This window comes from Numenius arquata, chromosome W (genome assembly GCF_964106895.1).
Source record: "Numenius arquata chromosome W, bNumArq3.hap1.1, whole genome shotgun sequence".
Taxonomy (NCBI): Eukaryota; Metazoa; Chordata; class Aves; order Charadriiformes; family Scolopacidae; genus Numenius; species Numenius arquata.
Window position 1 is genome coordinate 29,401,175 of NC_133615.1, and position 72,089 is coordinate 29,473,263.

The window sequence follows — 72,089 nt, forward strand, 5'->3', positions numbered from 1 at the left end:
CTAGGACTCCCTGAACAATATTGCTTGCAAAAGCAACACAGAGGATGGAGTGGAGTGAAGATTCCATGGCCAAGCTCTGTGATTACACAGCAGATATGGGAACGAGATGGTCCTATGGAACTGATAAGCAGCATGCTTGCTACCCTGAGCCAACAGTCTGTCAAATTTTGATGAAATGCTGTCCTTTGTGCAAACTTTGCTCATTATAATGTCATTATAATACCAAAACACACCTCCAGCCTGAAGGCTACCCACCTCCAAGGTGAGACCGCTCTTCCTTGAGTCTGCGCCCTGAATTTTTCGTAAACTATACCTTTAAATGCAAGGCGAGAGAATTTTACACCAATCATAATAAAGGTATTTATGACTAGAGTCACTCAAACTCCACCTTGAAGGTAAAAAATAGTATAAAAATAGCCCGAGAAAGGGGGGATGCTAGGGAAGACACTGTCGCGGACGGAGTGATTAACTTCAATAGTTAGAGTGAAGTAGTGAAATGTTTATTAAGGTGAAACAGTGATTTAACAAAATCAGTAGTAAGTGCGATAAAACCAGTAGTAAATGCAATAGTGTTTTACAAGATTCGATGTCAAGGTACATTCTATTATTTACTGCATAGAGGACAGGGTCAGATAAGCTGTCAGGGAGACCCTCCCGTTGAGTCACGAGGTTCAGAAAGGACCCCCTTGCTCTCTAAACTCCTTCTCAGAGAGGAGTCTGGGTGCGGCTGGATCCAATCCTAGTCCCAGACTTGGTCAACAGTTTATGTCTAAAAGATTATATATGCGCAATCAATCTTTTACATTACTTAGCTAAGATTTCAAAGTTTAGCATGCTATTAGTCACTTACCGAGAATCTGTTGTGGCAAGGAATCTCTCAACCTTGAGGAGTAGAACCTTAAGCGAGCGTCCTCACAAAAGGGGAGATCCTGGCGTGCAGCCCGCTGCCATACAGGAGAGCTCAAAGGGCTCTTGGGCTGTCCGCTATTTATACAGTAAGATAATTGACCTATAGTCGTATTCTCATGGGAACAAAATATCTAGGTCCTCACTCCAGACAGTATTTTGACTATGTTGCCAGCCATCCCCCAAAGTCCAGGTGCAAGTTATCGCAACTGATGTTGTGATGGCCATGATGGCCAAGGCCTGAGCAGGAGCTGGGGGGGGGGGGGGGGAAGCAAAACAGGGAGAGCACACTGCCACACTCCACCCCGTGACTGTAGTCAATTCATCTTACCTTCACAGAGTGGTGGTGCGGTCACCTCTTCCCTCTGTGCCATAAATAGTATATTGATAGTTGTTTGCGCTCAGAGACTCACGGTAAGTAGACAGTAAAGCACTGCTATTTGTTATTTGCTAATTTGTATGTTTTGGGTGGTTGAAGTTGAGTTATTTGTTTGGTCAAGTACCAGATCTTTATATACAGCAGAACTATGTGTCAAACATATTAAAGTTAGAATCAACAAGGTAACAACTGGGTGAAGCATACGATTAAACAGTCTCGTTGCTGTTGATGACCATCCAATAAGAATTTCCCACCAATGGTGTTCTCCATCCTTCCTCATTCTTTCGAAGACATGGTGTATCTCTTCTGTATCATGCTGAACAGTGATTAGAGTTTTGTGTCCATCGTTTCGGATTCGTTCTCGCAGCTGACACAGGTCATCGTGTTGTAGAAGTTTCTTCACCAATGTAAGATTCATTCCAATGGGGGTAGGCAACAAATCTCAAATCAATGTATAATTAGATTGTAGCCATTGTTAAGACATAGCAGGAGCTGAATAATTAAAGTCACATCCTATAATTTTAGTAAAGTTACAAACACAAACATTTGAGTGATTACTTGTATCTATGGTAATGTTATCTACAAATATAGTACTACAAAGGGTTCTCATACAAACACATCCTTTTCCAATATATATAAGTACAGTTTCAAGGTTTTCATTGAGATGTATTTCAAAATGACAAACATTCTGTTCAGTATCAAGACAAATGTCTTGGGCTTTGATGGTGTTACTCTCACAAATAAATCCTTGTTGTTCCCATACAACACATGCATTAACATCAACAGTCTGCCATTTGTTCCCATTCCATTGGGCCCATACTCTATGTTCTAATGGACAGAGTATAGTTCCATTGTGACTTAATCCTAGTGCAATGATTGGGTATATGGTGTATACCGAAGCATTGCGTATTGTTAGAATAAAAGCTGTAGCTTTACTGTTGATGGAGTCATAAGTAAAATTGATTAAATGCCACCAGGATTGGAATTTCCTTTCAAATTCAGTTGCATTATCCCAGATTACCTTTCGAGTTTCAATGGGTAAGGTACCTTCTGCACTCTCTTGTATAATTGCTGCTACTGTGGATTCCATCCACAGCTGAGCTTGGATACAACTAAGAGCTAGAGAAACATTGGTTTGGGCTTCATCAAGTGCATCCACAATCAATTGGTGATCCCTCTTATTAATTCTTTCCCACTGAGGCAATACATCAGATAAGAGCCATTGGTTAGTTCCTAGTGCTAATAGAGAAGATCGCAATGAGTGTTCCAATTTGTTTAAATCATTTGTTGTTGTGCTCAGTTTATTTGCAAGTACTTCAGCATCTATACTATTTAAGACTCCTAGTCCTGTCCCTATGACACCGGTTGCATCTCTCTTTGTTCGTCCTGGAGACGTGAGTGTTCGTCCATGTAACCATGCTAACCATCCTGCATAGGATGTACTCAAGAATGATGAACAGGCTGGTTTGATGGTAGAGATGTTAATTTGCATTAGTAACTCTACTTGTTTAAGGGACCATGATGGATTGAATAACACTTGTTGTTGGCCTGTATTTTTGATCACATATGGTCCAATTTTGGAAATTTGTGGGGAGAGTTTCCTCATTCTTTACAATTGGTGTGGGTGTTGTCGTATGAAGCTTGGTGATGTCAATTTTGAATTTAAATGATAGTCCCACACTCTAGTGAGCCCAGAGACAGACTACAAAACCAGGTTGCACTAAGGTAAAATTGTACCAACAGTCCAGTTTTTCAGAGGCACAATGTTTCGTACCTTTGATGGTTGTGTTTGATATTGTGTTGTACACTGAAATCTGAGATGCTTTCTCATGGGTAGACCCACTGATCATCCGGCACCCTATTTGAATTCTTTTCCCTGCTCTTCCCTGAAGTCGGAGAACTCTATCAGCTCCATCTGTATCCCAGTTCCATTCATTTTCTGAGTATACTTTGTCTCCATGCATGACTATAGTGGAAAGATTTAAATCTCCCTTACTAGAGTGTATTCCCACACTCCCGGTATAGAATCATAGAATCATAGAATCATAGAATGGTTAGAGTTGGAAGGGACCTTAAAGATCATCTAATTTCAACCCCCCTGCCATGGGCAGGGACACCTCCACTAGACCAGGTTGCTCAAAGCCCCATCCAGCCTGGCCTTGAACACTTCCAGGGATGGGGCATCCACAACTTCCCTGGGCAACCTGTTCCAGTGCTTCACTACCCTCACAGTAAAGAATTTCCTCCTAATATCTAGTCTAAATCTCCCCTCTTGCAGTTTAAAACCATTACCCCTTGTCCTGTCACTACATTTCCTGACAAAGAGTCCCTCTCTGGCTCTCCTGTAGGCTCCCTTCAGATATTGGAAGGCTGCTATGAGGTCTCCCTGGAGCCTTCTCTTCTCCAGGCTGAACAACCCCAACTCTCTCAGTCTGTCTTCATAGGGGAGGTGCTCCATCCCTCTGATCATCTTCGTGGCCCTCCGCTGGACCTGTTCCAACAGGTCCATGTCCTTCCTTACTTAACATGAGCTTGAGACCATGGGCATTCTGGTGTTCGTTGACCACAGGTTAGGAGCAGCATTGTTGAGGTTTGGAGTATTAACACAAACACAGCATTTCCATTTGACATCCTGTAGTGCTGTAAGAGGAAAAAAAAACAACAAAGGCTTTTTTCGGTGGGGAGAGTCCGAACAGGTTACGTCATTAAAAAGAAGGAAAAATCCATCGCGCACTAATTCTGTGTTTTGTACCACTGCTATTGGTAGCTTCCCAGGCACATGGGCCACGAGGTTTAATTAAAGTCATAGGCACAATACCTATGGCTGGTAAATTGACCATCACAAGCTGTCCTGGCTGTAGTGTTGTCAGGTATTCTCTTTCGCCAGTGGATGGGGCACTGAGCTCAGTTTTTACAAAGAATGCTCGGCTTATAGGGCTTCCAGTGGGCCCATATCGATTATTTAGTTGATGGACTACTTCAGAAAGTCTCATATCCCATTGAACCTCATAAGGTTTGAGATTCTTTTTCAATAAGCCATTAGCTCTTTCTACCATCCCATTTGATTGAGGGTAGTATGGGGTGTGGAATACCCATTTAATTCCCTGTTGTTTTGCCCAATCTTGTACTTCCTTGCATGAAAAATGGGAGCCATTATCACTTTGGATAACATCAGGAGTAGGTAGATGTCGGGACGGAGGGAAGACAGGGCCACTCAATATGAGTGATCAGCAAGCTTCGTTTATTGATTCACACAGTTGCCTTTTATGTCCTAACATAATTAGCTCATACATATTACAAAAGTTAAGCTCATGATTGGTTAGTTCTTAGAAAGATCAACTCCGCCCTTGGTTCCTTCTTTACAGTTACTTTCGTCCTCTTTTCCCATGCCTGAGCAGCTGCAACCTCCCTGTTATCATACAACAATTATAGTCAAGGACAAGGTGTCTTTACCAGCCCAGTAGTTACGGGGGCTGAATCCGATGTTTCTCAAGCTTTTGCTCGGCCAGCTGGATCATGTCTACGTGACCCTTCTCAGCTAGCCATTCTCCCACAGGTAGATTTGAGAACCACCATGATAGTCCTTGCACTGTATTTTTTCCATCGGCTCTCTGACACTTATTGACCACAAGCAAGCCAGAGACTACCTCTACTCCTGTGAGGATATATCAGTATCGTGCAGAGGATTTGAATGGTCCAATATAATCAATTTGCCATGTAGACCATAAAGTTTTCCCTTCATTGATATGTAGAGGTGGTGCTTTAGCAGGTCTGCGATCTCAGCCTACACTGAGGACACGCTGTAAGAATAGTTTCACAAGTTTTCCTGTTTATAGGCCAGCCTTTACTCTGTGCAGCAAAGTGCTTTCTTACCTGTGTGGCTTAAATTTTGATGTAGCCATTCTCCCAATCGATACCATTCCGTATCTGAGGTGACTTTCCTAATTCTGGTTAGCTCATCTACCTTCTGATTCCACTTTGTGACTGGTTGATTATCCTCAGCGTGAACTTTAACCCATCCAATCTTAAAAGGTGTTTTCCTGGCTATATCTAGCAATAATTGCCAGTCTTTGCTTCTCCAAACTGGGGATCCATTTACTTCCCAGTTTAAGGTTTCCCACTGACAGAGCCACTGTGTGGCACCGGCCCATACAGCATAAGTGTCTACATCATATATAATTTTTGCTCCATTCTGTGGTGCCAAAACGACTGCTCTTATTTCTCCTACTTGTGCACTGCCTTCACCTTCCTCTATTGCTTGTTTGCCAGAGGTAATATCTAATGCAACAGCTTTATATTGCCATTTACCTTTTACTCTTTTTGCAGAAGCATCTGTAAACCAAATGTTTTCTGTTGGGGTATTCTCAGTAAGGGGTGGTGCATCCAGAATGGGTGAAGGTTTAAAAGGTTGCTGTAATGCTAAAGGGTCTGTGTTTACGGGCATCTGGAATTTGGAAACCTTAGTGTGTCCTTCAGTTAACTGCATATTTTCTGCAACTCCTGTTAGATAGGCATACCATTTTCTGATAATAGGTTTCTGTGCGACTCCTTCTAGGGGAGCGGTTCCCTTTAGGATTGCTTCTAGTAAATTAAAGGGTCCTCTAGGTTGCACAGGTTGTCCCTGATGTATTTTCTCAACTTGTCTAACTGCTTGGACTAAAGACAAAAGTCCTTTTTCCCATTCAGAGTACCGTTGTTCTGTCTCTTTAAATGCAGTTGAGCTAAACAGTAGGGGTCTTTTTGGCCCGTTGGGGCCAGCTTGGAACAGATTACAGTAAGTAGCGTGTTCCACAAAACCCCATTCAGCTATGATAGGGTCGCGGGGGTGTACTGCTCCCAGTGACTGGTATCTTTTTAATTCTTCAGTCAATCAGAGTTTTTACTGCCTCGCTATGTTCTGATCTCCACTCCCAGGATTTGCCTTTCCGTAAAAGTGAGTGTAATGGATGAGAAGTTATAGAAAATCCAGGCACATGCTTCCTCCAGTATCCTAAAGTTCCCATTAATTGTTGTAATTCCTTCTTTGATTGGGGCATTTGCAGTTCTTCAATTTTCCTTAAAGTATCTGGAGGAATCACGGCACTTCCTGCTATCCAGCAAGTACCTAAAAATGTCACTTCTTTCCTTGGTCCCTGGCATTTTCCAGGTGGAACCTCAATTTCTGCTTTATTTAGTGTTTGCCACACTGCTGCTGCCGCTTTCCCCACCGTCTCAGGAGAAGTTCCTCCAATCAGAATATCGTCTAAATATTGGTACAGTTTCACATCTTGGGGGAGCGAGACTGACTGTAAAAGTTAAGCAAGTGCAGCATGAGCAATTGTGGGTGAATGTTTATACTCCTGTGGGAGTCTGTTAAAGGTATATTGTATTCCCTCCCAAGTGAAAGCAAACTTCTCTTTATCCTCTTCCTTCAAGGGAACCATAAAGAACATATCTTTTACGTCTAGTGCCGCCATCCACAGATGTGCAGCTGCTTGCAGGGTAGCTGTTAAAGTTGCAATGTTTGGTACAGCAGCCGTTAGCGGGGCTGTATTAGCATTCAGACGGCGGTAATCAACTGTTAAACGCCACCTCCCATATGGTTTCCGAACCGGCCAGACAGGTGAGTTATATGGGGAGTGGGTTCTGGAGATAATTTGTCTTTTCTCTAAATCAGCTATGACTTCAGAAATGCCCTCTCGTGCCGCAGCAGAGATGGGTTACTGCGGTAGTTAGTGATCTTTGACTCGGGGAGTGCAGGGGCTGCACGGAGCACCCGCACTGCCGCTTCACGGTTTCTGCATGGGTTAAGGTCTGTGTTTGAGCCAAAGGACCACACGCTGCCGTCCGGCAGGCGCCAGGTTCTGCCGTTTAAAATATTAAAACCTAAAATATTTTCATAATGAACTTTAATTGCAAAGTGAGTAGACGACATGCGTTTCTCACCCGGGAGCCATAAACTAACCTTAGCAGTTTGACATAGATCAGTTCCCCCGTTCACACCTGTGATTCTAACTCTTTGCCGTCCAGATCGCACACCCAGCTTCTCGGCATCTTGTTGTGTTAATATTGAAATTTGTGCTCCCGTATCTATGAAAAACTTTACTAATTGTCTTCGAGGACCAACTGGAATTAATATGTATGGACCATCATCATTTATCCACTGATAAGCTTCTACTTTCTGGACAGACATGCCCAATCGCCTTCTGGACATCACTCGTTTTTTGACTTTGTGTCCCGCAAGTCCTCCTTAAGAGGAAGAAAGGGATTATTCCCCTTCAAAGAAGTTGAAATACAGCCTCTGTTTTCACCATTATCTTGTTTCTGGAATGCTTCAATCAGCCTCAATATATTGCCAGTAGGCTGACCTTGAATCACGGCTCTGGGAATGCTTAGTGCTAGTGCTTTCCTCCATGCTTCGTTCCTTGTCTGTGTTTGCAAGTTTATATTTCCCTTTGATTTAATTTCTGTTCCCTGTTTTGTGGGCCTTACTTTCTGATCTCCTCCCCGGAATTTCTGTCTGTTTATCAAGTGCTGCAGCATCCCAGACTGTTTCACAGCTGTAGTTAACGATGTCATGCGTTAATTCTGCCCAGGTGGGAAGTCATCTGGGGGGTTGATTGCCCTGTGCATTAAATTTGGTATCTCTTCTAATCTCATCCCGTTTTTCAACTAGTCGGGATTTAAGAACTGCTGGGGCTCCTCTGATCAGTGGTTTTAACATTTCAAAATCTACTGTAGCAGAGAGTGGAATATCGTGTTGTCCTTTTTCATGCATGGCTTGTATGCAAGCGGCTTTTGTGATAGCTGTGGGTAACTCACTTAGAGATTCAATGGGGATTAGGGAGTGCTCACCCCGTTCCAGAATGTCAACTCCTCCAGCCCAATAAGTTACTCGGCTGGTGATAGAATGGGGTGTATCTGCCGGGTCGGGTCCTAGATGTAAGAGAACTCCCGGACCCCAGTAGCCGCTGGCTTCATCCTGGCTTAATATTATTCGGTCACCGCCAGTTAAGCATACTCGCCACAAATATTGAGTTTCAGTTTCACCAGCATTTCTGCTATATTTCTCTTGCAAATTTGACAGTTGCAACGGATCCCAGGGGCTGGTTCGCATAGTATTCCGTGGATTACCACCCCGAGGTCCCGTAGTTATTTCTGTTTTGATAACAGGTCTGGCTTCATATTCAGGAGGAGCTGTGGGGAATGAAGGAACGTCTTCTTCTGGCTCGCTATCATCGGGACCACCCCAAATGTCTCCATCCCAATCTTCAGGGGATACTATTAGTTTCCTAATCTGTACAATGTCAGGGGGGTGGGGAGCCTGTATAAGCATCATTTCAACCTTTTGTTCCAATTTTTGCATTTTCTCCTTTTGTTCCTGCAGTTGTTCTTGCAGCTGTTTATTTTCAAAAGACAGGAGTGACTCGTTTGCCCTCCTGCTCTCTGTTTCTCTCTTTAGGTCCTCCCTGTCTCTATACGCGGCTTCCAAACAAGTGCCTAACACTTTGCAGATAACTCCCTTATCTTTCCCATCCTTTGTGTGCCCCCTAACTTCTTTTAAGTGTTCTTCAACAGCTTTCCAATTGTACCAATTATCACGAGCCCATTCCTCTGAGAATTTGGGACTCGGTTTCACTCCATGCCTCCGTAAATAATCAGTGATAATGCTTGACATCCTGCCAACTACGCCAAGTGTCACGGACGGAGTGATTAACTTCAACAGTTAGAGTGAAGTAGTGAAATGTTTATTAAGGTGAAACAGTGATTTAACAAAATCAGTAGTAAGTGCGATAAAACCAGTAGTAAATGCAATAGTGTTTTACAAGATTCGATGTCAAGGTACATTCTATTATTTACTGCATAGAGGACAGGGTCAGATAAGCTGTCAGGGAGACCCTCCCGTTGAGTCACGAGGTTCAGAAAGGACCCCCTTGCTCTCTAAACTCCTTCTCAGAGAGGAGTCTGGGTGCGGCTGGATCCAATCCTAGTCCCAGACTTGGTCAACAGTTTATGTCTAAAGGATTATATATGCGCAATCAACCCTTTACATTACTTAGCTAAGATTTCAAAGTTTAGCATGCTATTAGTCACTTACCGAGAATCTGTTGTGGCAAGGAATCTCTCAACCTTGAGGAGTAGAACCTTAAGCGAGCGTCCTCACAAAAGAGGAGATCCTGGCGTGCAGCCCGCTGCCATACAGGAGAGCTCAAAGGGCTCTTGGGCTTTCCACTATTTATACAGTAAGATAATTGACCTATAGTCATATTCTCATGGGAACAAAATATCTAGGTCCTCACTCCAGACAGTATTTTGACTATGTTGCCAGCCATCCCCCAAAGTCCAAGTGCAAGTTATCGCAACTGATGTTGTGATGGCCATGATGGCCAAGGCCTGAGCAGGAGCTGGGGGGGGGGGGGGGAAGCAAAACAGGGAAAGCACACCGCCACAGACACCATCGTAAACAAGTCAGGGAGGACCCCATCATGGACTGCCTTTGACTCCCGGGACCAGTCGACAGGCTGAGCCTTTCTTCCCCCCCATAGGGACGCCTGTGGGTAAGACTTAGACTATACTGAGTGCTTCCTCGGGAAACTTAGAAATCTCTCTAGAGGGATATCTTTTTTACATTTATAGCCAGGATGTATTGTTTGTAACTTTGTTGTGCGCTTTGTACCATTAACAATATTTTTACTTGCACGTGCTTTGCAGACAGTGTATTTATCACCGGCAAACCATAAGAACCTTTATATCTGTTGCTTAAATAAACTGCACTGCTTAAGTAGCTAGCCGTTTCGGTTTCTCATTGAACACGACCAAACACTAGAGTGCGGCCGTGCTAGTTCATGAGCACGACTAGACTGAAGGTGCAGTCCACTATTAGTGTATCCAGAATCGTGATAGTTTAAAATATATTAAACGCGACTGGACTGATAGTGGTGAATTGGGCATCACTCAGAATTTAAACCCAGCCGCCCTTAGCCTCCCACCTCGGTGAGGAGTGTTAGAACGCAAGGGGGTTTATTTTCTGCCAAAACTATTTTGCCTCTTGACGCAACAGAAAAATTTGGCACAGCGAGCAGGGTTTGCTATGGATAAACTTCTGCAAAAATATGATTGTGCCCCTTCCCAGGCTGGGAAGGAGTGGGCCCAGAAATATTGGAAGGATGAAGAGAAAGTAGTGGAACATATTGAACAGTGTTGGGTTTCACAGAAGCTCAGAGTGGGAAAAGGAAAAGGTGTAATTTGTGCAGTGTTAGGCGCCTGTTTATCTTGTGCACAACAAGAAGCTAAAGAAGCCCCTGCTCCTAATCTGGTTTCTGCTGTAGAATATGCAACTCTGAAATCAGAAAATGAAGTCCTGAAGTCATCATTGGCTTTTCAGAAGGAGACAGGAGAAAAACTAAAATCTCAAGTGGATAAACTTGTCAGTGAAAATGAGAAATTAGGAGATCGGACTGCTAGACTTGTAAGTGAAAATCTCCAACTTAAAATGTTACTGGAAAAAGTGACTGGGCTTTTAGATAAAATGCAACCCTCTGCCCAGGTCCAACAAATTCATAAGTTAATGTGTAGTCCAAATTCTGGAACCCAGACTGGAGATTTTTGCTCTAACAGTGATGATGATGAAGAGGATGAAAGCGAAGAGACTGTCGCTTTTAAATCCCAAGTTTTTCCTTTACGACCACTGGTTAAAACTGAAACAGCGGTCAATGATGATGATGAAATCCATACCACTGTGCGTACTGTCCCATGGACACCCACAGAGTTGGCAAAATTAAAGGAGAAATACTCAAGGCGGCCAGGAGAGTCGGCTGTGGAGTATGTGTGGCGAGTTTCCTCTGAGGGGGGGGACAGAATAATGTTAAGTGAAGAAGAATCCGGAGACTCTTGGGGACCAGGAGTGTTTTTAACCACTATGCCTGGACATCATAACTATTCCCTAACTGCTCGAGCAGCATATTGGGCAGGTGGCATGGATCCACGAGAAAGGGGGGAGCCATTAGAAATTAGAGCTTCAGGCTACTCTGATCTGTCTGCAGCAATACGGAAAGCAGCTTGTCTGCAAGACGTGTATGACAGAGAAGAGTTTCGGAAATCCCCAATGTCAGCTCCTATCAACCCCGATCAATTAGCCCCTCTCCTCCATGGTCTTCCTGATTGCCTTAAGCCATTTGTAGTCAGCACTCAAGACTGCATAGGAGGTGTTCGTGATGGTCGTAGGCGGAGCCGGCATCACTACATACCCACCTGGAATGAATATGTACAAGAAATTGACAGTTATGAGCACCGAATGGGCTGGGACAGTCTAACTGGTGAGAAACTCTCCGACCACACCCGAAGGGTTTTCCAAGTCCGAACCCATGCCCAACCCCCTAAATCTGATGGAAGGCTTAAGCCTGACAAGGAACGAAATGAATTGTGGCGTAAAGCCCTAGACTTGGGGGTGCCTCGACAATTTTTGCATGGAGTCCCTACAGAGGATCTCCATACACTAGTCCAATCTTTAACTAGAAAAAATAATGCGGCTGGGGAAAAAGGTCTAACCAGAAAGTCCCCATGTCGTGAAGAAATTGTGCCTTCTGCACCAGAACCTAATTTGATTGATCTGTCAGAGTCCCAGCCAAAAACCTCCGATCCCCGGGGAGGGCAGTGAGCCACCCTGCCTGGCAGGTATTAGCAATTCAATGGCTCTCTAATAAAAACTCCGAACCTGTTATTACCATTCCTGTTGGACCCCGAAAAATGTCAGTAAATTTTATCATTGATACCGAAGCCCAAATGTCTACAATCACTAAAAAAACAGCACAACTTCTAGGCATAAGTCCTACCCAACGCAGGGTCAACTTTACAGAAATTGATGGTGTGGTAAAATCATGCCCCACCACGAAAATTAACCTCTGGTTGCCAGGGGAACAAAGACTAACCAGGACAGAAGTGTTAGTCCGTGCTGCGTGTACTAATCTTTTAGGATTTGATGTACTGTGTGGGCGAATGTGGAAATTCCCAGATGGAACTGTGTGGAGTTTTGCAGGGCATGAAAAGGAATTAGGCACAGTGAAATTGAGTCTGTTAGAGACTTCCATACTTTTACCTCCCTCTAAAATCACTAATGTTCGACAATATCCATTGCCTGCCGCAGCACTTGCAGGAATTGACGGGGTGGTATTAGATTTGGAGAAGAGAGGCATCATTAAAAGGACTCACTCACCTTACAATTCACCGGTGTGGCCAGTAAAGAAACCAACCGGACAATGGCGTTTCACATTAGATTATCGAAAATTAAATGCCAATACTGCACCCCTAACTGCTGCGGTTCCGAACATTGCAGAAGTGGTAACCATGATACAAGGAGCTGCCCGTTCTTGGATGTCTGCCTTAGATGTAAAAGATATGTTTTTCATGATTCCTCTCCTTGAGCAGGACAAAGAGCGGTTCGCATTCGCGTGGAAAGGAGTCCAATATACTTTTAACCGACTTCCACAGGGGTATAAAGATTCCCCCACCATTGCTCATAATGCTCTGGCTAAAGTCCTAGCAGAAATTCCTGTCTCAAAAGGATGTACAGTATACCAATATATTGATGACATCCTGATAGGAGGAGAGGACCAAGAAAGTGTAAAAGACATGATGGAAAACATCCGAGAAACATTACTTGATTTAGGATTAGGAGTTCCAGACTCAAAGTGTCAAGGACCTGCACAAGAAGTTAAATTTCTAGGAGTCTGGTGGATTAAAGGAGCTGCTTCTGTCCCCCAGGATACCCTGGAAAAAATAGAACATGGACAAAATCCATCTAGTGTGAAAGAGTTGCAACAAGTCTGGGAACTTTAGGCTATTGGCATAAACACATCCCTGGCTTTTCCATCATTGCTCGCCCCCTCTATAGTTTGCTCAGAAAAGGAAAATCATGGGAATGGACTAGCCAACATACTAAGGCCCTGGAGTTGTTAATAAAAGAGCTAAGGTTATTCCAGCAACTCGGTCCTGTACACCCAACTGATCCTATCCATGTAGAATGGGGGTTCAGTGAACATGGTTCACATTGCAACTTATGGCAGAAGGGACCGGCAGGGCCGGAAAGACCGTTAGAATTTAGCTCTCACTCCTTTAATGATACTGAGAGCAGATACTCAGACCTTGAAAAAGGTTTGCTGTCCCTAGTGCAAGCATTGCAACGAGCAGAGCAAAAAAGGAGAGAACAAAGCGTGATCATCCGAGGACCTTTCCGCCTCCTGGATGTGGTCCATAAAGGAACAGCACCACCGGCATTGCCCAAAAACCCACAGTTTGAAAGTGGTATGCTTACTTAGAAGGCATTAATGAAATTATGCCAATCTCTGAAGGCAGTGCTAAAGTATCCAAGCTGCAAAAAGATATAGACAGTACTCTGTTGTTCCAATTCTGTCCCGGTTTGAAGTAAAACCAAAACAATTTTCTGTTCTGTAACTTTACATCCTAGCTAGGCCTCCTCTAACTCTCTGAAATTAACGGCATATTGTGGAGAAAACTGCTCGTTCTCAGAATGATAAGACCAATGTTTGTGCTCCATGCCAAGGAATGGTATGCAGGGAGGCCCTTGCTTATACTTACTGCCATAACAACCAAGGTCAGCCAATTTCGTTATTTGCCCCCTTAGAGGGTCGGAAACGGAAAAACGTAGAGGGGTCACATCGGTGGGGAGGAGTGGACAGGACAGGTGACCCAAACCTGACCAACTGGGGTATTCCATCCCATCTGCCCCATGCTCAGTATAATAGCTGAGGGATCAAAGGGTCAGCCCCTTCCTGCGATGGCCGACGTCCAGAGAGGACTCTGTCTGTTCATCTGCCTTTGATCCCGATCCGTGTGTTCCTGACTTCAGAGCTGGAATCCAGTTCCCATCCGTCGCTGAGTCCAGTCTGGGACTTCCCCAGTGCCTGCTGGTGATGTGATTGTCATCCTGGGAGCTTGATACGGTTTTGTATATATTGTATCTATTTCATTATTTTCTTCTTTATTTTTATTTTAATATTAATTCTTCATTAAAGTAGTTTAGTTCATTCTAAACTTCTGAATCTCCTTATCTCTTTCTCCTCCTCTCTCCTCTTTTGTGGGGGGAGAGGGGGAGGGAAGGACCATCTGTCGGTCTGGTTTTGGTAAATTCGGCCGAAACCACGACAGATTTATTGGTGCCCAATGTGGGGCTCGATGACTGTGGTCTGATAAGATTGCCTGAATAGTCTGAATTCCAGCTTGCTTAGGGAGAACCGACAGCTTACATCATGTCGTACCGACAGAATATTGTATATGATATTTTTAGAGAGCTTTGTATGAAGTTCATTGACGCAGTGGTGTTAAACTGGCCGAATATATTGAAAGGTTTATTTGTTTTTTGTGTTTGGATGCGGTGGGTCAAGCGTGCTGTATTCGTGTGGATGTGCCTCCAGATGTATGATGTGGTCAGTTGGATTGCTATGATACCTGCATATCTTGGGCATCATGTGATGGATTCTGTTGCTAATCACACTTTCGATTTTCACTGGGGAAAGTTTACCTTGCCTCTTAGTGATTATCCCAAAGTGATACCAACGGAATTAGGGGATGAGAAACCTGTGGGCTCTTTGGAGAATGATTGTGATTATTGTTACGGTCACTTAACTGTGATAGTGCTGTTGGCTTTACTGAATGTAATGCAGGCAGTATTTGCTATGAAATGTCAGTGCAGAAGTGAGTGTTAGGTGGCATGCACTATTGCTACTCAGACACAAACAGAACCAGCCCCAGCTCCGGCTCTGACTCCAGCCCAAGCCCCGGCCCTGGTCCACGCCAAGCCAGCGGCATCGGTCGCTCCCCCACTCGTAGCGGCACCGGCCAAGGCCATGCCGACACCGGTGCCAACGGCATCGGCTGCTCCCCCACAGCCACCGGTACAAGCCAAGGCTCCGGCCCCGGCGAAAGCCATGCCCCTGGCCACGCCGACACTGGCCCCAGCAGCAGCGGTTGCCCCTCCACGGCTCCGGCACCGGCCCGACCTGCACCTCCACCAACACCGGCTCCGGCTCCGGCCCCGGCTTTGGCCCAAGCCGCACCCCAGCCCGGTCCCGGTCACTCAGCAGCCGGCGGTAAAAGTGACTCTGCCGCCCGCACCCCCCACATCTCCATCGCCAGCACCTCCCACGCCGGCAGCTGCACCGGCTGCTCCGGCCCCGACAGCCAGCGCTGTCACTGCTCCAGCTCCCAATCCGAGCACTGCCGCTACACCAGCGCCAGCAGAACCGGCACAAGTTGCTCCAGCGACCAGGAAGCAGAAAAAGAGGTCGGCTCGGTCCCCTGCCCCTTACGACAAGGACATGCCCAAGCTAGAGAGCTCGGGGGAGGGTTCCTCTGATGAAGATGCAGGACAGGGTCCTTCTGGTGTAGATAAAGGAAAGCACCCTCTTACAACACAGTCAACAGCCCCTTCTCAGGTAGATAGGGGAGAGGGTCCTTCTCAGCCAGCCTCGATACAGGATGATGCCTCAGATGTAGATGTAATTATTAACTCTTTGTCCTTAAAGGATTTGTGAAATCTGAGGAAGGATTTTACTCATCATGATGGGGAGCCACTTCTCTCTTGGTTGCTCCGATGCTGGGACTGTGGAGCTAGTTCCATAGACTTAGATGGTAGAGAAGCCAGCCAGCTGGGAAATCTGGCCAAAGAGGGAGGTATTGATAAAGCGATTGGGAATAAGGCAGAGGTTCTCAGTCTCTGGAGGCGACTGTTATCAGCTGTAAAGAGCAGATATCCCTTTAAGGATGATATCCAAAGCCGTCCAAGGCAATGGACCAGCATGGAGAAAGGTATTACATACCTGAGAGAACTGGCTATTCGAGAAGTGATTTATGGTGATTGGCAAGTGACTATAAATCCTGATGAAATGCCATGTCAACGACCTTTGTTGAAAAAGTTTGTGCAGAGTGCACCATCAGTGTATTCCCACACTTTGTCAACAATGGTCTGGGGAGCATCTGATACTGATACACCAACTGTAAATGAGGTCGCTGATAGGGTGCGACAGTATGAAGATAGTCTCTCTCGTCCCATCGGTGTTGCAGCAATAGAAAACCTGACTAAGAAAGTGGCTGAACAAACTGAGAAGATGGATGAACAAAATAAAACACAGACTGAGGCAATAGAGAATATAAGCAAGACACAAACTAAGACAATGACTGAAACAATAGAGAACATAGCTAAGACACAGAATAAGACAATGGAGAAAATGACCAAGGCAATAGTTGAGCAAAACGAGACAATTTTTCACAAACTGCTTGAAAAACTTGCTGAGATTGGGAGAGAATCTTACTCTTCTCCAGCTCAGATCCAAGTTGCAGCTCAGGCTGAGGTGCCTGCTCAGACCCAAGCTGCAGTTAAGACCAGAGTTGCAGCCATTAAGAAAAAACGCCCTCCAATGGGACCAACCAAAGGGAAACAGGACTCGCTTCGAGGTTTCCTGTGGCTTTGCCTCTGCAATTATGGAGAGGACATGAGGAGATGGGATAAAAACCCTACTTCAGCCCTACAGTCATGAGTGCTTGAGTTGCAAGGTAAAGCAAACAGAAGAAAGGATTGTTACATGAATATGGCTGCTCCAGTTCAGAATATGCACTGCCCCTGTCCAGACAGGAACTCACCTTGCAATTGGAGATGCTGTCTTCAGCATTAGGGTTGCCCTGCCTCCAGCCAGGAGGAGGAGAGGGATAACCGAGTTTATTGGACTGTGTGGATTCGATGGCCTGGCACATTAGAGCCACGAAAGTATAGAGCCCTGGTGGACACTGGTGCACAGTGTACCCTAATGCCATCGAATCATAGAGGGACAGAATCAGTGACTATTGCAGGAGTGACAGGAGGATCTCAAGAACTGACTGTACTGGAGGCCGAAGTGAGCTTGAACAAGAATAAATGGGAAAAGCATCCTATTGTGACTGGCCCAGATGCTCCGTGGATCCTTGGCGTAGACTACCTCAAGAGAGGGTATTTCAAATACCCGAAAGGGTATCGGTGGGCTTTTGGTATAGCAGCTGTAGAGACTGAGGGTATTACATAGCTGTCTACCTTACCTAGCCTTTCAGATGACCCTTCTGTGGTAGGATTGCTGAAGGTTAAAGAACAGCAGGTACCACTTGCTACTTCCACGGTGCATCGACGACAGTATTGCACTAACCGAGACTCCCTGACTCCCATTCAGAACCTAATTCATCGTCTGGAGACCCAAGGAGTGATCAGCAAGACTCACTCACCCTTTAACAGCCCGATATGGCTAGTGCGCAAGTCTGATGGTGACTGGCGTCTAACAGTAGACTATCGTGGCCTGAATGAAGTCACATCCCCACTGAGTGCTGCTGTGCCAGATATGCTAGAACTGCAATATGAACTAGAGTCGAAGGCAGCCAAGTGGTATGCTACAATTGACATTGCTAATGCCTTTTTCTCTATTCCTTTAGCAGCAGAGTGCAGGCCACAGTTTGCTTTCACCTGGAGGGGTGTCCAGTACACCTGGAATCGACTGCCCCAGGGGTGGAAACACAGCCCTACTATTTGCCATGGACTGATCCAGACTGCACTGGAGAAGGGTGGAGCTCCAGAACACCTGCAATACATTGATGACATCATTGTGTGGGGTAATACAGCAAAGGAAGTTTTCAAGAAAGGTAAGAAAGTAATTGAGATTCTTCTGAAAGCAGGTTTTGCTGTGAAAAGAGGTAAGGTCAAGGGACCTGCACGAAACATCCAGTTCTTGGAAATTAAATGGCAAGATGGGCGTCGCCAGATCCCAATGGAGGTGATTAACAAAATAACAGCTATGTCCCCACCTACTAACAAAAAGGAAACACAAGCCTTCTTAGGCGTTGTGGGTTTCTGGAGAATGCATATTCCAGGTCATAGTCAGATTGTGAAACCTCTCTATGAAGTGACTCGAAAGAAAAATGAGTTTGTGTGGGGTCCTGAGCAACGACAAGCCTTTGAACAAATTAAACAAGAGATTGTGTGTGCAGTAGCACTCAGACCAGTCCGAAGAGGACAGGACATTAAAAATGTGCTGTACACTGCAGCTGGAGATAATGGCCCTACCTGGAGCCTATGGCAGAAAGGACCAGGGGAAACTCGAGGTCGACCCCTAGGATTCTGGAGTCGAGGCTATAAAGGCTCCGAGGCCAACTATACTCCAACTGAGAAAGAAATCTTGGCAGCGTATGAAGGAGTTAGAGCTGCTTCGGAAGTAATTGGTACTGAAGTACAGCTCCTCCTGGCGCCCCGATTGCCAGTGTTAGGTTGGATGTTCAAAGGTAAAGTTCCTTCTACACAGCATGCCACCGATGCTACCTGGAGTAAGTGGGTTGCCTTAATCACACAGCGAGCTCAAATAGGAAATACAAATCGTCCAGGAATTGTAGAAGTGATCACAAACTGGCCCAAAGGCGGAGATTTCACAATGCCACCAGAGGAGGTGGTAACATGTGCTGAGGAAGCCCCACCATATAATGAACTCTCAGATAATGAGAAACAGTATGTTTTGTTCACGGATGGATCTTGTCGTATTGTAGGAAAGCATCGAAGATGTAAAGCTGCTGTATGGAGTCCTACTCGACAAGTTGCAGAAGCTACTGAAGGAGAAGGTGAATCAAGTCAATTTGCAGAGGTAAAAGCTATCCAGCTGGCCCTAGACATTGCTGAGCGAGAAAAGTGGCCAATACTCTATCTTTATACTGACTCATGGATGGTGACAAATGCTCTGTGGGGATGGTTAAAACAATGGAAGCAGAGCAACTGGCAGCGCAAGGGTAAACCCATTTGGGCTGCTGAATTATGGCAAGATATTGCTGACCGGCTAGAGAAACTAGTCGTGGAAGTACGCCATGTAGATGCCCACGTACCTATGAGTCGAGCCACTGAGGAACATCGAAACAATCAGCAAGTGGACCGAGCAGCTAAGATTTTCCAGACAGATTTAGGCTGGGAACATAATGGTTCTTAGCTCGATGGGCCCATGACACTTCAGGTCATCAAGGAAGAGATGCAACATACAAATGGGCTCATGACCGAGGGGTGGATGCTATTGCGCAGGTTATCCACGATTGTGAAACATGCGCCGAAATCAAGCAAGCTAAAAGGTTAAAACCTTTGTGGCATGGAGGTCGGTGGCTGAAACACAAGTATGGGGAGGCTTGGTAAATCGACTATATCACACTCCCTCAAACCCGCCAGGGTAAGCGTTACGTGCTTACAATGGTGGAAGGAAGCACCGGATGGTTGGAAACCTATGCCGTGCCCCATGCCACTGCCCGGAATACCATCCTGGGCCTTGAAAAGCAAGTCTTGTGGCGACATGGTACTCCAGAAAGAATTGAGTCTGACAATGGAACTCATTTCAAAAACAATCTTATAAGTAGCTGGGCAAAAGAACATGGTATTGAGTGGATATATCATATTCCCTATCGTGCACCAGCTTCTGGAAAAATTGAACGATACAATGGATTGTTAAAAACTACCCTAAAAGCGATGGGTGGTGGATCCTTTAAAAATTGGGACAAGCATTTAGCGCAAGCTACCAGGTTAGTTAATACGAGGGGATCCATCAATCGAGCCGGTCCTGCTCAATCAGACTTTTTACATATTGTAGAAGGGGATAAAGTCCCTGTGGTGCATGAAAGGAATATGGTGGGGAAAACTGTATGGGTTTTTCCTGCCTCGGGCAAAGGCAAACCCATTCGTGGGACTGGTTTTTCTCAAGGACCTGGATGTACTTGGTGGGTGATGCTGAAGAATGGAGAAGTTCAATGTGTACCTCAAGGAAATTTGACCGTCGGTGAGAGTACTCAATCCTGTATCTGCTATAATAGATGAAATTCTGTAATTATGAACTGAATGGACTTAACGAACTTTTGTGTACAAAGATTAATTATAAATGACTGATCTGTGTATATATATTTATCTCTGTATATGTATATATTTGATGGTTAAGAAGTATTAGTGAGCACGATGCAAATGGTATGGAATAAGGGGTGCTATATCCTGGTTTGGGGTGGAGCAGAGCCAACTTCCTGTTCAGTGAGAGAAGCTCTTGCTTATACTTGTTGCTGCGGCAACCAGGGTCAGCTGACTTGGTTGTTTACCCTGTGGAGGGGTCGCACCTGTGGGGACGAGAGGACAAGTCTCGTGACCCAAAACTGATGAATAGGGTGTTCCATCCCATCTGCCATGCTCAGCATAAAAGCTGAGGGATGAAATATGTTGGCTTGGCTCTTCTTCAATCCCTTTTTTTTTTGTTTGTTTGTCTGCTTTTTGTTCCTGATCACTGTTCCAGAATCCAGTTCTTATCTGTTGCTAGGTACAGTGTGGTACTTCCCCAGTGCCTGCTGGTGACATCTCCCTGGAAGCTTGATATGGTTTTGTATATATTTATATATATTTTATCTATTTCATTTTCCCCTTTTTACTTTGTTTATTAATATTTCATTGAAGTAGTTTTTTGTTGTTTTTTTTTTAAACTCATAAATCTTTTTATTTTTCTCTTTTCTCTCCTTGGAGTGACAGGTGGGGAGAGCATCTGTCGTTTTGTCATTAGCCAATCTGGCTCAAACTGTGACACTTAGGTAATTTGTTCCCATAGTTTATGACCTTTCCTGATACAAAATTGTGCCATTCTCCAAATTTGATTGCTTGCCATTTTTAATGTGTCCAATCGTTTGTGCTTATTCTGTCATATTGCATTAAACTACATATTCTACCTATATTGTAATGAAGTCTTCTTTTGGCTTTCATTTCAGAAAAATAGGTCAATTGACTTCTTTTAATCCTTCATTAAGAATGTTTTTTGAATCTTTATGGTAATTTTTCAGACTTCTTTATCTATTGCTTTATGGCAGCACCTTTGTTTATCAGAACTGTCATGACTCATCTCAGCAGTACCATTTACAGAAAATATCATTTCCCAATCCCTACTCTCCATTCCATAGTTTAGACACTGAAGGAAAGTTTACGTAGGCATAATAAATTGAAAGGAAGCTGCTGAATCTTAGACATCGTGATAAAGTGTGCTTTGAGTTTGCCTTGATGACCCTACTTTTAACAGATGTATTGTTTAGGAAGAGATGTTGCCCAAGGCTTTGTGATCCTACTTAGCAGGTGCATTGTTTAAAGAACTTGTCTTATGGCTATGCAATTAGTTCTGAGAATAGGTGTGATTATGCTAATGATTTTGGGGTAAACGCATGAATATGTAACAATATTGTAAATAAAAGTCATTTGAAATCAGAACATGCTGGGGAGCGCTCATGGAGGAGAATCCCCAGTACAACCCCAGTGCTACTAATAAAGAATACTGACTTAACAGTCCCGTTGGCTATTGAGTTCATTTCTTCATTCCAGATTTGGCACCCCAGATGGGCCGCCTCTGCCCGGCTGCAGGATCCGTTGAGAACAGGATTCTTTAGGGTGCCCCCGGAGAGTTTTCAGGAAGGACTCCTCGCCTCAATTGGATCACTGTGGGGACAGACAAGGACCATCTGGTAAGAGGTATTCTTCTGGGAAATCTTTGGTTTGGAGACTGGTCCAAGCGGGAGCAACCTGTAAGTTGGAAAGCTGAAATGACAGGGTTGGCGTATACTGGGCTGCTAGTGCCTCACAGGTATACTTTGAGAACCCGAATTGGGGTTAGAGTCATGACTTTGTAAAGGGGTCAGAGTCACTGCAGCTTTGACCCCTTTAGAGAGTTGCCACTTGGTAAAGGGGTCAGAGTCGCCGCCACTGACCCATTTACTGAGTTGGTGCCACTTTATAAAAGCGTGAGACTCTCTGCCGCTTGGACCCCCTTACAGAGTCGCCGCCGCTTTGACCCCATTACAGGGTCACCGCCACTTTGTAAAGGGGTCAGAGCCGCTGCCACTTTGACCCCCTTACAGAGCCGCTGCCACTTTAACCCCGTTACAGTGGCCACTTAGTAAAGGGGTCAGAGTTGCCCCTTTGACCCCTTTACAGAGTCACCACCACTTTGTAAAGGGGTCAGAGTCACTGCCCCGTTGACCCTGTTATAGAGCCGCCGCCACCACTTTGACCCCGTTTCAGAGTAGCGACTTGGTAAAGTTGTCAGAGCCGCCATCACTTTGACCCCTGATAAGGGAAATAACACTCAAGGGTTAATAGCAGGGCCATTGCTTGGCTTAAGCTGTGTATCTATAGCCTAAAGCCATTGCCAAGGTGTTTAGGCAAAGAAAGGATGTGTTGAAACCATAAAGTGGTCACAGCGGCCTCGATGGGAGATAAGGGAACAATTGGTATTCAGTTGTCCTGACAGAGGGATCATCTGGTTTCCCAACCCCGTGGCCTGGAGCAACACATTAACATTAAAAGCGAGAGGTACACAGCGAGGAAGACATGGCCTTCATCCCTGAGACCCTGGCCCACGACCACCAGGAGAGACTGCGCATGTGCAGCCGGGGGGAGTTAAAGGCGGAGACTATGGAAATGATTTCTCGGAACTCATTGTAATAAAGACCGCCTTTTCGGGGAAAGGTTATGGATATGTATAGGCGCCCCTTGAATATGTAAGATCTGATTGTATAAATCCTAAGCTAACTGCCGTGGTGGGTGCGCACGATTTTGGTGGGGCGACCCCCCGTGCTGCCCGGCGCCGAATAAACATACCTACTTTACAACCTCACAGGTCGTGGAGTCTGCTTTCCGCACGTCACACTTCAGCTGGGAGCCCAATGGGGCTGACTTACTAGCTGGAATGGCTCCATTTCCTTTGTGTCGCTCTTCAGGTGGCCTTCCTTTGTGGTGCTTTATCTGTGTTTCCTGGATTCCTTTTGCCTCAGGAGCCTCGAGGACAGGCCTTGATGTTATCACCCCCCTCCCCCTTCACATCTAGTTTAAAGACCTGTCAATCAACCCCACAATCTCTTGGGCCAGAATATTCTTCCCCCTTTGGGAGAGGCATCTTCCATTTCCTGTCAACGAGCCCGGTGCCATATAGGCCAACCCACTATCAAAGTACCCAAAGTTATGGTGGCGACACCAGCCATGGAGCCATGTATTGATTGATTGGATCCATCTGCTCCTCCCAGCATCATTGCCTGCCACTGGAGGGAGTGATGAAAAAATCACCTGCACCCTGGATTCCTTTACTAAGCCTCCCAGCTCCCTGAAGTCTCTCTTTATAGCTCTTGAGCTTCGAGTCACTGTCTCCTCTGCACCTACATGGAATATCAGTAGTGGATAATAATCTGAGGACCATACTAAACCAGGAAGTTTCCTGGTGACATCCTTCACCCGGGCACCAGGAAGAGAGCAGACTTCCCTCTGAGGAGGGTCCACCCGGCATATTGGGCCCTCTGTCCCCCTCAGGAAGGAGTCCCCAACAACTATAACCCTTTGTTTTTTCTTAGAGGGAGTGGTGGTGATGCGGGGTATATGCTTTTTTGGCTTAGGAGTCATCTGTGTTATAGGGTGCTCCTTACCTACTTCCTCACTCGACTGGCCATTCTCAAGCAGAACCTCGTATCTGTTCCTCAGAGGTACTTCACAGGACGAGGTAGGTAAGGTGGGAGGTTACCTGGTGCCACGACCACGAACCTGCTTCCACTCGCTCTTTTCATTTACTCTTTCGCCTTCAGCCTGACCAAGGGTGCATACAGGGGCTCCTGGACCCTTGCTGCCTTTCTCCCTGTTACCCCTCAACCTTTCAACTTCTTCTTTCAGTTCTGCCACCATGCTAAGCAGATCATTGATCTGTTCACATCTTATACAGCAGGTCTCACAGCTATCATCTGGTACCAGTAAAAGGTCCTGGCACTCCCTGCAGCCTGTGACCTGGATGGCCACATGTTTCTGTGGGAGGTCCGTCTGGGTTCCCACATCCATTCTGTTTAGGGTCGAGCACATGACCTTCCTCCGGGTGGAGACCATGGCTAAACTCCTACCGAGGGGGGCGATGATCACCAGGAGGACTCACCTGTCTAGCCGACAGAGCTCCGGGTTCCTCCGTGTGTGCCCTTTGCCACGCCCTGAGCCTTGCATGCTCTCCCAGTGCGCAGCGACAGGTTGCTGTGCTCCTGAGAGGCCCCTTTTAGCCAGGGGCGGGGGAGTGGTTCTGCCCACAAGCTGCCGGGTTCCGGCAGGGACCAGTCGCTTTTGCCGGCTTCAAAAGCCCTCAAAAAGAGCTCCTTCCCGGTCCTTTTAGGGTTTTTTTTGCCGCGATCCCTTCCCGCAGTGCCGCTTACCTCCACTGCAGCTGATCTCCTTAGCAGATCATCAATCCTCAATCATCTCCTCTGCAGATGATTGCCTTTCACTAACCTGAGTCAATGTTAACTATCAGTCATCGTTGACCGGCATCCTGTCCATTCCTGAGGATTGGGAGCCTGAATATTTACCCAGGGCCTTTGGTGGGTGTATATGAGTTTTTGGTGGGTTTTTCTAGCTTGTGTCAACATGTCATTGCTATTATCTTTACCTGTATCAATTAGGCTAAAGGCAATATGTTCTGAAATCATGTCTCCATTTTGTTGGGTAGACATATGCTTAATCAAATCCTTAAGGAAAACTGCTACTAATACAGTGTATGGAGGAGCTGAAGTTACTGAGCATTACAGGTGTTTGTTTAACCTTGGCATACATGGGAAAACTATAATGATTTGTTTTGTACCTGAAGCCCCAGAGAGGATTATGCTGCCTGTCTACTGTCTGTATGTGAGTTGTATGAGCAAGGCAACTTAAAAGCTGCAGCCAGTTTCTGTGCTTCATCAGGATCAAACATTTCCATTAAAATACTAGCTTTTAAACATTAACATTAGTCTGAAATAATTATAAAATAATGCTCCCTGCTGCCATTATATCCTTAAGCGAGACAAGGTAATTTCTGCTGTTAGTGTTCTCAGTACTATTTTTCTAGCTTTCTTCTTTAACAATTCTTTTCAATAAATTCAGTGCTCTTGAAAGTCAGATACTAATTAAAAGCGCCCAAGAAGGCAGGTGCTAGAGAACACTAAACACAGACATACATAAAAATGTGCGCACACATGTACACATGCATATATACACACAAAATAAATGTCCGTACAGACACAAGCATGCAGAAGCTCTCCTGAGGCTTTGTATTCTTGATGGTTTCATCGCATGTCATATTTTACAGGTCATGGGGCCATAAGGGAAATGCACATACAGTCTACATTCAAGTGCTTCAAACTGGCAGAAGCCTGAAGGAACCATAGTTTCAGGAGCTGACAGAGATACAATTCACAGGAGTTTAACAGGGCTTTGAGAGGTAAAATGTCCTTTCATCTTCTGCATGTTTCCCATGGTAAATTACTATTCTGCTCCCACTAAAGTCTACAGGAGGTGAAATATCCAGCACCTCTGGGGCAGGGCTGGGTGCCTGGGAGACATTGATTCACCAAATACACAGGCATGTGCTTCAGAGCCACTGACTTCAATAAGAACTGCCCACTTGTTCTCAGCTCTTATTGAAGCCAATAGCTCTGAAGCACATGCCTGCGTGCTCTGTGGAGATAAAACCTGAGGAGCTATCATGTTCTAAGGTTGATTTGGATACAAGCACACAGATCCCTTAAACTGACTTAAAAATCCCACAAAACATAGACACACATATTTCACCACTTTGTCATGCCTTGAAAATCAAGGCATCGGGAAACAAAACAGCTTCTCTATAATGTTTGAAGGGATGAAAAGGTAAAATGCATATGATACAGCACAGTTTTACCTGAAATTATTCCTTAAGGAGCATTTGGCCTTTACTTAATGGTGCAACCACTTGTCATAATAAGACTTGGAAGTTTGTTTATTCATTCACTTACTTACTGGAGGGTATCATTATTTAATTTCTGAAGTGTTGCACTAGGGACATAGAGGACTGGGGAGCATTTGCCCCTTTTTCTAGATGCAGTAAGAGGGCAATTTATATGTACATTTGGTGAAGGATACTTAAAAAATATGAAATGTTTCATTAAACAGAAATTTACCCCCTCTGTTCATTTCATTTTTATACTTTACAGAAAGGAAGCTGGCATCTTATTTGAGGTTGTTAGTTGTGAATGGACGATCATACATGTCCATGTATTGGGCAGAGTTTGTAAATCCTCCTCAGGCTGGCTCTCAGCATTGGAAACATCTGCAGACTTTTATAACTCCCAGCTCGCTGCAGTGACTTAATCCTTTGCAACCATTAATGAATCAAATAACCACATCACAATATCGTTAGTGTCAGGAGAGAGGGTATCATTCATTTCACAAAATATAGATGTTTATATATGAGATGGTCATTTCAGGACTTCCTTACAGTCAACGGACAGAAAGAAGCACATTTAGATCACGTAGATTTATAAAATGGTATAGGAGAATTGTGCTCTTTTTAAAATAGATTTCTCTGATGCAAAAACAACCCCATGACAACCACTTTGGCTCTCTTTAATGAGAATCTGTGTGCAAAATTTATACTGTATGTTACTATCATTATATATCTAATTGGACAAGTGCACAGAAATAGAAAATGGAATTTTTCTGTAAACTGACAAAAAAGTGTGTATGTTTCCAGGTGTAAAGTATTTAACTGTATTAATCTGCAGCTGTATAATTGTATTGCCAAGCCAAACAGGCAGTCTTACAGTCATTGATAATTAATCTTGCAATGTAATTCTAAATCTCTGCATTTACTGTTCCATTTTCTCTATTACTGAATGTTATATTTCCTTCTTAGAACAGTCCGTATGTAAGTAATACTTTTCACATAAGTACTCTGGTGTAATAAAATAACATGCAATAGTATCATAAGGTGCTAAGAAGAGGATTTATCTCACCTACCTTTAGTTGCCTAAAAATTAGGAATTTGGTTTAAGCTAAATAGCCGGACTCTCATTATATTCAGTGGAGAGAAATGGGCACCCTCAGAGACTGATTTGTCCGGCCTGTGTCAGACATCTGGTTTAAATTGGGACAAATCACTGTTTGGAGTTGTCGTTTTTTCTCTGCTGACTGCAGAGAGACCCTAGGTGATTATTTTAGGCCATTCACCTTTCAGACAGTGAAGGTTAGTTGAGATGAATCCTATCTCTAATTGTGGAAACCCATATGGCAGGGGAGAAAAAAAAAAAAGATGAAATGAAAGAAACAAAGCAACAGCAGCTAAAATATGTTTCTTGCATTTATTTGAGAAAGAGCAGGCAGACAATGTATTTAAAACCAGTGCATAATGTTCTGTGCTAATCATGTAAAAGCCACAGCAAAGAAAACAGCATTCTTCATGTGTGTGGATGTGTGTAAAGGGACTAAGCAGTTTAACACATTTATGCTTCCAAAATATCTTTTGGATTGGACCCAAATTAAATCTAGTCAGGCCCAAACACCTGTTTAAAGCTGTGATGACACTGCCATATGGTGGGTCAGTTGCTGCACACATGATCAGGTTTATTTGGTCAGTTCAAGTAATAATAACCCAGACACCTCTCTGGGACCTAGAGCATGGTTTTGGTGCATGAGATACATAAGATCATAGAATCATAGAATGGTTAGAGTTGGAAGGGACCTTAAAGATCATCGAGTTCCAACCCCCCTGCCATGGGCAGGGACACCACCCACTAGAGCAGGTTGCTCAAAGCCCCATCCAGCCTGGCCTTGAACACTTCCAGGGATGGGGCATCCACAACTTCCCTGGGCAACCTGTTCCAGTGCTTCACTACCCTCACAGTAAAGAATTTCCTCCTAATATCTAGTCTAAATCTCCCCTCTTCCAATTTAAAACCATTACCCCTTGTCCTGTCACTACATTTCCTGACAAAGAGTCCCTCTCTGGCTCTCCTGTAGGCTCCCTTCAGATATTGGAAGGCTGCTATGAGGTCTCCCTGGAGCCTTCTCTTCTCCAGGCTGATCCCTGAGGTAGCTAGCCTACAGCTGTCTTGGGCTACCTGCCCATGCTGTAATAACTTCTTGATTTGTGGAAATAGTTACAGAATCACAGAATCACAGAATATTTTTGGTTGGATGGGACCTTTGAGATCATTGAGTCCAACCAACAAAAAAAAAAAAAAACCAAAACCAAAAAAACCACACACACCCAAAAAATCCCAGAACAGCAACACCAACAGTTGAGGGATGCCGCATGCTGCCACAAATCTCGGGGACATGGGGTGCAAAAAACTCACCTCCCACTCCTCCAGCCTCACCTCTACCTCCATCCCAATGCACCAATTGACCCAATGTACCAATACTTGCTGTGGGGTACTCAATATAATCTCACATGTGTGTTCATAAAACCTGAAAAGGAAGAATAAGTACATCACAATTTACAGGCTTAAGGGTTTCCTTTGTACTATTTTGGGTCTTTTACCAAGCACAAAGGAACCAGAGTGTGATGTCACACTCCCACCCTGGATGGCGGTCAGGCACTGTAGTGTGATATGAAAAAAAAAGATCAAAGCACTTGGCCTTTACAGAAAAAAACTGGGTTCATATTTATTCATAAGGCTAAATGTAGACATTTCCATCTGAGCTAGTCATCTATGCTCCCTTGTACTCAATGGACAGAAAGAGAAACTCTTTGGTCACAGTCCATCTCATCCTGAAGTAACCACCTAAAATTTCTCAAATGAACCATACCCTAAAATTGCCTAGTTCTCTACTTGAGTCTAAAAGACTCTAGGGCAATTAGATCAGTGTTTGTTTACCAGTTTCAGATAACTATAAGTGCACTCAATGAGTCCTGCCTCTTCTGTTGTCTCAGCCACTGCACTCCAAGATGACTAGTCTCTTTTCCCAGTCTAGGTCGAGCTGTGCCAGTCATCAGAAGTGATTGAAAGTTGCCTTGCTTTGGTTGTTTATGTTTAACACCACATCAATAAATGGGCTCAGGTATGGCTTATGGTTTGAGAAATACTAAGGATTTCAGCAGGTTGATTTGGACTCAGATTGACTCCATAGCCCTACACCTAAAAGGATGAGTTTAAAAATAAACCTCTGCTGGGGAGAGATACTGGAAAATATGACCCCTGACGAGACATTATCTTCACCTATACTGTCTAGTAGGGCTGTATGAAAGAACATAGGGCTTCACCAAGGGCAAATCATGCCTGACAAATTTGGTGGCCTTTTACAATACTGCCACAGACTTGGTGGACAAGGGCAGAGCAACAGACGTCATCTACCTAGACTTATGCAAAGCATTTGACACTGTCCCGCACAACATCCTGGTCTCAAAATTGGAAAGTCATGGGTTCGATGGATGGACCACTCAGTGGATCAGGAACTGGCTGAATGGCCGCACTCAAAGGGTTGTGGGCAACAGTTCAATGTCCAATTGGCGGCCAGTGACGAGTGGAGTTCCTCAGGGGTCGGTACTGGGACCAGTGCTGTTCAACATCTTTGTCGGAGACATGGACAGTGGGATAGAGTGCACCCTCAGCAAGTTTGCCGACGACACCAAGCTGTGTGGCACGGTCGACATGCTGGAGGGAAGGGATGCCATCCAGAGGGACCTGGACAGGCTTGAGAGATGGGCTCGTGCAAATCGCATGAAGTTCAACCAGGCCAAGTGCAGGGTCCTGCACCTGGGACGTGGCAATCCCAGGCACAAATATAGGTTGGGTGGAGAATGGCTAGAGAGCAGCCCTGAGGAGAAGGACTTGGGGGTGTTGGTGGATGAGAAGCTCAACATGAGCTGGCAATGTGCACTGGCAGCCCAGAAAGCCAACCACATCCTGGGCTGCATCAAGAGAAGTGTGGCCAGCAGGTCGCAGGAGGTGATTCTACCTCTCTACTCCGCACTCGTGAGACCCCACCTGGAGTACTGTGTCCAGCTTTGGAGTCCTCAACACAAGAAGGACATGGACCTGTTGGAATGGGTCCAGCGGAGGGCCACGAAGATGCTCAGAGGGCTGGAGCACCTCTCCTATGAAGACAGGCTGAGAGAGTTGGGGTTGTTCAGCCTGGAGAAGTCTCCAGGGAGACCTCATAGCAGCCTTCCAATATCTGAAGGGAGCCTACAGGAGAGCCAGAGAGGGACTCTTTGTCAGGAAATGTAGTGACAGGACAAGGGGTAATGGTTTTAAATTGGAAGAGGGGAGATTTAGACTAGATCTTAGGAGGAAATTCTTTACTGTGAGGGTGGTGAGGCACTGGAACAGGTTGCCCAGGGAAGTTGTGGATGCCCCATCCCTGGAAATGTTTAAGGCCAGGCTGGATGGGGCTTTGAGCAACCTGGTCTAGTGGGTGGTGTCCCTGCCCATGGCAGGGGGGTTGGAACTCGATGATCTTTAAGGTCCCTTCCAACTCTAACCATTTGTCCTGGTTTGAGGTAAAACAGAACTAATTTTCTGTTCAGTAATTTTTCCTTTTTAGCTGGGCCTCTTCTAACTAACTAAACTCTGAAATTAACGGCATATTGTTCAGAAACTGCTCGCTCTCATAGTGATAAGACCTGATAATACCAAGGAATGGTATGCAGAGAGGCCCTTGCTTATACTTATTGCTATAACAACCAAGGTCAGGTAAATTTGTTATTTGCCCCGTTGGAGGGTCGGAAGCGGAAAAGCGTAGAGGGGTCACACCTGTAGGGAGGAGCGGACAGGACAGGTGACCCAAAACTGACCAACAGGGTATTCCATCCCATCTGCATCCTGCTCAGTATAAAAGCTGAGGGATCAAAGGGTCATCTCTCTTCCTTCAATGGCCGACATCTGAGGAGGACCCTGTCTGTTCGTCTGCCTTTGATCCCGATCCGAGCAATCCTGACTCCAGATCCGGAATCCAGCTCCTGTCCATCACCGAGTCCAGCCTGGGACTTTTCCCCTGTGCCTGCCGGTGACGTGATCATCACCCTGGGAGCTTGATACGGTTTTGTATATACTGTATATTTTTTTATTTTTTTATTTTTTTATTTTTTTTCCTTTTTTTAAATATTATTTATTATTTCATTATTTATTAATATTTTCATTAAAGTAGTTTAGTTTTTTTTTCTAAACTCATAAATCTCTTTTATCTCTTCCTCTCCTCTCTTTTCCTTAGGCGGGGGGGAGGGGCCATCTGTCGCTCTGATTGGTTAATCTGGTCAAAACCACGACACCATTCTATGATTCTATGATTCTATGAAATATAACTGTATAAGCAAAACAGCTGGTGCTAAGCATTTGATGGCCACACTATAGACACTTCAAAAGTATTTGCTTGGGACTACCCATAGTCTGAACCCACAGACTGCAGTCCCATTTGCAGATGTAATGCATCTGGAGAACTCCTGGAATATATCTTCTGGTTTAATTTAATCTAAAAGGAATACAGTTTGCACACTCCAAGACTGCCACGTAATACAAAACCAAGGCATGGTAAATGAAGACAACTGGGAAATTTGCTTCAGAAGCACACTTCTGGTCCAAAGTAAAACACTGATGTAGATATATCCACTAATAAGTGCGATTAGGGCTTATTACTATATAAGCTGTGTGCAGTTGCCTACATTCAAGAAGACATACTTTACAGATGTAATTTAGCCATGTAAAAGCCATAACCTTAATGGTGAAATGTTTTCTTATTCATTTCTCTGTCCATAGTAAAACGTACATTTATATAATCTGGACTGTTTGTCCCTTGAACTGATGTTATTGTATTGTAAGGAAGCAAATCCTTTTTTGTTAAAAAATCTGATTATGTTTGAGTTATTGACCTTTTTGTATTCTGGAACTTTTTTTTTTTTAAAGAAAATGCTCATTAAGATCTTTTGTTTAGAAACCAAGTATGTTTTCCTATGCCAAAGAGCAACCAAATTCTAATTGCTGGCTTCATTATACAGAAAAGTAGAAGTGTAACAATCAAAAGCCTTATTACACATACATAATTGAGTTTCATCGCAACATATGAAAACATAAACTGTCTTAAGCATACTTACAGAAAGCATTGCATTGTCAAATCAACACTTTCATTATACAAAAGTAATTGTGTTTAAAACCACCAAACATATGTTACATATAGAAGAGAAAAACCAGAACTCTTTAAGATGCGAGAATTACTAAGACTTCTGAATCATATTAGAATCATAGAATGAATCATAGAATTGTCTAGGTTGGAAGGGACCTTAAAGATCACATAGTCCAACCATCAACCTGACTGATAAAAAGCCATCACTAAATCATGTCACAAAGCACTATGTCAACCTGTCTTTTGAATACCTCCAGGGATGATGCCTCAACCACTTCCCTGGGCAGCCCATTCCAATGCTTAATAACCCTTTCCATGTAAAAATTTTTCCTTATGTCCAATCTAAACCTCCCCTGGCGCAACTTGAGGCCATTTCCTCTTGTCCTGTCGCCTGTGACTTGGGAGAAGAGACTGACCCTGCCTCCCTACAACCTCCTTTCAGGTAGTTGTAGAGAGTGATAAGGTCTCCCCTCAACCTCCTTTTCTCTAGGTTGAACAACCCCAGCTCCCTCAGCCTCTCCTCATAAGACTTATTCTCCAGACCCCTCACCAGCTTCGTTGCCCTTCTCTGGACCCGCTCCAGCACCTCAATGTCTTTTTTGTGGTAAGGGGCCCAAAACTGGACACAGTACTCGAGGTGGAGCCTCACCAGTGCCTAGTACAGGGGGACGATCACCTCCCGAGTCCTACTCACCACGCTGTTCCTGATACAGGCCAGGATGCTGTTGGCCTTCTTGGCCACCTGGGCACGCTGCTGGCTCATGTTCAGCCGACAGTCGACCAACACCCCCAGGTCTTTTTCTGCCAGGCAGCTCTCCAGCCACTCTTCCCCAAGCCTGTAGTGCTGCATGGCATTGTTGTGACAATCATCTCATTCCAACTGCCCCTGGCATGGGCAGGGACACCTCCCACTAGACCAGGTTGCTCAAAGCCCCATCCAGCCTGGCCTTAAACACCTCCAGGGATGGGGCATCCACAGCTTCCCTGGGCAACCTGTTCCAGTACCTCACCACCCTCACAGTAAAGAATTTCTTCCTGATATCTAGTCTAAATCTCCCCTCTTTCACTTTAAAACCATTTCCCCTCATCCTATCACTACACTTCCTGATAAAGAGTCCCTCCCCATCTCTCCTGTAGGCCCCCTTCAGGTACTGGAAGGCTGCTATAAGATCTCCCTGGAGCCTTCTCTTCTCCAGGCTGAACAGCCCCAACTCTCTCAGCCTGTCTTCATAGGAGAGGTGCTCCAGCCTTCTGATCATCTTCGTGGCCCTCCTCTGGACTTGCTCGAACAGCTCCTTATGTTGGGGGTGCCAGAGCTGGACACAGTATTCCAGGCTGAGGTCTCACGAGAGCAGAGTAGAGGGGGAGAATCACCTCCCTGGACCTGCTGGCCACGCTTCTCTTGATGCAGCCCAGGATACGGTTGGCTTTCTGGGCTGCAAGCAATCCCATGTTGGGGGAGCTAGCTTGAGTTATTTGCCTTTCAGGACATAAGTTAATGCCTTAGAATGTATCTTAAAAATTAATTGAAAAAGTTTAAACTGAAAGGACAAACTTAGATTCAATCAATTTTTTTGACCATCATTTTTTAAAAATCCACTTTTTCTTATCTGTGGTAATATTGCTTTTTCATATATTCACAGTTGTCACAGATTTAAAAAAATAGATATAAAGATAGATAAATTCTGGTTTGGTTTCAACTAAAACCTATATGCCATGGCATTTCTGTATAATGTCTGTTTGCCAAAGAAACCACATATGTTTCTGTGCCTGTTTGTGTCCGCAGTTAGGCATACAAATGTGTAACATGCATATGCTTAAGGGTAAGAGACTGTGTCGGGACCCATATGTGTGTAGAGACTCTGAAAACAATCTGATTTTCTCTCATTCAAAGCAATATGTACATATTTGAATGCATGAGTGAAGTCTCTTTTTCAAACATCACTACTCTGTAAAACTAACCAAGAGATTTCATGCTTTTATTTTCTCACAGATAATCTGCCTCACACAAATTAGAGGTGGAGAAATAATAGTTTTTCCAAATAATAAGCAAAAAATAAAGTATATAAACATGAGAAAAGATTCCTGAAACACATGACTGAGTGAGAGGTTCCTATCTCCCTGTGTCCCTCTTATCTAAATTGGGGGAGAGGGGAGTAGCTCTGATTTTGAGCTAATCAAGAAAAATTGTGAGGCTCTGATTCATTCAAAGTCTGGGAGTGGATACATCCTCATCATTTTCTTAAAGTGAGAAAAGAAACACACAAAGACTTTTTGGTTCTGATTTAAGTTTTAGCTGGATGCATATAGGGTCCCATAGTTTAAAAAAAGAAATCTCAGTGTGAGGCAGCTTAAAAAACAAGCAGCACGTCAGCAAACCTGTTTCTTTGCAGGATTAGTGCTCTCTCAAGAAGGATGGAAACCTTATTTTCAGTTCTTCAATTGTAGTTGTAACAGTATCCTCAGGAAAGTCTCTTTCCATTCCTTCTCAGGCCTCACTGTGTCTGTATTCTCTGTTTATCTCCAGAGCCTGCCAGTCTCAAGGCTTCCTCTAAATGGTTTTCTGCCAAGGCTAGCCTGTCCTCTAGAAGCTTCTCCAGATGAATATACTCGATTAGATTTCAGGAATAAGTTATTTCCCCTCTGTGTACCACCACAACAGCTGAAACAAGGCAAATGGGAGCTTTGCTCCCTATCGTGTAGTCCTCTTTCAAAATTATTTGAGCCATAGTACACTGCAAGCTGACAATACAGGGATGTCTTTGCCACTGAATGGGTTTTAGGTTTCTCACTGAAAAGTCAACAAACAAATGACAGCAGTGAGAAAAACAGCTTCCAGAAAGTTTAAACAACACTAAAGAAAAATATATTAAAAAACTGAAAGGGAAAAGATATTAAAAACCAATGGGAAAAAATAAGTATAAATCTCTAGATTATTAAAACTTCAACTTTTCTTTCAAAAAATTATTACCTTATTTTTTTAAACAGCTCTAATGCTAATGTGCCTAGTTCGCTACTCATTTTGACTAGTCAGCTATAATAAGCATGACTACATTGTGAGCAATAGCATTTAAAAATGTAAAACCAGTGTAGTACAAAAGGCAGCTGGCTCAGTAGTGCAAGACTAATGCAAGCATAGCCCCTCATTTCTTGTTGCCTCATGTTATGCACTCAGTTCATCATCTTGCTGATTCAGATGCTTTTTAACTCTGTGTGCATGTGAACATGTGTATGTATTTGCACACATGTATGAGAATGCATGCACTTGTTACATGTGTATGTGATGTGATGAGACTACCATTTTAGAGTCTTTGAGATCAGAATGGCACAGGATAGAAAAAGCAGAAAAGACAAAGACATTGCTCTGGCACAAAGGAAAGCTCTGGCTTTACAATGCCTAAGTCACCCAATCAATGAACCTCCCCCCACCCCCACCTCTTCAAAATCCTCCTGCAGGTAAGGACATTGCTCTAGAGTGGTATTCACCTGGTAAAAATGCTTACATTTATGGAGAGTGACTGGCTGGGAGGAAGGTAATGAAATGTGATATTTCACGTAACAGCGCAGTGCAGAAATCATGCAGAGTGACTGTCAAGTGTCAACATTCAGTGAATAAGACCAACTTGAAATGGATGACAAAGCCACTAAATTATTTTTGCACTGCACTGAATATCCAGACAGACACTGGCCTCATCACAGCCTCAGATCTCCAGTTACGCTTGTGTTACCATTGCTTGCCCTTAGCTTTTCAAAGCTCTATATTTTAAAGGCTCAGCCAACAAAACCCACTGTGAGGAAATACTGACAAACTATTAACTCATAACCAAGGATAGGCTGTGAGCAATATTTTAAAGAACACAATTTTTACTTTTGTACTCTGTTCGTTGCTGCTTCTTGTGAGATGAATATAGGTTTTCTGCAGATTTTGGACTTAGATAATCTATCTTTTTTTTTCTTGTCTTTACCCTAAAGCTGACTTTGAGCAAATTGCATTCCTACTTCTCATGCTTCCACTTCCCCATCTTTTAAAGGAATGAATGACATCAGAGTAATTTGCAAAGGAAGTTTGATAAAGGCTGGAAGACTCAAATGTATATGTTGCTAAAATACAGGTTGGGGGTTCTCCTAGCTGTCACATATTCCTTTATAGGAGTTGCTGAATAGTAATTGTGAACTCATGCTTCACATCATGAGTGTGGTTGTTATGATTATTTGGAGAAAAACAAGAACATGAACAATTCCCTGAAGTGGCTGCCTGTGCAGGCTTGGCCCTGCTTTTTCACTGCCTGCTTTTTAATTTTGTTCCTCTTCTGGTTCAGTTCCTTCATCTTCTACACCTCAGAATATCTTCTATTCTTTATGAGGGAGAAAATCTCCCCCTTTTTCATGGCTGTAGCCTGCTGCTTTCTATGTTTTTTTTTTTCTTTTCTTTCTTTTGAGTACTTGCAGGTAAATCTACCTCACTTCAGCTTCTCTTACACCTCTTCCTATAAATGTGTCATTCTTCTGCTAGTACTCAGATGCTGCCTACTCTTTACAACTTCTGCTATTATGTTGTGACTCTTCTATCCCTGGTACCCTCTCAGGTCTTAGCTTCCACAGCCATCGCCCTTGCTTTCTACCTCCAGGACTATTTTTCTGCTTCAATTGATGGTCTCTCTTCTACTGCTGCTGCTTTCTCTTCTATTTCAGAATGAGAAGTGAATCTCACCTGAGCCCTGAGGGTTTCTCCTGCACTCCTGGGGATGCTGTTTAGTCACTGACATTTTCCCTGCTAAGAGTTGTCACTGTGATTGCTTGTTTGTGGCATTTCTTAAGCATGAGAAAACATGCCCTAGCAAGTGACATTTGCTTTTGACCTTTGTGACTCCTCTGCCTACTATGTGCCAATTGTACCTTCCTCAAGATAAGAGAACTCATAGTTTTCATGCTGCCTCTGCTTTACATTTAGGTGATTACAGTAGCCAAGCTTTCCTCATTGAATGAGAGATCCAAAGGAGCATTGCTTTGGAAGAGCTCGGAGCAACCAGGTATCATTTCAGTTCTTTGGAACTGGGTGGGGTGAGAACCTTTTGTGCTGGAACATTGCAACGATTTATCCTGAAAGGAGGTTCCACTTGCTTAAGCAAAATATTCTTTAAAGCTATAATATAATATGAGGAATCAGGAATTGTTTACTAAAGGGGCTCTGTAAAATTACTGGGAATTGACTTTATGGCCTGAGAATATCCCCTCCAATCATGTGTGAAACCCCGAGAATGGGCTCATGGCCCATGTTTTGCTTTGATCATGTTAAGCTATCTCAGTCCTTCTCAACCTGTGACCCATGAATTATTAGAAATCAAGACATAATCTGGGGAATGATTGCAGGAAATCATCATAGCTTCTCATTTACTTTGCCTACTCAAATCTCTAAGTCAGATATCTTCATTCTGTATCTGCATGACAACTTGCTTGAAGGATATGGAACTTCCTACTAAGACATGTCAGATTCATCTACCTTGATAAATTTATGTCTGAGAGATCCCTGATAGAGCTGGGACTGAACTGTTCAGTCTATAAAGCACAGGGTGATTAACTTGGGTGACACACTGGATGGATATGTGTAGACAGTTTCCATTTTGGCATTTGCTTATTCTGAGCTAATCTCTCCAAAACATCTGAAACACTGCTCAGATACCAATAGTGGAGTAATAGATGGTGATTGATAGTTTTCACTTTGCTTGCACAGTGCATCCAGCTCCCCTCATTCACTGCCCATTTAGGTAAGTTGCTTTTTACATTTTAACAATTCAGCAGAGACTAAAGTTGAGCTCACACCATTACCAAGCTGGCAACAAAAAAATGTCTTTGTTCTGAATTGTCAGAGGTTCTTTTCTATCTCCTATTGCTTCCTCACAATATCAGAGATGAGTCCAAATCTGTCAGCCTTGTTTTATTTTGAAAGTAAAGTCAAGATGCTTAAGGAATTTTAGAAAAGCCTAGTTTAAAGGGGTGAGAAAAGCTATAGCAAACTTGTACGGACACCATAAAGGAAACAGTATAGATGCTTGGATTGTCACAGTATAGGCATTCATGATCTCATGGGAATCATAGGAGAGAGAAAGGGAAATGTTTTAGTTCTTCAGATTAGGATATCCAAGACATTACTAATATCCCAGCCTAGAAGAGCAAGAGGCAGAATTGCACATGTTTATGCAGACCAAAGAAGCCCGGGGAAAAAGAAAAAAAGCACAAAAGCCCACAACACTGATCATGGGCAAATTTGTAATTATTCTGACACTGTTAGTGATTACTGCCATGCAGTCTTTTGGAATGGCTGCATCCCTTAACAGGGAATAGCATACTAGCACTGTTAAGATAAGCCCTTCTGACATGTGTTTTTGCAAAAATGTTTGAATAAACAAATATCGTAATAGTTGGAACTGCTTTATTCAGTCTTAATATGCATCTCAGACACACATATCATCTTGACAAGCCTGAGCAAATGCACAAAAACCACCTCCTTTTTTTCTTTCTTGAGTCTGGCATTACAGCTATATGTATCTCTGCCAGCCCAGTGGCTAACAGATCACATGAACAGAAGACCTCATTCCTCCCTAAATCCTGCTTTTCACCCACACCCATCCAAATGCACAAGCATGTCTGCCTGGCCATCCTTTGGTACAGTAATGGGAAAATGATGGAAATATTTCTTCTAATATTGCCATTGGTTCAAGGCAAATACAGTCAAGCTACAAAGTACTGAGAACTGAGTACTGAGAACAGTTAGGAGAACAAGAAGCATAACAGATAAACAATGTCTTCTGCAGAAAGCCTAGTTTAAATCAAAACAGTGCAGCCACAGTTTCAGTAACTTTTCCTTGAAACACTTGGCTCTACACATAGATGTCAGATACTGGTTTTCTTGGATATGAGTCTAGATGAAGAGAAGAGTTGTTGGGTTTCCTGACAAAGCAATTAATTTCACTTCTTCTTGCCTCCTCTTGTTCTTGGGGAGAACTTCATACAAATAATTTTTCTGGTTTTTTTTGAACCATAGCCCCTGATACAACTGAGTTCAGGATTCAGCAGAGGTCTCTGGTTTGTATAAGACTACAAAGGGCAGCAATGATGCAGGGAATCTAACCGAAACATACTGTTTTAAAGTGTCTATTTTTCCTAACTGATTGACATTTTGTTACTACCAAACGCAAGAAGCAAATTTGCTTTGTTTTTTGCTGGGGAGTTGTTTTGCATTTAAAATATTATCTAGATTAACAACTCCCCTCTGCCACACACATGCATACCCATGCCTTCATGGCAGCTTTGCTCCCAGGTTTCACCTTTAAATGCTTACTTGCAGCAAAGCTTCCGAGTGACCTGTGAACCATATTTCCATCATTTTCCCATCACTGAAGCCTCAGGCCAAAAGGGTTAACTACAGATGACAAAGTGCAACTGTCACTGCTATAACTAACCCTTCATGCCATTTTTCCTAATAGGCTTTTACACTTTCAAATTGCTCCATTCTCAACCTGAAAGAAACAGCTACTGATCCTGGGGCAAGAGCAAATAAAAAATAAATGACAACTTGATTTAGCTGGGATGGCCTGTCACAAACAGACTGGTGATTTGTTTCTTTCTGCAGTTGTTTAGTATATCATAGCCCAGCCAGGTACAGTCATTTGTATAGGAATGGGCTGGCAGCATTTGCTCCTGTTCTGAGGAGGCTCTTCAGAAATGTTTCTGAGTTTGCAACCTGTATTTATAGCACCCACTGCATGGGTGCAAGTGCTGGCTTTGCCACCTGGTAGGACCTCCATGCCACAGGTTTTGAGACATGAAGCCCTCTATGCTATTCCTTCTGTGTTGGGTGCTGGGTGTTGCGTCAAGAGGAAAATAGTTTTGGCAGAAAATAAACCCCCTTGCGTTCTAACACTCCTCACCGAGGTGGGAGGCTAGGGGCGGCTGGGTTTAAATTCTGAGTGATGCCCAATTCACCACTATCAGTCCAGTCGCGTTTAATATATTTTAAACTATCACGATTCTGGATACACTAATAGTGGACTGCACCTTCAGTCTAGTCGTGCTCATGAACTAGCACGGCCGCACTCTAGTGTTTGGTCGTGTTCAATGAGAAACCGAAACGGCTAGCTACTTAAGCAGTGCAGTTTATTTAAGCAACAGATATAAAGGTTCTTATGGTTTGCCGGTGATAAATACACTGTCTGCAAAGCACGTGCAAGTAAAAATATTGTTAATGGTACAAAGCGCACAACAAAGTTACAAACAATACATCCTGGCTATAAATGTAAAAAAGATATCCCTCTAGAGAGATTTCTAAGTTTCCCGAGGAAGCACTCAGTATAGTCTAAGTCTTACCCACAGGCGTCCCTATGGGGGGGAAGAAAGGCTCAGCCTGTCGACTGGTCCCGGGAGTCAAAGGCAGTCCATGATGGGGTCCTCCCTGACTTGTTTACGATGGTGTCTTCCCTAGCATCCCCCCTTTCTTGGGCTATTTTTATACTATTTTTTACCTTCAAGGTGGAGTTTGAGTGACTCTAGTCATAAATACCTTTATTATGATTGGTGTAAAATTCTCTCGCCTCGCATTTAAAGGTATAGTTTACAAAAAATTCAGGGCGCAGACTCAAGGAGGAGCGGTCTCACCTTGGAGGCGGGTAGCCTTCGGGCTGGAGGTGTGTTTTGGTATTATAATGACATTATAATGAGCAAAGTTCGCACAAAGGACAGCATTTCATCAAAATTTGACAGACTGTTGGCTCAGGGTAGCAAGCATGCTGCTTATCAGTTCCATAGGACCATCTCATTCCCATTCTGTTGTGTAATCACAGAGCTTGGCCATGGAATCTTCACTCCACTCCATCCTCCGTGTTGCTTTTGCAAGCAATATTGTTCAGGGAGTCCTAGATGTAGCGGATTCCTTGCATACCAGCTGCCGCTGTGTTCCACCCTGGAAATGTTTTGATTTTATACATTTCCTTAATGTGTGAACAGTGCTATATATTTTTAATAAAAATTATATTTCAGGAATTATTCCACATTATCCACCCCGTGACTATATTCACTCAAGCTCCACGATATTCAAAATTGATTGGGAATATCACAGATGCTCTTGTGGTGAGGGTTGTCAAGTACAAGTATATCTTGTGGAGCTATCAAGTGAGTTAAGTTCTTCATCATAATACAAAGTCTAACATACAAAGCGATTGTCAAAGCAAAGCCCAATACAGTGAGTATTAACAAAACAGCAACAGGGTGGAGCATCTTGTTAAGGATTCCTGTAGTTGTTGGCTACCATCCAAAAAGAGTGTCCCACCATTCATGTTCTCCATCTTTCTGGACTCTTTCCAACACTCGGTGTATCTCCTCAACATCGGGATGGACAGTAATTAGAGTCTTTTGTCCATTTTTTTGGGCTTCTTTCAACAGTCGCTTCAAGTCATTATGTTGTAGCAGCTTCTTCACCAATGTAATGTTCATCCCAATAGGGGCAAATAATAAATCACGAATTAGCATATAGTTAGACTGTAGTAATTAGTAAGATGTGACAGGAGCTGAATAATTGAAATCACATCCAACAATGTTAGAAAAGTTACAAGCACAAAGATTTGAGTGATTATTCATATCTACCGCTATGTTTTCTATGAACATGAAACTACAGGGAGATCTCATGCAGACACACCCTTTCCCAATATATACAAGCACAGTTTCTGGAGTTTCATCAGGATGCATCTCAAAATGACAAATATTTTGGTCGGTGTCAAGACAAATGTCTTGTGCTTTGAGGGTATTACTCTCACAAATGAATCCTTGTTGGTCTCGTGTGATGCATGCATCAACATCAACAGTTTGCCATTTATTTTTATTTTGTTGCGCCCACACTCTATGCTCTATTGGATAGAGTATGGCTCCTTGGTGATTCAACCCCAGCGCAATGATTGGGTATATGGTGTATACCGAAGCATTGAGTATTGTTAAGACAAAAGCAGTGGCTTTGCTCTCAGTGGGATCGTAGGTGAAATTAACCAGATACCACCAGGACTGAAATTTCTTTTCAAACTCAATTGCATTATCCCATATTACTTTTCGAATTTCGGTGGGCAAGGTGCCTTCTTCACCTTCCCTTATAATTGCGGCTGCCATCGATTGCATCCACAGTTGGGCTTGGATACAACTAAGAGCCAAAGAAATATTGTTTTGGGCTGTATCAAGCACATTTGTGATCAGCTGGTGGTCTTTTTCACTTGTTTCTTCCCACTGAGGTAATATATTTGATAAAAGCCATTGGTGGTTCCCTAAAACTGATAGAGAAGACTAGGGGATCAGCAGTGGTTGTGACTAGTTTATGGGCAAGTACTTCAGCATCTGAGACTATTTAGGACTCCCAATCCTGTTCCTAAGATACCAGTCACATCTCTCTTCAGTCGTTGTGAAGAGGTCAGGGTTCGTCTATGCAACCATGCTGACTACCCTGCATAAGACGTACCTAGGAATGGTGAGCAGGTAGGTTTAATTGCAGAGATATTAATTTGCATTGATAATTCTACTCGTTTGAGGGAATATGTTGGGTTAAGCAGTATTTGCTGCTGACCGGTGTCTTTAATAACATAAGGGCCAATGTTGAAGGTGTAAGGAGTTAGACTAATGGGTGGTTGAGTAGGTACATCTTCAGGAATTTGTTGGGATGTAGGTTGTGTTTCCCTTTTGGCAGGTTCGGACGTAATTGTGTCAATCATAAACTCAAATAATAACTCTGTGCCTTGGTAACCCCACAGGCAATACGCTACTATAGGTTTGGTAAAAGTAAAATTGTGTCAGCAATCTGAATTTGGCTCCATTATTTTATAGCATTCAGTATTATGTTTTTCTGGTTTGGTAGAGTCTACGTAGATTGTTTTAATTTCGGTTGGTCTGTGATGAGTAGACCCATTGATTACTCGGCAACCAATTTGTATTTCCCTTCCAGGGATGGCTTCAAGTTTAGCCATTTGGAGTGATTCTTTCCAACTCCATTTATTTCTGGAGTATATTTCACTTCCTTATATTAAATTCTTTTCATTTTTAATGCTTGCAGTATATTTTGACAATGCGTTGTGCCAAGGGTCATTATCAGAGACTGTGGTGTGAAGGGGCAGATTTTTAAGTCCACTTAGCAAGGTTTCAGGGTGGTCACTGTCAGGAGTTTCAAATAGTGGAACCAGGTTAGGCTGTGTAGTGGGATCAGGTTCAACTATGTCTATTTTGAATTCAAATAGCAACACTATTTCATGCTGTTGCCAACGAAAAGTTATGAAAGTGGGTTCTGCAAGAGTAAAATTATACCAGCAATCCCACTTGTCGGTGATACAATGCTCTGTTGTTACTGAGCGGGGGTTCTTGGGGCGAAATATCACTATTCTGGTGGCTTTCTCATGGGTTGAACCGTTGACCATTCGACATCCTACCTGAATTTCTTCTCCTGCCTTACCCTCCAGGGTTGGATACCAATTGTTCCAGGTCCACTCATTTTTTGAGAACATTCTGTTTTCATGTATAAATACAGTGGCCAAACTCAACTTTCCATTTGATGTTCCTGTCCTCGCACTGTGTCTAATCAAAGCTTGAGACCATGGCCACTCTGGGTCTCTTTCACTACAAACAACAGGGAAGAAAAGGGTAAAACTGAAGAGCATTAATTCGATTTGCTGGTTCGTCATTTTAGAACTTGGGCCTCCAAATAGCCATACACACTAAGAATAATATTACTGCCAGAATCAATGTCAAGATTCCCTGGAGGCACTCAAGGTTAGCGTAGGCCAATCCGTCTGTTCACGTGCAGTTCATTTAAGGTTCCTCTAAGACACAAAGAAAAGAAAACATGCTCGGTCTTATTTGACCGACAGGGTTAGAAAAAGGGCAAGATCCACCGGATGCTGATCTGGTGTATCTTCTCTGAACAATCTTTGGCCTCCCAGGCCTGGGGATTTTTGGGAGTAACTAGTACCATTGGTACTATTCCAATTTGAGGCATTTTCACTAGCACAGGTTGTCCAGGGTAAAATCTCCTAGAATATTTTCCTGGTTTAGTGGGAACTTTTGGAGGGATGGTATTAGCTGATACGCAGAAAGCCTTCATTTTAGGGCAGCCATCTCCACTCCATCTGTTATTCAGTTGATGGATGGCATCGTCTAATCACAAATGCCATCCAGGTTCATGAGTTTTTGCAAAACGCTTGACCAATCCATTGGTGCGCTCAACAATGCCATCGGCCTGAGGATAGTAGGGAGTGTGAAATACCCACCGAATCCCTTCCTCTTTGGCCCAATCTTGTACCACTGTAGCTGTAAAGTGTGAACCGTTATCACTTTGAATTTCTTCAGGGAGAGGAAGTGTGCTGAACCATCCTTTTAGGCCATTTACTGTGTCCTCCCCTGTCGCTGATTTGGAGCTAGTGGCCATAGTGAGGCCGGAGATAATCTCCACTCCTACCAGGACATATCTTTTTTTACCTGACATTCTTAAGGGTCCAATATAATCAATCTGCCAGGAATGCCACAGTGTCTTCTTGTCTCGAATGTGTAAAGGAGGTGCCTTACTTGGATGATCTTTACTGAGTCATAAGCGACATTGGGAACAGGCGGTCACTACTCGTTCACACAGCTTAACTGATACAGGCCACCCTCAGGCTAAACCTTCCCGATATGTCAGTTCGCCCGGTATGGCCACGCTTAACATGTAACCATTCTAGTAGGCATTCCCATTCTTGACTATCACTGATAATATCCATTTGCAGCGGCCGCATGAGGCTATCTACCTGTTGGTTGAACTGAGCAGTGATTGAGTTTGAACGATCATGGCCTTTTACCCAACCGATGTGTAACACTCTCTGTCCTCCTATCTCTAACAGTTGCTTCCAGCTATCGGTTTCCCAAACTGGGACTCTGTTCACTTGCCAATCATTGGCTGCCCAGTGACTTATCCATTCAGTGGCTCCTTTAAAGACACCATATGAGCCAGTGTAGATGTAACTAACTCCGTGTTGTGCAGCTAGTAGGACTGCTCTGAGTTCCCCCACCTGTGCACTACCTTCACCTGTTTCAGTCGCTCTTTCTCCTGTTGCTACTTCCAGTGCTACGGCTTTGTATTTCCACTTATTATTCTCCCGATGAGATGATGCATCGGTAAACCACACACCGGTAAGATCACTGCCTTCCTTTAGAGGAGGTGCTTCTTGAATTGGAGATGGTTTGCTTGGTGGGGATTTGTCGTGGTTTCGGCCGAATTTACCAAAACCAGACCAACAGATGGCCCTTCCCTCCCCCTCCCCCCCACCAAAAGAGGAGAGAGGAAGAGAAAGAAATAAGGAGATTCAGAAGTTTAGAATGAACTAAACTACTTTAATGAAGAATTAATATTAAAATAAAAATAAAGAAGAAAATAATGAAATAGATACAATATATACAAAACCGTATCAAGCTCCCAGGATGACAGTCACATCACTGGCAGGCACTGGGGAAGTCCCAGACTGGACTCAGCGACAGATGGGAACTGGATTCCAGCTCTGAAGTCAGGAACACACGGATCGGGATCAAAGGCAGATGAACAGACAGAGTCCTCTCTGGACGTCGGCCATCGCAGGAAGGGGGCTTGACCCTTTGATCCCTCAGCTTTTATACTGAGCATGGGGCAGATGGGATGGAATACCCCAGTTGGTCAGGTTTGGGTCACCTGTCCTGTCCACTCCTCCCCACCGATGTGACCCCTCTACGTTTTTTCCGTTTCCGACCCTCTAAGGGGGCAAATAACGAAATTGGTTGACCTTGGTTGTTATAGCAATAAGTATAAGCAAGGGCCTCCCTGCATACCGTTCCTTGGCATGGAGCACAAACATTGGTCTTATCATTCTGAGAACGAGCAGTTTTCTCCACAATATGCCGTTAATTTCAGACAATTAGAAGAGGCCTAGCTAGGATGTAAAGTTACAGAACAGAAAATTGGTTCAGTTTTACTTCAAACCGGGACATTCCACCCCTTATTCCATACCATTTGCATCATGCTTAGATTACAACTACTATCATCTATAAAATCTATACACACATACATATATAGATAGATATATGTAAGTCACTCAGTTATAATTTATCTCTATATACAAAAGCTTAAGTCCATTTCACAGCAGATCAGGTTCTCAGGGTATCAAAGATGGTGTGAAATTCATTGTGGTTCGTGCCCATGGGTAACATGTCCATCTCGGAGAAGTTTTACTAGACGCCACTTGATCAATCCAGCTAGGTTTCATCATTGCAGTGTCATCCTGAAAAACACTTATAGAACACTGTTAGTATTATAAACAACTAACATCATACTCGGAATTAAGTATTCTCACCCAGGGTCAAATTCCCTTGAGGTACACATTGAACTTCTCCATTCTTCAGCATCACCCACCAAGTACATCCAGGTCCTTGAGCAAAAACAGTCCCACGAATGGGTTTGCCTTTGCCCGAGGCAGGAAAAACCCATACAGTTTTCCCTAGCATATTCCTTTCATGCACCACAGGGACTTTATCCCCTTCTACAATATGTAAAAGGTCCGACTGAGCAGGACCGGCTCGATTGATGGATCCCCTCGTATTAACTAACCAAGTAGCTTGCGCTAAATGCTTGTCCCAATTTTTAAAGGATCCACCACCCATCGCTTTCAGGATAGATTTTAACAATCCATTGTATCGTTCAATTTTTCCAGAAGCTGGTGCATGATAGGGAATATGATATATCCACTCAATACCATGTTCTTTTGCCCAGCTACTTATAAGATTGTTTTTGAAATGAGTTCCATTGTCTGACTCAATTCTTTCTGGAGTACCATGTCGCCACAAGACTTGCTTTTCAAGGCCCAAGATGGTATTCCGGGCAGTGGCATGGGGCACGGCATAGGTTTCCAACCATCTGGTGCTTCTTTCCACCATTGTAAGCACATAGTGCTTATCCTGGCGGGTTTGAGGGGGTGTGATATAGTCAATTTGCCAAGCTTCCCCATACTTGTGTTTTAACCATCATTTCACACATCACATAGGTTTTAACATTTTAGCTTGCTTGATTTCGGCGCATGTTTCACAATTGTGGATAACCTGCGCAATAGCGTCCACCCCTTGGTCACGGGCCCATTTGTATGTTGCATCCCTTCCTTGATGACCTGAAGTGTCATGGGCCCACCAAGCTAAGAACAATTCACCTTTATGTTCCCAGTCCAAATCTATCTGGAAAATCTTAGCAGCCTGATCCACTTGATTGTTTTGATGTTCCTCAGTGGCTCGACTCATGGGTACATGAGCATCTACATGGCACACCTTCACTAGTTTCCCTAGCTGGTCAGCAATATTTTGCCATAATTCAGCAGCCCAAATGGGTTTACCTTTGCATTGCCAGTTGCTCTGCTTCCACTGCTTTAACCATCCCCACAGAGCATTTGCCACCATCCATGAGTCAGTATAAAGATAGAGTATTGGCCACTTTTCTCGCTCAGCAATGTCTAGGGCCAGCTGGATAGCTTTTACCTCTGCAAATTGACTTGATTCAACTTCTCCTTCAGTAGCTTCTGCAACTCCTCGTGTGGGACTCCATACAGCAGCTTTCCACCTTCGATGCTTTCCTACAATACGACAAGACCCATCAGCGACACAGAGCATACTGTTTCTCATTATCTGAGAGTTCATTATACAGTGGAGCTTCCTCAGCACGAGTCACCACCTCCTCTGGTGGCATTCCAGAGTCTCTGCCTTTGGGCCAGTTTGTGATCACTTCTACCATTCCTGGACCATTTGGGTTTCCTATTCGAGCTTGCTGTGTGATTAAGACAGCCCATTTACTCCAGGTAGCATTCGTGGCATGATGAGTAGAAGGAACTTTACCTTTGAACATCCAGCCCAGTACTGGTAATCCACGCGCCAGGAGGAGCTGTGCTTCAGTACTGATTACTTCCGAAGCAGCTCTAATTCCTTCATATGCTGCCATGATTTCATTCTCAGTTGGGGTATAGTTAGCCTTGGAGCCTTTGTATCCTTGACTCCAGAATCCTAGGGGTCGACCTCGAGTCTCCCCTGGTGCTTTCTGCCATAGGCTCCAGGTAGGGCCATTGTCCCTGGCTGCAATGTAGAGCACATTTTTAATGTCCTGTCCTGTTTGGACTGGTCCAAGTGCTACTGCATGCACAATCTCTTGTTTAATTTGTTCAAAGGCCTATTGTTGCTCAGGATCCCATGTAAACTCATTTTTCTTTCGAGTCACTTCATAGAGAGGTTTCACAATCTGACTATAACCTGGAATATGCATTCTCCAGTTATTTTTTCACATCCATTGGGATCTGGCGACGACCATCTTGCCATTTAATCCGCAAGAACTGGATGTCTTGTGCAGGTCCCTTGACCTTACCTCTTTTCACAGCAAAACTTGCTTTCAGAAGATTCTTGATTATTTTCTTACCTTTCTTGAAAACTTCTGCTGTATTACCCCACACAATGATGTCGTCAATGTATTGCAGGTGTTCTGGAGCTCCACCCTTCTCCAGTGCAGTCTGGATCAGTCCATGGCAAATAGTAGGGCTGTGTTTCCATCCCTGGGGCAGTCGATTCCAGGTATACTGGATGCCCCTCCAGGTGAAAGCAAACTGTGGCCTGCACTCTGCTGCTAAAAGAATAGAGAAAAAGGCATTAGCAATGTCAATTGTAGCATACCACTTGGTTGCCTTTGACTCCACGCTATATGAACACATGCCTGCATTCAAACTGCAAAGCTGAGCAGCAGGACACATGGATTGGGATGCAAAGCCACACTGACACAAGAAGCCTGTTTCTGGATCCAGTTGTACATCTGCACCAGTTCCTAGGATGCAAAATGTGAAGAAATCAGTTTGGGGGAGAATGCTGGTTTTGCTCCAAATGGACAGTTGCATCACCTAGTAAAATCTTGGGAACTACAAAAGACAGAGTTTTTATGGAGGAATGGAGGCTGCTATTTGTGCCCATTTGTTCTTCAGACTGGCAAACACAGGAGCCAGTCCCATGTTTACAAACTATGTCAGCTGACCCTAGAGTATCAGTTTGGAGCAAAGCACATTGTTTTGTTCAATATTCACAAAATGCCTAGAACAAGGCGATCCTGGCTCATGATTATTATTCCTTGAGTATTGGTGATAACTTACATACATCTCTTTAAAACTAATTCGCTCAGAAACTACATCTTCCCTTTTACAAGAGCAAACAGGAGAGCATGATGAAGAAAGTAGGCCTATTCTCTTGCTTGAAATACTAACCCCTGTCTCAGACTGGTGGCAATGCTGAAGCCCTTTCTCTGCTTCATCTGAGAGCAAATGAGAAGACGGTGTCAGGGTCCTGAGGCACCCATAGGCCTTACAGTCCCTGATGAGTCTCCCCTGGGTGTCCTAGAGTGATCTAGGTCACTTCTAAAAGGTCAATGCACGGCAGAAGTTATGAGCCTGCCAGACTTCCAGCTCTTTTGCTTACATCACTGTGTGACTTGCTACAGCATTAATTTCATGCATGATTTAAGTCAGCATAAGCTACTGCTTTCATAAAGAAGACCCATCACATGCTCACCAAGCCCCTCCTTCCACCTCTGGTAGCATATCACAGAATCACAGAATGATATGAGGTTGGAAGGGACCTCTGGAGATCATCTAGTCCAAACCCCCTGCCAAAGCACGTCCACCTAGATCAGGTTGCACAGGAACTTGTCCAGGCGGGTTTTGAATGTCTCCAGAGATGGAGACTCCACCACATCTCTGGGCAGCCCATTCCAGTGCTCTGCCACCCTCAAAGTAAAGAAGTTCCTCCTCATGTTTAGGTGGAACTTCTTATGTACAATTTTGTGCCCATTTCCTCTTGTCCTATCCCTGGGCACCACTGAATAAAGACCGGCCCCATCCTCTTGACACCCACCCTTTAAGTATTTATAGATGTTGACCAGATCGCCCCTCAGCCTTCTCTTCTCTAGACTAAAAAGACCCAAGTCCCTCAGCCTCTCCTCATAAGAGAGATGCTCCAGGCCCCTAATCATCTTGGTAGCCCTCTGCTGTACCCTCTCCAGCAGTTGCCTGTCCTTCTTGAACTGGGGAGCCCAGAACTGGACACAGTACTCCAGATGGGGCCTCACCAGGGCAGAGTAGAGGGGCAGGATAACCTCCCTCGACCTGCTGGTCACACTCTTCTTGATGTACCCCAGGATGCCATTGGCCTTCTTGGCCACAAGGGCACATTGCTGGCTCATGGACTGGACCCAGTACTGACCCCTGGGGGACCCCACTTGTTACAGACCTCCAACTAGACTTTGTGCCCCTAATCACAACCCTCTGAGCTCTGTCTTTCAGCCAGTTTTCAATCCACCTCACTGTCCATTCATCTAATCCACACTTCCTAAGTTTACCTATGAGGATGCTGTGGGAGACTCTGTCAGAAACCTTGCTGAAGACAAGGTAGACAACATCCACCGCCCTCCCCTCATCTATCCATCCAGTCATGCCATCGTAGAAGGATATCAGGTTAGTCAGACATGATTTCCTCTTGGTGAATCCATGTTGACTGCTTCTGATAGCTTTCTTTTCCTCCACATGCTTTGAGATGACGCCCAGAATGAGCCCTTCCATCATCTTTCCAGGGATGGAGGTGAGGCTGGCTGGCCTGTAGTTCCCCAGGTCCTCCTTCTTGCCCTTTTTGAAGACTGCAGTGACATTGGCTTTCCTCCAGTCCTCGGGCACCTCGCCTGTTCTCCAGGACCTTTCAAAGGTGATGGAGAGCAGCCCAGCAATGACTTTTGACAGCTCCCTCAGCACTCATGGGTGCATCCCATCAGGACCCATGGACTTGAGGATATCCAGTTCACTTAACTGTTCCCTAACTTAGTCTTCCTCAATTAAGGGGAAGTCTTCTTTTGTCCAGACTTTCTCTGTTATCTCCAAGGTCTGGGACTCCCGAGGGCTGGCCTGAGCAGTAAAGACTGAAGCAAAGAAGGCATTCAGCAACTCCGCCTCCTCTGCATCCTCTGTCACCATGGCACCCGTCTCATTCAACAGTGGGCCCACATTTTCTCTAGTTTTCCTTTTGCCTCCGATAAACTTGAAAAAAAACCTTCTTGTTGACTTTGACATCCCTTGCCAATTTTAATTCCAAGGAGGCCTTGGCTTTCCTCATTTTGTCCCTGCATACTCTAATGGCATTCTTGTAATCTTCCCAAGTGGTCAGTCCCTTCTTCCACTCAGAATAAACTTCCTTCTTCCACTTGAGCTTTTTCAGAAGCTCCTTGCTCAACCACGCAGGTCTCCTGCTTCCCTTGCCTGATTTCTTGCTCTTAGGGATGCACTGATCCTGAGCTTGGAGAAAGTGATATTTGAATATCGTCCAGCTCTCTTGAGCCCCCCTACCTTCCAGAGCCCTAACCCATGGGTATCTCCAAGCATTTTCTTGAACAGGCCAAAGTTATCCCTCCTGAAATCCAAGGTTTCAGTCCTACTTGTTGTTTTCCGCATATTACCCATGTCCTGGTTTGAAGTAAAACAGAACTAATTTTCTGTTCTGTAATTTTACATCTTAGCTAGGCCTCTTCTAATTCTCTGAAATTAATGGCATATTGTGGAGAAAACTGCTCATTCTCAGAATGATAAGACCAATGTTTGTGCTCCATGCCAAGGAATGGTATGCAGGGAGGCCCTTGCTTATACTTATTGCTATAACAACCAAGGTCAGCCAATTTTCGTTATTTGCCCCCTTAGAGGTCGGAAACGGAAAAACGTAGAGGGGTCACATCAGTGGGGAGGAGTAGACAGGACAGGTGACCCAAACCTGACCAACTGGGGTATTCCATCCCATCTGCCCCATGCTCAGTATAAAAGCTGAGGAATCAAAGGGTCAACTCTCTTTCTTCAATGGCTGACATCCAAAGATGACTCTGTTCATCTGCCTTTGATCCCGATCCGTGTGTTCCTGACTCCAGAGCTGGAATCCAGTTCCCATCCGTCACTGAGTCCAGTCTGGGACTTCCCCAGTGCCTGCCAGTGATGTGACTGTCATCCTGGGAGCTTGATACGGTTTTGTATATATTGTATCTATTTCATTATTTTCTTCTTTTTGATTTTAATATTAATTCTTCATTAAAGTAGTTTAGTTCATTCTAAACTTCTAAATCTCTTTATCTCTTCCTCTCCTGTCTTTTTTTTGGCGGGGGGGGAAGGGCCATCTGTCGGTCTGGTTTTGGTACATTCAGCTGAAACCACGACAACCCACAATCATGAACTCTATCTTTTCACGGTCACTGCAGCCAAGGCTGCCGCCAACCTGAATGTCCTTCACCAGTCCCTCTTTGTTTGTTAGTATTAGGTCCAGTAGTACACCTCTCCTTGTTGGCTCCTCCACCACCTGAGTCAAGAAGTTATCATCAATACACTGGAGGAACCTCCTGGACTGTACATGCCTGGCTGTGTAGCCTTCCCAGCAGATATCAGGGTGATTGAAGTCCCCCATGAGAACCAAGGCCTGTGATTGTGAGGCTACTTTTAGCTGACGATAAAAGGCCTCATCAGCTTCCCCATCCTGGTCAGGTGGCCTGTAATAAACACCCACAACAGTGTCCCTCATATTGGCCTGCCCCTTAATCCTCACCCTCAAGCTCTCATCTCTCTCTTCATCTGACCCCAGGAAGGGCTTTAGGGACATCTCCTCACTCTCTATCCATTCCTTAACATAGAGGGCAACACCTCCGCCCCTCCTTCCTCGCCTGTTCCTTCTGAAGAGCTTGTAGCCCTCAATAGCCACACTCCAGTCATAGGATTCATCCTACCAGGTTTCAGTAATGGCCACTATATCATATCTTTCCAGCAGCATGGTAGCTTCCAACTCCTCCTGCTTGTTGCCCATGCTGCGTGCATTTGTGTAGAGGCACTTCAGCTGGGCTGTTGGCTGTGCCACCTTCTTAGGGGAACACCCCTTGAGGTGTCTCACAGGTGTTTCTCTATTGGCTTCAACTACCTCAGGAGCTGCTGGCTCATCTCTATAAGACTGACTGCAATGCAGTGTCACCAGCCTGCCTCAGAGGTACAGGCTGGAGGCCCTTACTAGCACCCTGTCCCTCTAACCCTGATCAGATACCCCACAGCTCGTCACAGACAAGCCTGATATTATTACCCCCCTCCCTTCCCATCTAGTTTAAAGCCCTGTCTATTAACCCCACAATCTCTTGGGCAACAACCCTCTTCCCCCTTTGAGAGAGGTGCTTCCCATTTGATGTCAACAAGCCCTGTGCTGTATAGGCCAATCCATTGTCAAAGGAACCAAAGTTATGGCGGTGACACCATCCACGGAGCCATGTATTAATCGACTTGATCCATCTGTTCCTCCCAGTGTCATTGCCCACAGCTGGAAGGAGTGACAAAAAAATAACCTGTGCCTCAGTTTCCCTTACCATCCCTCCCAACTCCCTGAAGTCTCTTTTTATTGCTCATGGACTGCAAGTCGCAGCTTCCTCTGCACCTATATGGAAAATCAATAACGGATAATAGTCTGAGGACCTTACTAAGCCAGGAAGCTTCCTGGTGACATCCTTAACCCAGGCTCCAGGAAGACAGCAGACTTCTCTCTGAGCAGGGTCCACCTGGCATATTGGGCCCTCTGTCCCCCTCAGGTAGGAGTCACCAACAACTATAACTCTTTTCCTCCTTGTGGGTGTGGTGGTGATCTGGGGTGTACGCTTTTTTGACTGAGGAGGCATCTGTGGTGTAGAGTGCCCATTGTCTACTTCCTCACTTGACTGGCCTTCCTCAACCAGTACCTCGTATCTGTTCTTCAGAGGTATAGGATGGGGCGAGGTGGGCAAGGGGGGAGTTCGTCTGCTGCTCTGACCATGAACCTGCCTCCATTCACTTTTTTCATTTAGGCTTCTGCCTTCAGCCTGACTGGGGCTGAGTACAGGGGTTACTAGACCCTGGCTGCTTTCCTCCCTAATACACCTCAATCTTTCAACTTCCTCTCTTAGCTCTGCCACCAGGCTGAGCAGATCATTCACCTGTTCACATCTCACACAGCAGTTCTTGTAGCTGCTATCTGATACCAGTAAAAGGTCCTGGCACCCCATGCAGCCTGTGACCTGGACTGCTGCATGCTTCTGTGGGAGCTCTGTCTGGGTTCCCACATCCATTCTGGTTGAGGATAAGAGCATGACCTTCCTCCAGGTGGAGACCATAGCTAAGCTCCTTCAGAGGGGGTGGTGACCACCAGCTGGACTCACCTGTCAAGCTGACAGAGCTTCAGTTCCTTCCTACAAGCCCTTTCCTCACTCCCTGTCCCTTTGTGATGGTGCTCTTAGGTGGCATTCTGGGTTATGCCCACTTGCTGCTGCTTGCCCAGCATGCAGCAACCTGGTCACACAGGCCAAGAGGCCTTTTTTATGGGGGAAGTGTGTGTGGGGGGGGGGGAGTGGCCCCGGCACGGTTATGCCTCATTTGAATCTGCCGCAGGGGGTGCTGGCTCTGCCCATGCCACCTCAGTAGCCCGCCCACAAGCTACTGGCTTCAGGCACAGACTAGCTGCTCTGCCCGGCTTCAAAAAGCCCTCAAAAAGAGCTCCTTGCCGATCCTTTTTGTCGTGATTCCCTCCTCAGTGCAGACTTACCTACAATGGAGCTCGGTCTCCTTGGCAACTGACCGTTAGCGCATTTACGCTAATGCATATCCTCCACATTATGTGCTAAAGCAAACCTTTGTTCCACCACACGGGGAATCAAGTCAAGGAGCTCTTTGAGTTTAAAGTAAGCAAGCAAAATACATATATTTCATCTAGCAGATCTATCTCTCCATAGCACTATAGGAATGTTTTCTCTAGAGCTAGAGGGGAAGACTAGGGAGCAGGAAAGAAAGCTTAGAAGAGTCTGTCTGCTTTTTTCCATGTCAATGTTGTCCTCCCAGCATCTTAAATTATACATGAATCTGCAGCTTAAGTCAGCCTTGGTGTCCACATACAGCTAACAGCAGCTTCATGTGTGACCAAACACACAATCGCATTCCTATAGACCAGCTGTATGTCTGACAAAGCTGTGGTCAACAAGACTTTGCTGAAGCCACATAAAACATTATCATATTGTCAGCTAGATCCACCAGAAAAACAGGATAGCAAATGACTGTACTGGATGCAATATTTGGAGGTAGAAAGTGATAATGGATCATGAGATCCAATGCAAAGCTTACTAGATATAATAAGGTGTCTTTCCACATATCTCTGTTGGCTTTTGATTAGAGCAAGCATATGCCCTGCATATTAACTGTTTTTTTCAAACTAGCACATAGCTGCACAGATCAGCTCACAGATGAGTTAATTTTCTGGGTCTTGGCAGCAGATCAATCACCTGATTCCTGCAGACAAAGAGTTCAGATCTTAAGGCTGTAGAGGAAAATGTCATCAGTTTCGGGCTCCTCACAAATTGCCATAAGTGCAAGAATTGAAGGCTCAGGAAAAAAAAAAAAAAAGACTTGCAGTCTGGGAGATTTCCTAGCATTGGTGGAAAAGCGCTTGCTTCGGGCCATTGTAGACCAATAAGCAGTTCATTTTTTTCATTATTCTAATTAATTTAATTAATTTAACTTCCAAGGTGTGTTAAGAAGCAATGCCTTAGGTGATTAACTGTTCCCATATGTCGTGGTTTTGACCAGATTGACCAATCAGAATGACAGATGGCCCCTCCCTCCCCCCCTAAGGAAAAGAGAGGAGAGGAAGAGATAAAAGAGATTTATGGGTTTAGAAAAAACTAAACTACTTTAATGAAAATATTAATAAATAATGAAATAATAAATAATAATAAAAGGGGAAAAAAAGTAAAAAAAAAAAAGTATACAGTATATACAAAACCGTATCAAGCTCCCAGGGTGATGATCACATCACCAGCAGGCACAGGGGAAAGTCCCAGGCTGGACTCAGTGATGGACAGGAGCTGGATTCCGGATCTGGAGTCAGGATTGCTCGGATCGGGATCAAAGGCAGATGAACAGACAGGGTCCTCCTCAGATGTCGGCCATTGAAGGAAGAGAGATGACCCTTTGATCCCTCAGCTTTTATACTGAGCAGGATGCAGATGGGATGGAATACCCTGTTGGTCATTTTTGGGTCACCTGTCCTGTCCGCTCCTCCCTACAGGTGTGACCCCTCTACGCTTTTCCGCTTCTGACCCTCCAACGGGGCAAATAAAAAATTTACCTGACCTTGGTTGTTATAGCAATAAGTATAAGCAAGGCCCTCTCTGCATACCATTCCTTGGCATTATCAGGTCTTATCACTGTGAGAGCGAGCAGTTTCTGAACAATATGCTGTTAATTTCAGAGTTTAGTTAGTTAGAAGAGGCCCAGCTAAAAAGGAAAAATTACTGAACAGAAAATTAGTTCTGTTTTACCTCAAACCAGGACACCATATCAAGGTGTTTCACAAACACATTTACCTTGATTAGTGTACACATTATTATGTAATTAAATACCTCACACAGAGGAATTTATTAGTGCCTCCTTGTCTCCTAACAAATAAAGCAGCCCTTGAAATTCTCTCTGAAAAGAGCTCTCCTAAGATAGGTGAGAAGGACAAGCAGAAATGTGTGGAGAAAGATCATCATGGTTTCATCATGTGAGCAGGTCCCTCATTGTCTCAGCAAGACTGCATCTCTCTTATTGCAAGGGCTGCGGATGTCTGCCTGGGTCCCCTGGAAACTTACTGGCTAATTAAACCACTCTTTACAGATCTAACGTGCATTTCTTTGGCCAGCAGAACCTCCTGATCACTTGCCTATCATCACTGTCCCAGTTCTGTGGGACAAATTTTCTATTCAAAACTTAATTCAGCTAAATGGAAAACCTTAATTTAAAGCATATACTTAAGAACATTTCAAATCTGAAAAATTTTTTTACAAAGGAGACTTAAACAGTGTTTAAGAACACCTGCTGTGGGACTTAGTTAAAGGAATGAAATGGGCCACCTTGCCGGTTCCACTGAGAGTTTGCTCCTGCTTTCTTTCATTTGTAGCCTGTGGTCACTCTAACCACAGTTCCGGACTTACTTAAGTATGTGCTTAAATATTTTGTTGAACTGAGGCCAAGGTTACTCCCATTGGCTTCAGCTGAGGTTAGTGCATGAATCTTAGATTAGTCTTTGCCCTGTCTACGGACTCTACCTGCTATTTTATTAGGTGTGACCACAATTTTTTGTCATTCTCTGCTGGGTTTGTCAGTAGATCATAAATTGCACTCACCATCTGATAAAGCAATAAGATTTGCTTTATGCCTCATTGGTCAATTTCCCAAGCATTAAAGCTTAGAATGAACAAAACTCGGATGGTTTGGTGGTTCAGTTTAGAGACTTGCCCAAACTTTATATAAGCGCATTTTGAAACTCTTGTGTCTGTAAAGATAAACCAGAATTTTTCATTAAATTCTGGTATTGCTAATTATTTATTCCAGATCAGCAAAGCAGTTGGAACAAAAATTCTTCTAGTCAAGTGAAATGTGATTATCAAGTTCCCTGTAGACCAGGAATTTATTGCCAGAGTAACAAGGTGCAAATTCACCATCATTACCCCAGTTTATCTGTGAGAAGGGAATTTCAGACCTATATGAACAGTCCACACAATTTTCCCATACTATGAAAGTCCCACTTAATCTAAATTTGAAGGTTAAGTTGCTGCCATTATATTCCTTATATTAATTTAATCTAGAGTGAATATGATCTCTTTAATCCTCCCACCTTATCCCCCCAAAAAATAGAGATTCTAGCTCCACTTTAGTGTATCTTACCCTGAGAAATGATAGCAACAGAATCTGGGTTCTTTCCAGCTCTTAAATGCTCAAAGAGATTATTATTAATTTGACTTATTTCCCATCATTCGTTTAAATATTAAAAAAAAAAAATAGAAAGAAGAAAATGAAAATATTTTCCCCTTTGTGAAAAATGGAAGAAATGTAAGAAATGAGGAGCAGGGCTAGACATCTGGCCAATTGTCCAGTAAGTGGAGGAAAGAACAATTTGACGACTGTCTAAAAAAACTTTACATTGCTTTGTACTTCCAGCAGTGTTTGAAGTTGTCAAGACCTCTGATCCCTCCTACATCCTCTTACACAACCCACTTCTAAACACATGAATTTGTCTTTATTACACCATAACTGAAGTGTGGGCACTGCTGTTTCATGATCTAATGCAGGCTGTGCCTGAAAGAAGTCATCCATCCTTCCCCTCTATCCCCATTCCTGACCTCATGTCAGATTTAGCACATTGGTGACTACAAGGTGAGTCTCATCAGTTTGCTTCTCTGACTGAAAATTGAACGTTTAGAGGTGGGGGGGTTTTCCTGAATTCATTTTCAGCCAGAGCAGTGAACTGCATCATCTCACTCCACGGTTCCATGATTTCTTGATCTCATGTAAGATAGCAGCAGGAGATCAGAGTCAGGAGCAGGGGATGGTTGAGATAACCCTTTTAGCCTGTAGCACAATGTTAGATCAGTTCAGGCCAAGTGGAAAGCCACATTTGAGGAGAGGAATGTCCTGAAGCACTGCATGCACTGGTGATTGAGACTGGTTTTCGTGGTGGAGGAAATGTGAGTTCCTATTCCCAAAGCGTGGCAGGAACATTGAAAAAGATCTTCCATTTTCTGGAAAAAGTGCTCTCTCCATCAGGTTTTGAGTACCAGCTCTGCTTCTAAAGACAAAAATGTGATGCAGATTCTTAATTATGGGAGCATTTCTAAGCTCCAAATACCAGCTTTCAAGAGGTTCCAAATTACGATAAGAACCTATGCAGAAAAAAGCATTGTAAGTGCACTCCTCTCTTTCATATATAATTAGCTAGTTACATATTCTGGTACTTGGGAGCTGGCTATTATGACTTCCTGTCTAGGTCTAAGAATAATTTAAGGGGAAGAAAAAGAAGAAAAAAAAATTTTTTTCCCTTGTCTGATGAGTACAGCAACTATGCTCCCGAGTCAGCGCTCCAAATTCCTGGAATTCAGTGGGCTTACTTACTTTGATGTTTTTCAGGACATTTTGGCCCAGGAAAAAAAAAAAAATTAAAAAAAAAATAATTATCAGATCTAAAAGTTAGAGTGTAAACTTTAAGCAGGTAGGCCCCAGCCATCATTCTGTGGTTACTACAGGTCCTCACTCCAATGGTATCATAGTCCAGAATGATGCCTTTGAGTTGCTATTGGAATACAAATAATAAGGCTTACTGATTAACCTACCTTCTGACCAACACAAAAATCCTGACTGAGTTAAAAGCACTCAAAAGCTTTTAACAGCCCTCCTTGTGTCTACCATTCCCCTTTTTTAAAATCACAGGCACAAAAGGCAATATGGGAACCAACAAGATCTTGTTTTCCATTCAGCTCTTAGAGTGTAATATACTACTGGGACCCAGAGACCCAGAGAGTGGTGGTGAATGGAGTTAAATCCAGCTGGCGTCCAGTCACGAGTGGTGTCCCGCAGGGCTCGGTACTGGGGCCAATTCTCTTCAACATCTTTATCAATGATCTGGACGAGGGGATCGAGTGCACCCTCAGTAAGTTCGCAGACGACACCAAGCTGGGTGGCAGTGTTGATCTGCTGGAGGGTAGAGAGGCTCTGCAGAGAGATCTCGACAGGCTGGATCGATGGGCCGAGACCAACGGGATGAGGTTTAACAAGGCCAAGTGCCAGGTCCTGCACTTCGGTCACAACAACCCCAGGCAGCGCTATAGGCTGGGGGCAGAGTGGCTGGAGAGCTGCCTGGCAGAAAAGGACCTGGGGGTGTTGGTCGACTGTCAGCTGAACATGAGCCGGCAGTGTGCCCAGGTGGCTAAGAAGGCCAACAGCATCCTGGCCTGTATCAAGAACAGTGTGGCAAGTAGGGACCGAGAGGTGATCGTCCCCCTGTACTCGGCATTGGTGAGACCCCACCTCGAGTACTGTGTCCAGTTTTGGGCCCCCTACCACAAGAGGGACATTGAGGTGCTGGAGCGGGTCCAGAGAAGGGCAACGAAGCTGGTGAGGGGTCTGGAGCACAAGTCTTACGAGGAGAGGCTGAGGGAGCTGGGGTTGTTCAGTCTGGGGAAGAGGAGACTGAGGGGAGACCTTATTGTTCTGTACAAGTACCTGAAAGGAGGCTGTAGAGAGGTGGGGGTCGGTCTCTTCTCCCAAGTCACAGATGATAGGACAAGGGGTAATGGCTTCAAGTTGCGCCAGGGGAAGTTCAGGTTGGATATTAGGAAACATTTCTTTACTGAAAGGGTTATCAGGCATTGGAATGGGCTGCCCAGGGAGGTGGTGGAGTCACCATCCCTGGAGGTATTTAAGAAACGTGTAGACATGGTTCTTCAGGGCATGCTCTAGTGTCCAAGATTACTGGTTTGTGGTGGGGTGATGGTTTTTGGTTTGGTTGTTGTTGTGTGTTCAGGTGGTGGGTGGTGGTTTTGTTTGTGGTATGTGTTTGGTGTTTTTTTGTTTTTTTTTTTTTTTTTTTTTTTTTTTACTGTTGGTTGGACTCGATGATCTCTGAGGTCCCTTCCAACCACTACGATTCTGATTCTGATTCTGATTCTAATGGGACAAGAGCTATCAGGTCTGCGGCAGTGAGACAGAATTATGTTTTCCTGAGGCCAGCTCCTCAGGGACTGAAGACTGATTCTTTATGATTGATGACTCAGCCCATGATAGGTGAGTGCAAGGGGGGTGCAGGCAGGCTAGTCTGACTAGAGAGAAACAAACCGGCACGAGGCAGCGACTTGGAGAGGCAAGCAGGACCAGCTCCGGCACCAGGACCAGCTCCGGCACCAGGACCGGCTCCAGCTTCAGCTCCAGAGGAGCTTCGCGCACTTGATTCTTACTTCTCAGGTGAGCAGGGGACTTCCCGAAGTGGAGGGTCCTAGAAAGGGGAGGAGGGGCAGCAGGGTAGGCTCGTTCACGCGCCTGCGCGGGTGAGTGACGCAGCGGGGGAGGGTTGCCTCGGCAACCGCGGGAGATTCAAACACAGAGAGAAACACACCGGCAGGAGGCAGCGACTTGGAGAGGCTATAGCCTTCTCACTAGCGAGAAGTGAGCAGCGCGCCCCGGGTCGGGCAGGCTAAAAAAAAAAAAAAAAAAAAAAGTCGGTTGCCCGAAGAGATCGAACCATGGTTACAACTCGGCCGAAGGCTGTTAAAAAAACTGTGGGTACCCAAACAGAGGCCACATACAAACATGCAGGTATCCAGACAACTGGCTGCAGTGAGTGCTGGAGCCTGGCACTTGAAATGGAGGATCACGGAGACAACGCCTGTGTTAGGTGTGAGCAGATCAATGATCTGCTTAACCAGGTTGCTGAACTGAAGGAAGAGGTGAAAAGACTAAGGTCTATAAGGGAATGTGAAAGGAAGTTAGATTTGTGGTACCAAGTTCTGCAGACCCTCTTAGCAGAGGGAGGTGACCCAAGGAACAGGGGGGAATGGATACAGGTGCCTGTTAGAAGAGGCAAGGGAAACCCCTCACAACCCCCCTCACCTTTCCAGTTGCCCTTGCACAACAAGTATGGGGCACTGGAGGTTGAGGGTGAGCAGAATGAGAAGGTAGAAGAAACACCCTCTGGGGGGTTGCCTATAGCAAATCAGTCCCCCCCTCGCATCAGAACTTGTACCCTAAAAAAAAAGAGGAGGGTAATTGTTATTGGTGATTCCCTTCTGAAGGGAACAGAGGGCCCCATATGTCGGCCGGATCCTTCCCACAGGGAAGTCTGCTGCCTCCCTGGGGCCCGGGTCAGAGATGTAACCAGAAGGCTGCCTAGTCTGGTACAGCCCTCTGATTACTATCCCTTACTAGTTATGCAGGTGGGAAGCGACGAGGTCGATACCAGAAGTTTAAAAGAAATCAAAAGGGACTTCAAGGCACTGGGGAAACTGATTGAGGGATCAGGGGCACAGGTAATTTTTTCATCAATACCCTTAGTTGCAGGTAGGAATACTGAAAGGAATAGGAAGTCGTGCATGATTAACAAGTGGCTCAGAAGCCGGTGCCACCAACAAAATTTTGGGTTTTTTGATCTTAGGGAACTTTATATGACACCTGGTCTGCTAACTACAGATGGAGTACATCTGTCTCAGAGGGGGAGAAAGATCCTGGCACATGAGTTGGCAGGGCTTGTCGAAAGGGCTTTAAACTAGGCTTGAAGGGGGAGGGGGTTAAACACAGGTGCACTAGAGATGAGCCTAAGGACAGCCTTCAGCCTGCCATTTCACTTGAGGCAGGAGACAACGATAATATCAGAATGGTCTGTGGCAAGTGGCAGATGACACATCAGGGTTGGAAGGATGGGGTGATAGCAAGGGCCTCCAACCTCCATACAGTAGCGAAGACATAAGGAGAAGTAATAGGTTGGCAACTACAGAAGGGACTAAACATGGTCGGGTGGGAAATAGGGCTCGTCCCCCCCAAAGAGTGGCAGGATAATTAGCCCAGCTGAAGTGCTTTTACACTAATGCACGCAGCATGGGCAACAAACAGGAGGAGCTGGAAGCCATTGTGCAGCAGGACAGCTATGATGTAGTTGCCATCACGGAAACGTGGTGGGATGAATCAAATGACTGGAGTGCTGCAATGGATGGCTACAAGCTCTTCAGAAGGGACAGGCAAGGAAGGAGAGGAGGAGGGGTGGCCCTGTATGTTAGGGAGGATTACGAATGTGTAGAACTAACTGAGGGTAATGGTAGAGTTGAGTGCCTATGGGTAAGAATCAGGGGGAGGGCCAGCAAGGCTGATATCGTGGTGGGAGTCTGTTACAGACTGCCAAACCAGGATGTAGAAGTAGATGAAATGTTCTATAAGCAGCTAGGAGAGGTCTCAAGATCACTTGCCCTTGTCCTGGTGGGAGTCTTCAACTGACTTCTTTTGCAGCTTTAAATGTACTTTTAGACCCAATGGCTTTAAAACAACTGATTCTGTGATCAGTGGAACTAATGAAGCCTGGTTTTCGCTGGCTTTGTGTCTGGTGGCAGGACTGTGCTGTGTCAGGGAAGGTGCAAACCCTGATCCTGTGGCTGAAATGTTCAAAACCACATTCTCCTGTTTGAGTTCTTTTGTGTCTAATGAGAGTGGGCTCATGCTGGAGTCTGCCTTTAACAACCATGCTCATAGTGTTTCTCTGCTATTCAAATGCCTCTTCTCTGAAGCTTGTAGTATTTTAATATCCTTGACACCTCCAACCCTCAGCTAAATTTGATTGAAATGAGCTAATCAGTCTGTAAAGTGAGACAGACAGACAGGCAGAAGAGCACATGCTCTTTGACCATGATAAGCCTCATTTCCTTCAGAAACCAGGGTAAAAAAGGAATAAAATCCATGATGCTTTCAGTTCAATTTTCCTTTGTTTTTCCCAGGGCAAACTAACCTCAGTATTAAAACCAGAGCAACCCCCAGGTCAGACTTCGGGAAAAAGAAAAGGGCAAGGAAAAAATCCTCTTTTTTTTTTTTTTTTTTTAAAACTGCAGTAGAAATTGAACTTTAATGGAAAAATCTTACATTTTTCTGGGAAGAAGGAGAAGATGGGAGAGAGGAGTTGGGGGGGAAGAAAAAAAAGCTAAGTGGCTATCAGATCAGCTCAGGATCTCCATTAGAATCAGAGTGCTCCAGAGTAATTATAAAACAGCTGTAATGGAAAATTGGTTATCAAACCCATTTCCCACCAACTAGAACAGTGAATGGGCTCCGTTATGTTCCTAATTCTCATTAATTTAATTTGCATAGGAAACAATGAAGGAATACCTAATGAGTTAGACTCAGCTAGCAGCAGATCGACATCCCTGTGAACAGGGGTTTGACCCATAATTACAGGACATGTGGCAAAGCCAGAATGTTTCTCCTCTTACATAAGGGGAGATAGAAATGTTGGCCTTGCTGTTCTTATTTATTTAAAGGTTGAAAATATGTCACCTACAGAGGTGGGAATTTGTTGCTGTTTGGAGGTGGTGGGGGAGGGAGGATTAGGTTTTTTCTCTCTCACTTTGTTCTGTGGCTTTTAGGAAGAAATGTATTATTTGACTTTCTCTTCTACGTTGAAGCAGCAAATTGTTAAAAGCTGTTCTTGTGGCCAAAGTTTGAGTCGGGATGCACTGGTGCTGTACACTGAGGTCTGCGGCAAGTGGTCTCGCTGCATATATTATGGGCCAACTAAAACCTGTATAAGTACATGTCATGTGTCAGCATGCCCGAGCCTTCAAGCCCAGCCAAGAGGCACAGACTATTCACCTGAGCTCAGCTCTGTGCAAAGACAATCACATGGTATTAGAGGACCAACAGATGTAAATACTGCTGGCTCAGAGTGTGTGTGCATGTCTCTTTGTAGTGTAATCCAGGGAAGGTCTGGGTTCGATTCCCATTCTTGGCAGCATGACTGTATTTGCAGTCTTGGATGTGTACTTTCAGTTCTCTGGCCTTTAACTCCTGTCTGTGGAACAAGGCTAGCAAATCCCTGCTCTGGTTTAGAACCTAATCTTTCTGGGGAAGGGTCTGGATGATCCAAAAATTAAGGTAATCTGAACGAGGAATATTTTCTCTGTCAAGTAAAGACTGTGAGCAAGGTGGGACGCTACCACTTCTGTAAATTAGGACTTTTTTTCTGTTTTCTGATTTGCCAGTCCTGTAAAACTGTAGCTAGAACATGCATATAGATATCAATACAGTTACTTGAAATGGTTGTATCCCAATAGTCTTGCAGTTTAATTTAGTCTGTATTGTTCTTTCTGAGTGAAATTTACCCTGTGAAGACAACTTCCCCCCAAAAAAGAAAATCCAAAACCAGCATTATGTGAGTCCTCAAAAGAGTTTTAAATTAATGTTACCCCATTTTTTTTATGTACTGCAGCTGTGCAGTCCTCACACTGTCAGAGGGAACATGCTGTAGCAGATTCTGTAAGAAATGCATAAAAAGAATGTCGTGGTTTAGCCTCAGACGGCAACAAAGGACCACGTGGCAGCCGCTTGCTCAGATCGGGCCCTCCCCCCGCCAGCGCGGCCAGGAGGGGAGAATCGGAAGAAAAAGGCAAAAACTCGTGGGTTGAGACAAAGGCAATTTAACAGAACAGCAAGGGGAGCAAGAAACAACAACAATAATAACACCGACAGAGGAATATACAACCACGAGTACAATACCACTGCTTGCCGACCGCACCCAGGACACCCCCCGACCGCTCCGCTCCCCTGGGGGATGACTTCCTCCTCTGCCCCCCCCCCCCCCCGACTTCCTGCCCCTCCCCTTCCCCGGCTAGCTCCTGTTACCCCCTGGGCATGGCTCACATGGGATGGAATACCTGTGTCCCTGCTAGGTCCTGGGGAGAATTAACCCTATCCCCGTCAGACCCAGGACATCATCCACCCCTTATTCCATACCATTTCATGCCATGCCCAGATCTTACAGTTTCCAATTAAATACTATCAGTTTCCCCTGACATACATATATATATATATATGTATATCTCCATACAGGCGTAATGTCCTTAGTCTGTGGGCCATCACTCTAAAATGTCCGTTGAGTTCATTTAGTCCATGACTTTGGGCTCTATCTGTTAGAACAGTCCCTCAGGGCATGCAAGATGGCGTGCGTGGAGCTGGACTGTTGCATGCTGTATTCTTGGGGCTTGTGGCTGATGTATCCGGTGCGGCTCATGTCCATGGTCCATGGGTTGAAGATGTTGATCTCAATTAAGTTGCTGGACGCCAGCTGCTGAGGTCAGTTCTGGTCCCTTCGCTGCTGCACTTTACTTGGTTTTTCATCAGAGTCCATTTGTCATTAGTTTGGGTGATTCTTACTATAGTACAACCAATAGCAGTTACAGAAATGAGATGTACAGTGGCAGGGTCATTTAGCAATTAACATCATACAGTTTCGTTCACTGGCTATTCTCGCCCAAAATCAGGTCCCCGTGTGGTACACATCGAACTTCCCCATCCTTCCGCATCACCCACCAAGTGCACCCAGGTCCTTGAGCAAAGGCAATCCCACGGATGGGTTTGCCTTTGCCTGAGGCAGGACTAACCCAGACTGTCTTCCCTAACATATTCTTCGTGTGCACTACGGGGACTTTATCTCCCTCCACAGTACGTGGAGGTTTTGATTGGGCAGGGCCAGCTCGGTTGGTAGATTTCCTGGTGTTAACTAGCCAGGTAGCCTTTGCTAAATGTGTATCCCAATGTTTTAAAGTTCCACCACCCATTGCTCTCAGTGCAGTTTTTAACAGTCCATTGTATCGTTCTATCTTCCCAGAGGCTGGTGCGTGATAAGGGATGTGATAGACCCATTCAATACCATGCTCTTTGGCCCAGGTGTCAATGAGGCTGTTTTGGAAATGAGTCCCGTTGTCCGACTCAATTCTCTCTGGGGTGCCATGTCGCCACAGGACTTTTTTTTTCAAGGCCCAGGATGGTGTTCCGGGTGGTGGCATGGGGCACAGGATATGTTTCCAGCCATCCAGTGGTTGCTTCCACCATTGTGAGCACATGGCGCTTGCCTTGACGGGTTTGTGGGAGTGTAATATAATTGATCTGCCAGGCCTCCCCATATTTGTATTTCAGTCATCGTCCTCCATACCAAAGAGGCTTTAATCGCTTGGCTTGCTTGACTGCAGCACACGTCTCACATTCGTGGATGACCTGTGCAACAGTGTCCATGACCAAATCCACCCCTCGGTCACGAGCCCATCTATATGTAGCGTCTCTTCCTTGATGGCCTGAGGAGTCATGGGCCCATCGAGCTATGAATAATTCACCCTTATGTTGCCAGTCCAGATCCACCTCGGCCACTCCAATCTTAGCAGCCTGATCCACCTGCTGGTTGTTCTGATGTTCCTCAGTGGCCCGGCTCTTGGGTACATGGGCATCTACATGACGTACTTTCACAACCAGATTCTCTATCCGGGCAGCAATATCTTGCCACAATTCAGCAGCCCAGATAGGTTTGTCTCTGCGCTGCCAATTGCTCTGCTTCCACTGCCGTAACCACCCCCACAAGGCATTTGCCACCATCCATGAATCGGTGTAGAGATAAAGTACTGGCCATTTTTCCCGCTCAGCAATGTCCAAAGCCAGCTGAATTGCTTTCACCTCTGCAAACTGGCTTGATTCACCTTGCCCTTCAGTGGCTTCTGCAACTCGTCTTGTAGGACTCCACACGGCAGCCTTCCACTTTCTATGCTTTCCCACGATCCGGCAGGACCCATCAGTGAACAGGGCATATCTCTTCTCATTTTCTGGTAGTTCATTATACGGTGGAGCCTCTTCTGCACGCATCACCTCCTCCTCCGGTGACATTCCAAAATCCTTGCCTTCTGGCCAGTCCATAATCACCTCTAGAATTCCTGGGCGACTGGGGTTTCCCATTCGAGTTCGCTGCGTGATCAATGCAATCCACTTACTCCATGTAGCATCCGTTGCATGATGTGTAGCAGGGACCCTTTCTTTGAACATCCAACCCAGCACCGGCAGCCGAGGTGCCAAGAGGAGCTGTGCTTCTGTACCAACCACTTCTGAAGCAGCTCGAACCCCTTCATATGCTGCCAGTATCTCCTTTTCTGTTGGAGTATAGCGGGCTTCGGATCCTCTATATGCCCGACTCCAAAACCCTAGGGGTCGACCGCGTGTCTCCCCTGGCGCTTTCTGCCAGAGGCTCCAAGTAGGGCCGTTCTCCCCAGCTGCGGTGTAGAGCATGTTTTTAACATCTTGTCCTGCCCGGACTGGCCCCAGAGCTACTGCATGGACTATTTCCTGTTTAATTTGTTCAAAAGCTTGTTGCTGCTCAGGACCCCATTTAAAATCGTTCTTCTTCCGGGTTACTTGATACAGAGGGCTCACAATCAGACTGTAATCTGGGATATGCATCCTCCAAAAACCCACAATGCCCAGGAAAGCTTGTGCTTCCTTTTTACTAGTTGGTGGAGACATAGCTGCGATTTTATTGATCACGTCCATTGGGATCTGATGGCGTCCATCTTGCCATTTTACTCCTAAAAACTGGATATCCTGTGCAGGTCCCTTGACCTTACTTCGTCTTATGGCAAAACCAGCTTTCAGAAGGATTTGAATTATTTTATTCCCTGTCTCAAAAACTTCTTCTGCTGTGTTGCCCCATACGATGATGTCGTCAATGTACTGCAGATGTTCCGGAGCTTCACCCTGTTCCAGTGCAGTCTGGATCAGTCCATGGCAAATGGTGGGGCTATGTTTCCACCCCTGGGGCAGTCGGTTCCAGGTGTACTGGACACCTCTCCAAGTGAAAGCGAACTGTGATCTGCACTCTGCTGCCACAGGGATTGAGAAAAACGCATTAGCGATATCAATTGTGGCATACCACTTGGCTGCCTTGGACTCCAGTTCATATTGAAGTTCTAACATGTCCAGCACGGCAGCACTCAGCGGTGGAGTGACTTCATTAAGGCCACAATAGTCCACAGTTAGCCTCCACTCTCCATTAGATTTCTGCACTGGCCATATGGGACTGTTAAAGGGCGAGCGAGTCTTGCTGATCACTCCTTGAATCTCTAGTTGACGAATCAGCTTGTGGATGGGGATCAGAGAATCTCGGTTAGTTCGATACTGCCGCCGATGAACTGTTGTGGTAGCGATTGGCACCTGTTGTTCTTCGACTCTCAACAACCCCACAACAGAAGGGTCCTCTGAGAGACCAGGCAAGGTAGACAACTGTTTAACTTCTTCCGCCTCCAAGGCAGCTATGCCAAAAGCCCACCGGTACCCTTTTGGGTCCTTAAAATACCCTCTCCTGAGATAATCTATACCAAGGATGCATGGAGCGTCTGGACCAGTCACAATGGGATGCTTTTGCCACTCATTCCCAGTTAGGCTCACTTCAGCCTCCAGTACAGTCAATTCTTGGGATCCCCCTGTCACTCCAGAAATACAAATGGGTTCTGTCCCTCTATAGCTTGATGGTATTAGGGTACACTGTGCACCTGTGTCCACTAAAGCTCTATACTCCTGTGGCTCTGATGTGCCAGGCCATCGAATCCACACTGTCCAATAAACCCGGTTGTCCCTTTCCCCCACCTGGCTGGAGGCAGGGCCCCCCTAATACTGGTCATAGTATCCGTCACTCACTTCTTGCAGAAATGATTTGGAAGTTCCTTCAAGGGGATCAGAAGTAGGCTCAGGCCTTCTATTCTGTCTGGGGAACTGCACATTGGAAACCGGGGCAACACTTTTCCTGGGGAGATCCGCTTTTGTGGTTGTTCTTCCTTGCAATTCCTGTACCCGTGCCCGTAGGATTGAAGTAGGTTGTCCATCCCACTTCCTCATGTCCTCTCCGTGGTCACGCAAGCAGAACCACAGGGTGCTTCGTGGGGTGTACTCCCTGTATTCTCTATCTTGAGTGGAAAAACGTCTGTTCCTAACAGCTGAGATACTGGCTCGTACAGGTGGGGAGGACATATTCTCTTCAAGTTGCTGGACCTTCCGGGACAGTTTCTCCACAGCTGAGACGAGGGGAGAAGAGAGATTTTCTTCATATTGCCGAAGTCGGGCAGCCACCTCATCCACGGTTGGTCCCTCTTCGCCTTTCCATTCCATCACTGCTAATGAGTTGGCATATGATGATGGTGCGCTCCGTACAAACTTCCGCCACATGGACCTTGTGCATTGGATCTCATCAGGATCTGTGGGAAACTGGGCATTGTCCAGGTCATAATAAATCATCTCCCGCACGGCTAATTCTCTCAGGTACTGAATACCTCTTTCCATGGTGGTCCACTTGCTCGGATGACATACAACATCTTCACTGAAGGGATACCTTTCCCTCACGCCTGACAGGAGTCGCCTCCAGAGGCTGAGAGCTTGTGTCCTTTTCCCAATTGCCTTGTCAATGCCCCCCTCTCTAGACAGAGATCCCAGCTGCCTGGCTTCCCTACTCTCCAATTCCAAGCTACCGGCTCCGTTGTCCCAGCACCGGAGCAGCCAGGTGACAAGGTGCTCACCTGGAAGTCGACTGAAATCTTTTCGCATGTCCCGCAGCTCACTCAGGGACAGGGATCGAGTGATTATCTCTGGTTCTGCCTCTTCCTCTTGTTCTCGTGACGACCCTGGATCATCGTCATCCTTCGCTGAGCGAACTGATTTCTTGGTGTATTTCTTCTTCTGGATAGGGGCAACTGATACGGGCACAGGTTGGTTTTCTGGTTCAGTTGCAGTGCCTGCCACTGGGGTTAGAGTAGCTGCAGTGCCTGCCGCAGGGGCCGGAGCAGCCATCGTGCCCGCCGCAGGGGCCGGAGCAGCCACCGCGCCCGCCGCAGGGGCCGGAGCAGCCGCAGTGCCTGTCGGCCTGGTTTCCATCTCTTCCTCCCGAGGATGCTGCGCAACATTGAGCAATGCTTGGTAGATACTGGCCAGGGCCCAGCACAATGCAGTGAGTTGTGCCTCTCTGGAGTAGCCACAGCATTTTCCTTTCAAATATTCTATCACTTTATCAGGGTTCTGTAATTGTTCGGTGGTGAAATCCCAGACCATTGGAGGTGAAAAACTCTCTAGATACCTGCCCATGTTCTCCCACATGCCATGCCATCCATGACTCTCCAGCCTTGGGGCAGATCTCGGTGTGGTAGTCTTAAATAGTTGCTTAACCCTAAACAAAAACTGAAAAACATTCAGGAGACCTAGCAATAGGACCAAGCTGGTCTGCGTGTCCCAAGAGTATTCAAAATTCTCAAAAACTTGCATACCTAGCACGAAAGAGAAAAGGGAGGTGTAAGAGCTGGGAAAAGTATCCCCCCCTGCTTCCCCCATAGACTCAGTGTATTTATTAATAAATTCCCCGAGATATGGGCAGGAAAGCAGTGCCAAATAAACAACCCAACATAACCATCTGAACAGTGATGCTATCATATCATAAGTTGATATCGCACAGGACAGCAAAATTATAATCCTGACCCCTCTCCCAGAAGTGATAAACATCATCACGGGGAGTACATAGAGCATGTAAGAGTTTACATAACACAGCCATGAAAACAAGCGAAGCAACATTGTCCCCAGTAAATAATACAATAAATACCGATAACAAATTCCTTTTAGCACGCTCTGGTCAGATCTGTCTTTATCTCAACCCTCCAAGTGCCCCATGTTGGGCGCCAAAAAGGACTGTCATGGTTTAGCCTCAGACGGCAACAAAGGACCACGTGGCAGCCGCTTGCTCAGATCGGGCCCTCCCCCCGCCAGCGCGGCCAGGAGGGGAGAATCGGAAGAAAAAGGCAAAAACTCGTGGGTTGAGACAAAGGCAATTTAACAGAACAGCAAGGGGAGCAAGAAACAACAACAATAATAACACCGACAGGGGAATATACAACCACGAGTATGATACCACCGCTTGCCGACCGCACCCAGGACGCCCCCCGACCGCTCCGCTCCCCTGGGGGATGACTTCCTCCTCTGCCCCCCCCCCCCCCGACTTCCTGCCCCTCCCCTTCCCCGGCTAGCTCCTGTTACCCCCTGGGCATGGCTCACATGGGATGGAATACCTGTGTCCCTGCTAGGTCCTGGGGAGAATTAACCCTATCCCCGCCAGACCCAGGACAAAGAAATAGTGCCTGCCTGCCTTAATGAGCTCACAATCCACTCAGATCACAGAATCATATGGGGTTGGAAGGGACCTCTGGAGATCATCAAGTCCAACCCCCCTGCCAAAGCAGGTCCACCTAGAGCAGGTTGCACAGGAACGCGTCCAGGTGGGTTTTGAATGTCTCCAGAGAAGGAGACTCCACCACTGTGGGGGACTGCAGCGGGTCCGTGGAACCCTTGATTGTGGGAATGGAGTCAGGAGTTGACCTTGCAGAGATTAAAGTATATCCTTGAGAAAGAAGGGAGTAGAAAACATCCTGAG

The 72,089-nt window shown here is 45.0% G+C and overlaps 2 pseudogenes; both read right to left on the bottom strand.

Annotated features, from left to right (window-relative positions):
- Positions 1-1,349: 1,349 nt before the first annotated feature.
- On the bottom strand, positions 1,350-2,891 carry LOC141476817 (uncharacterized; annotated as a pseudogene).
- A 25,653-nt stretch (positions 2,892-28,544) lies between these two features.
- Positions 28,545-42,946, bottom strand: LOC141476818 (uncharacterized; annotated as a pseudogene).
- Positions 42,947-72,089: the final 29,143 nt, after the last annotated feature.